General features: G+C 44.2%; 1 long non-coding RNA gene across 3 annotated transcripts; it reads right to left on the bottom strand.

Annotated features, from left to right (window-relative positions):
• Positions 1-1,751: 1,751 nt before the first annotated feature.
• LOC142826526 (uncharacterized) lies at positions 1,752-33,713 on the bottom strand. Of its 3 annotated transcripts, none has more exons than XR_012900719.1 (3): positions 31,721-33,713; positions 21,823-21,986; positions 1,752-4,586 (listed from the first exon to the last, which is right to left on the bottom strand). It is a non-coding gene; the product is annotated as an uncharacterized LOC142826526 (long non-coding RNA). The 3 variants fall into 3 exon arrangements; XR_012900717.1 differs by lacking the exons at positions 21,823-21,986; positions 31,721-33,713 and adding exons at positions 16,323-17,849; positions 19,072-21,816; XR_012900718.1 differs by lacking the exons at positions 21,823-21,986; positions 31,721-33,713 and adding exons at positions 16,323-16,364; positions 19,072-21,816.
• Between the last annotated feature and the right edge of the window lie 17,852 nt (positions 33,714-51,565).

Here is a 51,565-nt window from a genome sequence, read left to right as displayed (position 1 = left end):
TGGAAAGAAAATCCCAGCCTGCAGCTTTCTGTACGAGCCACTGTTCCTGAAGATGTGTTTGTCATGCTCCTTTATAGACCACCCTGAATATACGTCTGTGAAATGCCCATGGTGATCCACAAGCACCTGAAGCACCATGGAGAAGTACCCCTTCCAATTGATATAATCTGTGGCAAGGTGGGATGGCACTGAAGGGAATGTGTGTGCCATCGATTGCCCTGTGATGGTTTGGAAAGCCCATTTCTGCAAAGCCAGCCACAATGTCATCCACATTTCCCAGAGTCACAGTCCTAAGCAACAAAATACAATTTATTGTCATGCACACTTCCATAAGTGCATGGTAGCCTTCCCCACTCCGAACTCATTAGTAATTGAACCGTAGCAATCAGGAGTTACCAGATTCCACAAAAAAATCACAACATGCTTCTCTACTAAGAGCAGTTCTCATTCGGGTGTCCTTGTGCTGCAGTTCAGGAGCCAGCTCAACACACAGCTCCAGAAAGGTTGTTTTATGCACCTGAAAGTTTTGTAGCCACTGTTCTTCATCTCACACATGCATGACAATGTTATCCCACCACTAAGTGCTAGTTTCCCTAACCCAAAAGCGACACTACTCTGCAAAGCTGCTCTGTGAAAGCCCAATGCAATGTCACTTCGCTGCTGTCCCTGTCGTCCACATTCAAGTCATTTTCATCTGTTCTTCAGTGCATAAGTAGCTGTGCTGTGATGTGTATTGTTCTAAGCACATTGGACAACATGGGAGAGAAGTCCGGGATCCATGATTTTTCACAGTAGCTGCTGGAGTGCACAGTAAGGACTGCCATTCAAATGATACAAAAGTAAGCAGAAACCTACAGGAAGGCTGGGAAGCAAAGAGGTGGCTGATCGGAAGTTTTTCACATTTCCAAAATGTCTAGCACTACATTGCACGTTCCCACAGTGCTTAGCGACTGATGGTGACACGAGGCACTGTGGGATGCTTACCCACATTGCTTTGCTTATTCTATTGACATGGGAACCTAACAATGTGGCCATAATTTGTCGACAGATGGTGGCAGAAAAACAGGTTTGGTAAGTTTTTCATTTTGGCGACATTTGCATGTCGACTGCATTTTCGTCGCCAAACTTTCCAGTGTAGACATGGCCCTAACTATTATCTAGATAGCAGGGCTTGAGAAGGCCATTTCACCACTCACCCTGAGTGAGCAGATATTTTGAATGAGGTGGTAGCTGGGGAGTGGAAGTAGCAGCTAAAGGAGGAGGTGGCCTGAGAAAAAGCATCTGTAGTAATGGCAGGAGAAAACAGACTGGGGGTATGTCTACACTACCCTCCTAGTTCGAACTAGGAGGGTAATGTAGGCATACCACACTTGCAAATGAAGCCCGGGATTTGAATTTCCCAGGCTTCATTTGCATAAGCGGGGAGCCGCCATTTTTAAAACCCCGCTGGTTCGAACCCCGTGCAGCGCGGCTACACGGGGCATGAACTAGGTAGTTCGAACTAGGCTTCCTATTCCGAACTACCGGTACACCTCGTTCCACGTTCCACGAGGTGTACCGGTAGTTTGGAATAGGAAGCCTAGTTCGAACTACCTAGTTCGAGCCCCGTGTAGCCGCGCTGCACAGGGTTCGAACCAGCGGGGTTTTAAAAATGGCGGCTCCCCGCTTATGCAAATGAAGCCCAGGAAATTCAAATCCCGGGCTTCATTTGCAAGTGCGGTATGCCTACATTACCCCGCTAGTTCAAACTAGCGGGGTAGTTAGACATACCCAGGGAGAGGCATTTGGGGTAACTGGTACTGCTGCAGTGAATTCCTTGACAAGCTTTGATTTCTAAATCAAGATGATTTCCATTGACATTTGAGCTCTGGAGGGGATTACATAATTTCTACAGATTGTCAGTATGCTTTTAATCAGACTTAGCACTTATGTAGTGCTCACCTTTGAAGTGCTTTACAAGCAAATTATAGGAAATAGGGTATATTTTTGCTTCTTTCGTCATGCACAGATACAAGATATTCAGGAAAATGCAATAGATTCCATGGTGAAAATTGAGGCTATACCCACACTGTGCAGTTTGAATAGTGGGTAAAATGTGGAGATAAAAAGACAAATTTGTCTGGAAATGTGTTCCCTACATTCACTAAATACTGATAGCATTTTATCTGGATACAATGCAAAATGTCAGCAATTCAGTTTTTCTTGGTAGGTAGCACTAATGGAATTTTGTTTGTATTGACATAGGTTCCTTTGGTTTCTTTACTCTTTACACGCAGAAAAAAATAATATGCTTCTTTTAAGGCTTCCGTGCAGCCTTATTTTGGGCCAGGTAGAAACCATGCCTGGCTCCAACAGCAAAAAGAGATTCAAGAAATGTTATTTAGGTGCTGCACTATTCCTGAATCTGATGTCCATTTCAGATATTTGATTTGCTTTGGACACAGTGTGCCATGAAGCTGTGTCTTGGATCTGACTTAGAACATTACATCAGGCTTCAGGTGCAGCTTATCTTACAGAGCCTTCAAGCAGATGGTATAATTCTGGGCACAAGCTTAATGCCTACACTAGAACTACCAGCTTCAGTGGACAGGCCTGCTTCCAAGGAGCCCAAGATGCAAGTTCTCTCTGTAGCTACAGTACCACCCTCCACAAAGTGCATTAATCCCAGCTCAGGAAGGCTTTGTAAGCGCACTTTTAACAGTGAGCCTCAATAATGTGTTGTGGAGTACTGTGCTCTTCCTGGCCCTGTTATTCCAGGGCCATTTAGGAATTGTGTGGGTCTCAGTGTACACCTATGAATATAGCACTGTCACTGTGCCTATTAATTTTGCAGTGCTTGCGGCACATTTATAATTATAACACTGTATTTGTCACTGATCCTGTGAGTTGTGTCACACTGTACAGTAAAAAGGAAGTGGGTAATTTCAGAACTACTAGGCACTCTGCAGCGTAAGTTGTAAACTTACAAAAATGAATTATTTTCCAAAGAATAGAATTTTATTCAGTAATAAAACCAGTGCAAAAAAATCTGCTCCATTTAAAAGCAGGTAGATTAAAAACTTAATAAAAGTAATGGAACAGAATTTAACAAAGGAAAAAAACATTTGTGTCAACTTTACTGACATGTGCAGTACCCATGCTTTCCCAGGTCAGTGCATGTAAAGAGGAGTGGAGTGGCAAATATAGGAATGCAGCCACTGATACAGTGTTCAATCCTGGGGTGGTGGGTGAAAAGTGGTGCTGTAATGGAGTTCTTCATGGACTGCAAAGAGAGGTGACCCTGTAATTGTTGGACTTGTAGGTCTGTAGCATCTGTGGTTGCTGCCAGAAAAGGCACATTATGTCCTAAGACTTCTCCCTCTTTTTCCTGCTGGGTCTTCCTAGCCTTCCTCCTGTCCACAGGCCCACCGACAGGGTGGAGCAAAGGGGGCAACTACCCTGGGGCCTGGCAATTCAAAAGGACCCAGGGCTCCCAGCTGCTGCTACTGTGATAGTGACCAGAACCCTGGGCTCTTTAAATCACCTCCAGAGCCTGAGTGGTGTGCACTGGAAGGCATTAAAGGCTGGCTGGTGGGGGTGGTGTGGGCAGCGCTGAATAAGGATGTTAAGGACTAGTCAACTATCCGATAAGCATTTGCTTATCCCGGGCTCTGCTGAAATGCTACACGGGGCCCAGGATCACCTGGGGAGTGCCCAGCTGACCCCAGGCTTCACGGCGCTTCCCCTTTGAAATGCTAAGGTGGCATTTCAAGGGGGCAGCCACCGCACTGCTGATCCTCAGCTCAGCTGCGCGGCACTGCCCCTTTAAAATGCAGACTTGACATTTCAAAGGGGCAGTGCTGCACAGCTGAGCCCGCAATCAGCTGTGCGGCAGCTGCCCCTTTGAAGGCTGCCTCCATGTTTCAAAGGGGCAGCCGTGGAGCCCGCTGTCAGCTGGGGACTCCCCAGCTGATTCCGGGCTTCATGTGGCATTTCCCCAGAACCTGGGGTCATCTGAGGAGTCCCCCTCTGACCCCGAGCTCCATGGCTTTGAAGTGCACAAGAGTCCCCACTGGGGGACTCTTGTACATCAGCTCGGAGTCAGCAGGACTTCTCGCTGGCCCTGGGCTGTGTGCAGAGTTCCACATTCCTCCTTTAAAATATACAAGAGCCCCCATGGGGGACTCTTGTACATTTCAAAGGAGAAATGCAGAAGTGCCTATCGACTAGTCGAGGAGTCAATGGAAATGCTCGACTACTCAGTTAACCACCATTTAACATGCTTAGTGCTGAGGTCTGGCTGCTTTTCGCCTCACTCTTTCTGCCTGAGACCCCACCCCTTCTGAGTGTGCGGAGATGGGCTCTCCACCCCACCTTGCCCATGGCCTCAGCAGTTCTGTCGGCTCCTCTGCCTGTTCACATTTTCCTTCTTCAGGCTGTCTGCAATGTCCACTCTCCATGCCCTTTGCTCACATTGTGAAGCATCACTGGTTTGCAGGATCTCATTGTATGGGTCTCCCCAAAGCCTCTTATTTCGCCTCCTTATCTGGCTCAGGTGTTCCTCATGAGTAGAGGCAGAAACCCCTCAAGACCGCAGTAAGCAACAGCTGCAGATAAAACACATGGGGCAACATTATCAGTATAGTCACATTGAAAAGTGAAAGTTTACATTCAGAACCAGGGATGATAGTAACTTACACTTCTTAAAGGCTTCAGGGGGTAGCTGAGTTAGTCTGCACAGGATACACTTAAAAAACAACAAATAGTCTGGTAGCACTTTAAAGACTAACAAAACATGTAGATAATATCATGAGCTTTCGTGGGCACAGCCCACTTCTGATACCATCTACATGGTTTGTTATTTTTTAAAGTGCTACCAGACTATTTGTTGTTTTATAAGTTACTTCTTAAAGGTACTGTCATATTGCAAACTCCTCAGGGTGGACCTCCGAGCAGGAGGTTGTGGCGGAGGATAAGGGGGGGATTTAAGTGTGTTGTACGTGAGGCTCAAGGCAGGGGGTTGGAAGGGTGAAAGATCAAAAGGGACAAGGCAAATGTCAATCTAGTAGCTACAATGTGGGAATGTCAACAATGTATTTTAGAACTGATTAAAACCCTATTTCAAACCCCACTTGTAGTTAGAATATCATAATTATACTTCAAAAAGTCCTGAATAGGGCAGGAGGATGAAAATTCTGCTCACAAAGCATTCTGTGATTTCAAAAGTGGGCTTTATTTCAAATTGAAATGAAACTCCAAAATTCTCAAAGGAAAAATATGGGAGGAAAACTACTTTTAATTTGATATTACAAAATTGAAAAAGTTTAAAAACAGGAAGTCATTCAAATAAAAATATTTCATTTAAAAAATATCAAAATAAAACATTTTGACTTTTTCAGGATTTTTTGTTTTGTTTTTGCTTCACAAAGAAATTTTGGCAAAAGTGACATCATTTTACAAAACATTTCAATTGATGGAACTGTATTTCTTGATGGAAAATGATTCTATCAAAGTTTTTCTGACTAGTTCTGAACCATATTTATGGTACCACTTATTTTGCTACAGTCCCTGTGCAAATAGTACTTCTATAGAAAGGACTGTGCATGAACCAGAGAAAAGGATGAAAGGAGAAGGAAGTATAAGGTCTTCTAGAAAAAATCAGCAGTGAGACAAGTGATTTTCTGTACCATCCACATAAACAAGGTAAAGTATCAACAAAAATTTGACTGATTCAATGACACAGTAACAGAACAGAAAATGTGTCATTTATGTCCAATCCTGGAGTGTAGCAGCAAAAATGTAAATTAGTTTGCAATCTTTGATATTGCTATTCTGGCACCAAACTGTACGTGCCATTTTGAGTAGACAGTTCATAAACACAGTAAAAAAGGCATGTCTGGGAAGGAAACTACAGAAAGAGCTGGGAGCAACCCATATTAAAAGTTGTCTAACATTTCCCATCAGAAGAAATATTTGCAATTATTATTATTATTGGTGAAGCTCTAGCAACCCTATTGTTTGCAAAGGGTCATAGATATTCAGCAGGGAGAAAGCCCTGATGCCAGAGAAGTGCCTTTTATTTGTCTCATGAACTTCTGTTCAGGTTTTTCTAAGAAACGTATGAAAACTGTCATTTCCCTTCTATTGTTTGCATTGTCAAACTGACCATGAATGCTAATCTAAGGCTGGTCTATGGCGCAGCACACCCTGAACTGAGAAGCTCATGAACAGATAACCTCTTGGTGTGAGGGGGGAGAGGTATGCAAGAGAAGCCAGTTTGGGCTTCACCATGACTACGTCTCAGATCCAGAACATGTTCCAAAGCACTCCCTCTCTCCTCCAGCAAGATCACTTTCCTGAGAGATAACAGCCTTACTGCTAGCTAAATTAGTTAGCCTTGTAGTTTAAGTTGAGTTGAGTTAAGGGAAAAAACCCTGCCAACAATGCATAAGGAGAAGAGTGTAACAATTTCAGAATAGAATTTGTTTTTATCTTTTTCTTTTTAAAAAATCCGAAACGCCTGACAACGTTAAAAACAATGTTATGTAGGTTGTGAAGCCAAGCATTCAAAAGTTGGGAATTGCCACAATTAACTTTGGCTGTGCAGCACACTGTATCTAGGTAGTCTTTTTCCACAGGACCCTTGCCTCATTTAGTGCAGAAAATGGATGATACTCAGGAAATGAATCAACGCTATTTGGTGAATCCGGTTATTTGTAGGTTCTCTGACTCATTTGCTCTAGAAGTTGGAAGATGTGCAGAGAATGAGGCAGAGCACTGCAAGAAGAGAAAGGATAGCCTTGCAGTTCAGGTATTGAATTGCATACAGGAAAGCTCAGTACTGCTCCTGCTTTTGCTACAGAGTTCCTATAAGCAAGTCACTTAAACCAACATGTTGGCAGATGGCAATCAACTAAGTGTCCAGGTGAGATATTTGGGGTCCAACATGATGAAGTGCTAAGCACTCACGATTGCAATGGAACTTTAGGGAGCAATAAGGCAATGTGGTCTGAAGGACTAAACAGTGTTCCAAGTCAGAAGACCCCAAGGTCTAATGCTGGTGTAACCCACACACTGTGGCTATGTCTACACTCGCGGCTTCTTGCGTGAGTAATATGCAAATGAGGCTAAGCATGGAATATTGCCGAGCCTCATTTGCATACCTAATGAGGCACCATTTTTTTCAGAAGAGGCTCTTGCGGAAGAAGGAGTGTCTACACTGCCCGTTCTTGCACAAGAAAAACCCTCTTGTGTAAGGGTATTCTGTTGATATGCTTTTTAGTAGTTAAATTCTTGGACATTCATTGCTTATTAAAAGTGCTGTGTGGGAATTGGGTAAATATTGCATTTTATTAATATCTGTAGATCTGACTTAAATGAAGTCTATGTGTTGTGTAGTCTTGCCTTACTCTTTGTATTCATGCCTGTAAGTGTGAAAGAAGCTATTTGTATATATATTTGCATATATATGCAACCACACTTAAGTTGCGGCCCTCAGCACGTGCTGTGAGCATCATTGTGTCCCCCGGGGCTTCCAAAGTTGAGTAGCCCTGCTTTAATCTATTCATTGTCCTATCTCACAGTACAAATATCATTTTTAGAAATATATTAAATTTGAATACTATTGGAATGTATGCAGTTTCCTTCCAATGTATATTTTTAAAAAATTTTGTGAGGAAATTTTCCTCACTTTTTTGTTAGCTCCATTGAGATTTGACTTAGAACTTAAAGAATCATAAAGGGCCACAAATTCAGTAGTTCAGAGAACAGAGCTCATTGTAAACAAAAAGCAAGATATATTTTGTGGTTTAGTAAAACAAAAAAACATTTTCACTCTCAGCCAGGTAATGCTGCATGTATACATCTCCACAAAAGACAGAAAAGCAACAAGTACTCACTGAAAGCTAGCAAATCTCAGTATCTTTATTTTATTTTGTATACAACACAGTCTATCATCATACTGGAAAGTTTTAGTAATAATAGATCACTAAAAATAGTACACCAAAAAAAATTCCAAAATGTATAAATGTATATAAAAACAAATCTATAAACACCTTTATATATGGCATGAGCTGGACAGCTGTACTAATATGGTTACTGTGACTTCAAATGCAGCTACTAAATACACCATAGTCACCTGCTCTATCTTAGGTAAGAAGCAGTTAAGTGTCAACATGCTAATGCAATAAATCACAGTGATCAAAAGTCTCTGGCAATTTAGAGATAACAAATATTTTAACCACAAGTATCCAGAATAAATGACTGAGAATACCCTTGAGTATACAGTGTAGTGATTATACTAAAGTAGAAGGAGTGGCTGAGATTCATCAGGGCAATGCTGCAAAAGGGCCTCCGTGGGCTGGGGGCCAGCCTGCAGATGCCCTGCTGCACTCCCACCCATTGGCCAATCGGGGTCTGGACTCAGGGGAGTGCGTAAAGTCTCTTCCTCCGCCAGGGGCGCATGACACTTAGAATCAATCGACTGCACACCCCGTGCAGGGCAGGGGCAGGGAGCAAGAGACTTTGTGCGCTCTCTCCACTCTGCAAGGGGCATGTGGCAGTTTGACTCTAAATGCTGTGTGCCCCTTGCAGGATTGGGACAGGGTGAGAGGAGATTTCACATACTCCACCCACCCCCAGGCCCTGACTGACCTGGAGGCAGGGGGAGCATGCAAAGTCTCCTCCCGCCCTGCAAGGGGCACCCAGTGCTTAGAGTCAACCATCAGCTGCTGCTCAGTTGATGGACTGTAAGTGCAGTGTCCCCTTGCAGGGCAGGGGTAGGGAAGGAGAGACTTCCTGGGTTCCCCTATGCCCCCAGGCCCTGATTGACCTGGGAGCAGGGGGGGGAGCAAAGTCTCCTCCAGCCACCAGGGTTCAGAACAGCTGGCAGTTCTTTCTGGGAGAGAAGGGCAAAGACGTACTGCTTCTCCCATCCCCAGGCCAATCCGGGTCTGTGAGCGGGGAAACACGGAAGTGTCCTGGCCCTGTCCGTTCTGCCCGAGGCCCTGCCCCTTCTGGGGAGGCTCAGGGCCATTTCAAAAATTTCTGAAGTGTCCCCCAGTCTAAAATTATTGCCCACCCCCGGTTCAGGAAAACGGATTCAGAAATGAAACATGACATTTAGTTTTTAGTGGCATTCAGATCTGCCAAGTAGACTCTTCTCATTTGAAGTCCTACTAACGCAATAGGTTTTCACATAGTTTATATGCAAGGATCCACTTGCACAGACCCAATAGCAGGATTGGCACCTAAATATGTAAATGTAACATATGCAGTTGGATAGAAATAATGATCAAGTACAGATTGAGACTCCATTGATGCATAACACCTTGTACTGATTCTCTGCACACTGGTGAATTTCATCCTCTGTCCCTTAAAGAGAGTGAGGTTCTCATGTCAACTCACATGAACAGTACTAATTGGCTCCAAAGAGATTTGTATCTAGCCCTTCTCACAAGGGAAGCTGGTATGAAAAGAGCCTTATGCAATGCAAGGAAAAATAATGAGATTCTTCAGGGGCCTCAACCAGCATGGAGTGGACCTTGGTGAAGAATAACTAATAAAATGCACAAGGGAAATCTGACATATGCAGTGTTATTCACATGTACACGTACACACACAAACACACAAAGTACGGGGATTGGAAGAAACCCTAAAATTCCAGTAGCTCATTGTGACGGGGCAGAGACGCTCCACACTCTAGACCGCCCGGTGGCCGCATGCCTGGCAGCTCTCAGGACAGAGCCGGGAGCCTCGGAGCCGGCCAGCCCGCGATCAGCCACCCAAGCGGCCTCGACGCTAACCGCGGGGCGATGCACCAGGTGTTCCTGGGCGGCCGCGGTAGCGAGACGCCCAGGCAAGCTGGAGATTCCCGGCAACGTCACTGCGCGGGTGACGTCACCATGCCGCTGCGGCGCAGGGCCGGAAACGAGCCCACGCCAGGCCGGGCAGGGCACCTCTGGAGGGAAGTGGCACGGGAATTTAAACCCCGGCTGGCGTCGCTGGAAGGAGGGAGCACCGAGAGTGTCCTCCCGTGGAAGAGGACAACGGATGGGACCCAAGCCGAGGAGGTAAGCCCCGACTCGGCGGTCCAAACCCGGTGGAAAGAGGAAGCAGCCCCGGGCGGGCAAAGGGAGCCTGCGGGCTGGTGCATTACAGCAGACACCCTGCCAGCTAGACCGGACAACCCTGACGTCCAAGTCCTTAGGGCCCTGGGCTGGGATCCGTGAGAGGGGGTGGGCCCGGACCCCCCCTCTCCCCATTGCGGGAGGCAAGCCGACCTCTAACTAAAAAGAGGCCCGGTGGGCCGACAGTACAATTAACTAGGATGCCGGTAGGCGATTTATGGGGTGACGGGATCACGGGATTAGGGGAAGAGACAGAAAGGACGAACGCGACCACGGGCGAACACATTTACGCTCATCAATAGCTAAGAGGCCCTGTGCCACTAAAGAATAGCTTAAGGTGACTTTTGGTAATTACTTCAGCATTTTAAACATCCAAAGAATCGCAAAGGCAAGGATGGGGGAACTCAAACCACAATCTCTGAGGGTGCATCTACACAGCACAGTTATTTCCGAAATAAGAATGTGAGTGTCTACACAGCAATTCCGTTATTTCAAAAGAACGGATGGCTTATTTCGATAGCTGTAAACCTCATTTCACAAGGAATAACGCTTATTCCGAAATAGCTATTATGGAATAGCAGTAGTATGGATGCTCCGGAGCAGCTATTTCGACATAGCTCCTCCCCAGGGCCATTCAAAGAAATTACTCCCCAGTGCCTCTTAGGGCTCTAAATCGAGGTAGCACATCCACATAAGGGAAGCCTGCCTCAGACTGATTTTGAGGCTTCCCTGTAGTGTAGACGTGCTATTTCGAAATAAGATATTTCGGAAAAAAATTCTGAAATAAGCTATATTTCAAAATAAGCATGCTGTGCAGACGTACCCTGAGAGATTTGAGATTTCTGAAAAAGTGATTTATAGTTTAATAGTTCGTGTTACTAAAGCTTCAATTCACAACCCATTTAAATGAACTGGGCTGGAGGCTGGTGTCAGTTTGTTGCAGACTCAACAAGAAAGCACTATATGTATAAGCAGGGGTGCATCTCCAGAGTTCACCTCCTACCCTAGGCAAAAGAGGGGAAAGAGACACCTTACTCGCTCTGCTGTTTGGGCACTCGCTGCTCTACTGGCCACTTGTGCAACACACCTCTCCACCAGCCATCTTCTCAGGGCCGGCCTACAACATTTTGGCACCTCAGGCCGGGAGCTCAAATGACACCCCATACTCCCTCGCTTGAGCCAAAACTTTGAAAGGTCTCAATTCTCTGGGTCCTAGTGGCGCCCCCTTCTCCCCCCACAGTCTGGCACCTGAGGAGGCCGCCTCAGTTCGCCTCATGGTAAGACCAGCCCAGCATCTTCTGGTTACCCCCGCTTGCTCACTGCCCTCGCTGCCTCCCCACCAGCTGCCCTTCTGGCTGTTCATCACATGTTTTTCCCTCACCAGCCACTCATTCATCAGCTGTCTGTCACCTGCTGCTGCTACCTGCCTCTCTGCTGTGACCTCTGCATCATCAATCTCTTAATAGCTTTCAGCTCTTTCCAGGCTGGGCAGAAATACTATCCCATGTCAAGTGATTTCAGCTTTTAGTAATTTCCAGCACTGGGCAGAAATCATAGGCCTACCACAATTGGTTTCAGCTCAGGCTGAGCATTTAAAATAACATAGAGACTCCTAATGAAGTCTGTTGAGCTCTGTTGTCAGATCAGTGTGGAGAAACAGGTTGGATCAATCTACAGAGGACCGTTGGTGACAATGAACAATCTCCTTATTAAGATACCTGTCCCCTCCCTCACTTTCACATGGCTCTAACATACAAGACCCTGCATTAATGAGGTTCCTTCAATTGAGGATGGCCCCCTCGCTTGGGACAGATTTAAGCATAGTCCTGCTTCCCTGTACTCATTGGTAACCATATTTCACTATCCCTGCATTCAGTATTAAAGTGATTTATACCCAACACCACATTTTGACACAGCTGTATCTGCTGAATATGTAAGCAGAGCTGGAGCAAACTGTATTTACATAAACATACCCAAGTCTCTCCCCATCCCAGCTAGCTGTCAGGGAAGCATTCATTCAGACCCTGCTTATACATGTACTCACATTTTGAAGTTATCTTTTCATCAAAAAGCTAGATTTTTTTTTAAAAGAAATGAAAGGTTAAAACCTACGGGAGGGCCACCACAGGAGTGCCACTACAGCTTGCCACTGAGTTCTGGGTCACTTTAAAACCTTCTGTATCCAAAGGGGAATTCTCTTCTTTGTAATAAACTCAGTGAAGAGAACAGCATGGAGAGAAAGTTGCTATGTGGGTTTCCCAATTAAATAAAAGTCTATGAATTTATTGTAATTATATTTAATTAATTGGCCAAGCTTCCATGCCTTACATTCACCTTGATGGCCTTTCTCTGTGTGGATGCAACACAGTAACTTCTGAACACCACAAATGATCAACTCCAACATTTCAGCAAGTGTTCAAAGCATGAATGAAACAGCAATTCCTTATGTACATCAGAAGACAAAGTCTGCAAAAAGAACGGCTGGTCCACTGGATCACCAAGGATGAAAGGGATCAATGAAGGAAGGTCAAATCATTGCTGAGAAGCTCAAGGATTTCCTTGAGAATGCTGGGGAGATACCTACCCTCAAGCCTGATCTTTTCTGATAATAAAGATGAGGTACTCTCAGAGACTGAGGCAACAGAACTAGTAATAATGAAGAGCAAACTGCTAGTTCAGCATCATGTCTTCCAGCAGTGGCCAATGCCTAGTGCTCCAGAGGGAATGAACAGAACAGGTCATCATCAAGTGATCCATTCCCTGTTACCCATTCCCAGCGTCTGGAAAACAGAGGGTAGGGATACCTGCCCATCCTAAAAACCATTGATGGGCCTCTCCTCCAAGAGCTTATCTAGTTGTTGTTTTATAATTTTTTCTTCAGCCATGACACTATATTGCTCTTTAGGGTCTTTCTTCCAGATCCAGCCAAGATGAAAAAGGAAAGTTGGACAAGTGCCAGCTCATAATTCAACAAACCTTGGGTATCAACATCTCTGAACCAGGTGATAACTGTCAGCTTGCTCAGTATTTGACAATCATTATTGCTTGTATTGTATTCTACTTCTTTTGTTTGATTGCTATGTTGAGATTAGCAAATTATGTGAGACTGTGCCTTTTTATGGGATCAAAGAGGCCTACCTCACTCCTTTGGAGTCTGCTGGTTACAAGCTGCTTCATTTCCGGTGTGCAATTGTCTCTTATGCACAAACTTTCTGCAATTTCAGGTAGGGCACAGTAGATGTTGTTGCAATGTTTACAAGTGTCTGTCTGTTGTCTGGGCTTGATCCAGGTTCAATGCTAAAAGTATTTGTCATTCTTTTGGTCACAACTTTTATATTATCTTCAACAGCAGTTTGTTTAATCTGCAACCCTGTACTTCGTGGTAGCTTTTTTGTGGAGATCTGTGCTCAAGGACATAGTGTACACATTTGTGTTGTCAGTCATAGTTGTTACAGTTGCCTTAAAATGTGCAGGAAATGCTTAGTCAGATCCTTATCTTTTGTGCAAAGATGCTGATGCTCCCCATAGTCCTTGTTATATCTCGCTATATGTCACTGAAGGATCTGGCAGTATAGTATGCTGCTTCTTGATTATCATATATCTAATTCCTCCTCCAGAATTCTGGCTTCTGCTACAATTACACAACCCCATCTAGCATAATTCACATGACAACACTGGAACACGGTACAGACAAGCTAGATTGTCATGTGCATACAGAGTTTTGCTTTAAGTGAAGGCAAATAAAGTACAAGAAAATGCATAAAATATCACCTGGGGCTAAGTTTTCCCAACCAGTACTATTTTGAGTACACAGCTGCACTATAAATTGTGTTGAAGAGCTTTCTGCCAATTTTGGTGAAAATTAAACTATGTATTTTTGAGTTATGGCCCTTTTTGTGATTTCATGATCTGATTGCCCATAAAATTTAAACATTGTGTGATATAGAAAAGCTGCAAATTTCTAGCATCTACATCCCCAAGTGATGACATGTGGTAGTAATACATTTTCTTTAGATGATGGATTTCCCTAACTCATTAAGAAGATCCACTTTAAAATCTGCTACTAATACTGTAGCCATCCTAGGAGATCTGAAATTTATACAGTAACCTGGAACAGGAGTTCTCAGCATTTCCTATTTGTAAATTCACATTTTAAAACTGAAGAAATCACTGCTTTCTGGTAATTAAAAATATTGCAGTAAGTTCCCCAAAAGTATTAGGCCCTCTATAGACATGTAGTGGGACGTGAAAAGCTTATAGTGTAAGCAGGTATATCTGATATAATAACTTGTGTGAGAAATGTTTTAGAAATGTAAATTCTGGGACCAGTAACCTGTTTTGAGCCTGTTTCTTGCAGTTCTGCAGCATGGTTTTATGTACTGTATGTTATATGAAAGCAAAATTGTTTACATAAGTATCCTAAATAGGTGAACCTGTTTTACACATTTGGTTTTTCATAAAACCAAAAGAAATTAAATCAGTGAGCAGGAAAAAAAAACTTAATGAGAACTAAGATAACTAGAAAAGTGTAGTATCAAGTGTTTCCACATTAAAAGTATTGTTAGATCTGTGCTGCCAACTTGAAATAAAAACCAGTGTTCAATTTTATCTGTGCACATCAAATTGCCTTTAAAAGGAGGGAGCGAAAGGAAACTGCTGCTGCTGCTTTACAGAATTTACCAGCATTTCTGATAGTAGGTCTGATGACAGGTTTACACTAAAGTAGAACAGCTGCAGCATGCAATTACAACATTACATTCGCCTATAGAAGGGTTCACTGTCAAGGTAGGTAATCCTCCTCCTCAACAAAGAGTGACTAGGTCAAAGGGAGAAATTTCTTGTCAGCCTAGCTGCCTACATCAGAGGTTAAGTCAGGTTAAACTGCCGAGTTCAGGGGTGCAGATTTTTCACACCTCTTAGCAGCAGGGAAAGTAACTTAAAATTTCTCATAGATACTGTCCTAATGCAACCCAGGTCGCTGCCAGTTCTTTAAATAGCTTCCTGATGGCATTTGCTGTAGCGCAACCAGCTCTTGCCAGAGCTGTGCACCAGGACATACCTGCTTAATTTCACCTCTGCCTCTGAGCAACAAAATTGTACCAAACTAATTTCCAAGTGGAGATTAGCAGTGCCCTAGCACTGTCTATACTGGGGGTTACAGCAGCATCGTATTTCCTCTGCTATTTCCATCAATGTGTGGAATAAATTTTATGTGCCCCAAAACATGTAAAGAGGAGTACCACCAATAGAAACACATGCTGCTGGCTGTGGGCACTCTGCCATCAGCTGGGCAGCACCTGAATCTCTCCTGTGCGTCCACCTAAGAAGCACTCAGCTTATAAGGAACTCTGATCAGCATAGTTATAGCTATCGGGGTCATGGATTTTTTTACTCCCCTAAGAGACATAGCTATGCCAATGTAAATTTTCAATGTAGACCAGGCCTCAGTTCTAAATCACGCACTGAAAAGAGCTGTAGAACTTAACCCAAACAATAAGGGGTATAGCACAATAAAGGGTGGAGAAAAGGAGGCCAATCCATTATTGTGAGAGTCTACAGATTTCAGAAAAATCTTATAAAAATACAGCACATTTAAGTAACCTACAGCATTTCCAATTTGCAAATACTTCATCAAGTGAAAGCACAAGTATGGACAACTGCTACACTTTTATATAATGGCATCAGGTTTCGCTATAGGCTGCAATCTTAGGCTGGCATATTCATTTAGTTTATGAGTCATTCATTGTGTAAATATCAGAACAGAGACACCTACAAACTAATGAATTGTGAAAGAACTATAACATTTCCCCCCTTAAGCTTCCAGCAGCATGCCACAAAATAATGTTAATATCACAAAGCTATTTAGCAAACAAGGAATTATGCACTAGACTATAGTCAGGCCTTTGTCTTTTACAAGTCAGCCAGTAGCATTCTATAATTTTTATTTGAAACTACACCATTCACCATAATCATGTTGCAGAACACTACCAAAAAAAGATAATATCTGAGATGAAAATTATCACTTATTTCAGAGCTTTTATGACTATCATCGCGACAGACAATATACATCTGTGCCATGGAAATTACAAAGTTGAGGTCTTAAACAGCTTTTTGCTATGCTTCAGAATCTGAGCTTTCTTTGGAGGAGGAGGGGAACAGTGGATATAACCCTTTGTTTTGCAGAGAGCTTTAAAGAAACCAAAACAAATACATTACCATCATGTCTTGTCTGCAGCCAAATAGAATGAAAGCCTAGCCCTGAGAAAAGAAGGGTATTGTTCAGCTACAGAATTACAGCAATTTAAAAGACTAAGGTCCTGTCTACAGCTACAAGCATTGGTTAACTCCTATCCTTAGTGCTGTCAGGAATCAAGGCTTGCAGCACAGCCAGGCAGTCTCCCCGCAACGTAAGGAATGCAGCTGGCATGCAGTAGGCTGTGGAATGGCCACACTGCTTGATTGGTGGAGAGAGTGGCCAGACCAAATCTTAAGACCCCCAGCAGCAGTATTTTGGCAGATGTTCAAAGCATTAGCCCAGGGGCTGTGATGGCTCCTGCTTTGTGTCCAGTCCTGCCACTGCCTTGCCTTGCTCCAGATAACTCAGTTCTGATTCTTGGCTCCAATTCCTAACTTCTGATTCCAACTTTGGCCTCTGACTTCAGGACCCTGGATTCCTATTCTTGCTCTAACCACTAGACTTGACATTTCTGCCCATCTGAGTGCACAAATGTAGTCTGTTGTAGTTACACATGCACCAGTAGTGATTCTCAAAGGTCAGTGTACGTTAAGCTGTGGGTTTCTTTGTTGTGCCACACTGTGGAATGCTAAGTGAAGGGATATAGCTTAGGATGCAGCTGTCTGAAAGTGGCTTAACCTACCACAGGAGTATGACACAATTGCTGCTTAGCCACTGAATTAATGAACTCACAGAAAACCTTACTAATATTGTAGAGATATAACATTTTGTTTGTTTTGTTTCATGGCTGGATAGGAATGCTTGCTTACCTTGTTAGGTTTGATTACTATTTAATCTATCAGAGGGGTAGCCATGTTAGTCTGTATCTGCAAAAACAGCAATTAGTCCTGCAGCACCTTAAAGACTAACAGATTTATTTGAGCATAAGCTTTTCTGGCAAAAATCCGCTTCATCAGCTGAATTGCTCGAAAGTTTGTGCCCAAATAAATCTGTTGGTCTTTAAGGTGCCACAGAACTCCTTGTTGTTTTTTATTTAATATTATAATATATATATGTTCCTCTAATAATTTACAATCTGAAGTGGCTTAAAGGTGTCAAACCACAGAAAGACAAGACATGCTGAAGTACAGAGGACATTTGAGTCTTTGTTCACTGCCATGTATCTTGCTCTAAGTCAGAAGGTCCATGAAAAATCTGGCTACAATAAAAGCAGTGTGGTATACTGCCAAACCTTAAGTTACATGACATGTTCAGCCATGATGTATTAACTCTGGTAAAACCTCTACAAAATGGTGAGATACATTGCCAAAGCAAAAACCTCAATTTCTGCATTAAAATAAAACCTGTATCCGGTCACAGCAGTCTTTGAGAAATAAATCTGCCTCTGAGGACACCGATTCCTTCAATAAAGAAGCTTCCACATCATTCTGAGAATTGCAGCAAACCAGCCTTGTCTTTCTGAGACTTTGAGGCATTATACAGAAACGATAAAGGTCAAGTACATTTTCTGTGCTTTTCAGTTCACTGAAGTCACTTTGATCTTCTTCCTGAGACAATGTAATGGCAGAATCTCACTTTCTCATCCTTTTAGAGGTGCAGTTTTGTTAACAAGGGCCCCAATTTTGCCTTACATGCTAGAGATTGTATTAGGAGCAATGAAGGTTCTGCTGGAGGATTCTGAACAAGGACAATGATCTCAAAATACCTGATCCAAGCAGGCTTTCACAATGATTTCTGAAACAGTATTGTACATAGTTTGTCCTTGGCTACATATTGAATTAAAATCATGTTCAATGCCAGTTCAGCAGCAGCCATAGCTTTAAAATAATCAGAAGTCAATCATGTTATTATTCTTAGGTCTACTGCATTTACAAACAGGCATTTTATACTGATTTTGGTAAGAAGTGATCATTAAAATCACATCAGAAAGTATCAGAAATTAAAGTATTTTCCCACAGATATGATAAATCTGACTGGGGAGAGAAACTCATCTTCAAAGCAGCTTGGCTGTATTCATGGCAATTTACTTTCAATCCGAAAGCTTCTCTCAGGCTACGTCTACACTGCAGCACTATTATGAGTATCTTGAAATAGCTATCCTGCGTCTTCACAGCAAGCCTGTTATTTCGGGTTCACTATTCCAACGTCCCTGTAAACCTCATTCCATGAGGAGTAAAGGATGTTTCAGAACAGCAGGTAATTTTGAAATTCGGCACGGTGTAGACAGCGCCAAATGATGAAATAAGTTATTTTGAAATAAGATACACAATTTGTGTAGCTCAAATTGCATATCTTATTTTGAACTATGGTGCAGTGTAGATGTAGCCTCAGACTCCATCTTTAAATTATAAGCTTTTTACATGAAAGAAAGGGGATATTTGTGAAATCAAGTTGAGACTTTCTTCTTAAAATAAATAATCTAAAGTTAAGGGTTTATACTAATAAGCAGTAGTGAGTACTGGTTTCTCTAATGTTCTGAATGTGCAAACGCTAACATACCTGCTTAACAGTACTCACATGAGTAATATTATTGACGTCAATGGGACTATATACACAAGTAAAGCTAAGCGTATGCATAAACATTGAAAGAATGAGAGCCCACATTTACAAAGAGACTCTGAAAGAAATGCAAAGTATGTTAACATATTAAAATTACAAATGTTTCACACTCAACAGTAGAATTCTCAGAGAATTCTAACTTATAAGATTTTTCTGGTTTAAGATAAATATGAACAAATGTCCACAAATAATTTTTATTATATGACTTACCAGCGTTGCCCAGGTCTGGGCCAGCCCAGGGAGGCATGGAAACGCGGCCCACCTGACGGCTTCTCCCAGAGCTGGCCTAGGATGGGTTGGGACAGCATATGCCTTCCACCAGCTTCTCCTTGGGGCCAGCCTGGAGTGGTAGGGGGTGCAGCTGACCCGTCTGCTGGCTTCTCCCTGGCTGCCCAAGTGGGGAGAGGGGGACGTGCAGTCCTCCTGCTGTCTTCTCCCAGGGCTGGCCAACAGCTTCTCCCTGCGACCAGCCCAAGATGGCAGAGATGACCACATTGGGCAGCTGCTTCCCATGGGCAGCCCGGAGTGGCAAGGATGTGCTGCCAGCCAGCAGTTGCTCACCAGGGTTGGGGTGCTTGCTGCACTCCTGTGGTCATTTCTGAGTATAACTCTCCCTTGTGATTGCTAAGGATGTTAAGGACTAGTTGACTAATTGATTTCCCCCCCTTGCTGCCTCCATTAGATAGAGGCAGCGAGGGGGGGAGGGGAAGAAAGGGTACTTCAAAGTGGCAGCACCACTCAGAGCTCATACCGGGGCTCCGTGCAGTGCTGCCGCTTTGGCATTGCATAGGGGAAGCAACGCACAGAGTCCGGGGTCAGATGGGGACTCCCTAGCTGACCCCAGGCTCCCTGTGGCATTTCCACGGAACCCGGAGTCAGCTGGGGAGTCCTCCACTGACCCCGGGCTCCACGTGTCATTTCAAAGCGGCAGCGCAGCATGAAGTCCGAGCTCAGCTAGGGTTGCCAGATAGTTTGACCAAGAATACCAAACACCTCCCTCCTCTCCCCTCCCCCCCAAAAAAACCCTACTGGGGAAAAAATTCTGTTGAGGGAAAAAAGGGGGAGACCAAAATTGTTAAGCAAAAAAAAGGACCCCGAGAGTTATTAAGCAAAATATATATATATATATATATATTATTAAAAAATGCATGGCCCCTTTAAGAAATGCTTTTGAGACTTTTTGGCCCTAAAAGGCTGCTGGCGGCTGTCCACCATCTTGTCTTCCTGCTCCGGCCAGACAGTTCCTGTGGTACCAAGTAAGCAGCAGTATTTTTTACTCCTGGCTGGGAAAAAAATCAGAAAATGCCGGAGATTTTAGGTGTCCAGTATTTTCTGATTTTTTTTTTATCGGACAGGAGGTCAAAATACCGGACTGTCTGGGTCAATACCGGACACCTGGCAACCCTAGGGTCAGTGGGGGACTCAGAGTCTCCCGCTGACTCCAGGCTCCACGAGGGCACTTCCGCTTTGAAATGCACAAGAGCCCCCAGGGACTCTTGTACATTTCGAAGCTTGGCACGCTATGTGCAGACCGGGGCAAGCAGGAAGTCCCAGCGGGGGCTCCTCTACATTTCAAAGGAGGAATGCAAAAGTGCCTATCAACTACTCGAGTAGTCGATGGAAATTCCATCGACTACTCAACTAGTAAATTACTTGTTAATGTCCTTAGTACTTGCTGCCCCTGTGGTCATTTAGGAGTATACCAGTCCCTGCTAACATACCCTCCCTTTCCATTTGATGTGAAACAGTCACATTCCAAGTACATCTCATTGTCCTGGCACAACAAAAACCTGACCTTGCTTTAAGTTATTAGCAGAAGAAGCTGCTAACAAATTTGGTGGCCCTAGTGCTTACCTTTTAGGAAGGGTTCTTGAACAAATGTAATTGCAGATGGACAGACAGACAGATGCATAAACTCTCTGATATATAGTAGATACATGTAACTGACCCAGTGCTCTAGAGGGCACTTCATTGAACAGGTTAACAGCAGTAGCCACGCTACCTCAACCCTTCTAAGAGAAGTTAATTTTCTTTACTCTTAAGTGACCCCTCTCTTGGACTGATGCTCAGAGCGCTCAACCTGAGTTGGCCAGGCAGAAAATTCCCACAATATGAAGGATCTAGGGGAAGGGATTTAAAATGTGAATGGAAGCAAAGGAACATAAAAAAATTAAAGTATCTGTTTAAATCTGCACAAATAAATATTAGTTTACTATTCAGTTACTAAGGTTTTTCATTTAAGGTACAATATTTAACCTAGATACAGAACTCACATATGTTAATGGCAATTAGTGAAATTAGCCTCCATAGTGAAAACTTCAATCAAGATTACTATTATGGAAATATAGCTTCAGTTAATGTATAGAAAACTCCACATATGACCCTCGTTCAACTATGAAAGAATAGACCCAATACTACTAACTAAAAAGTTAAGGATACTGCTAAGCACAAAACTAGTCTGGCTTCCATGTCACAGAAAACAGCAGAAGCAGATTTTTTTCGCAGAGCTTCTGCAGCTTTCCAAATTATGGAAACTTTGTGTTTGTTTGGTTTTTTTTTAAACATAATTGAATCCTAATGACTCACAGAGACAGATGCATAGGAGCTGCTGCAGTAGAGGAAAAAACATTAGCACTTAAAGAGAAATGAAATAAACAGCTTGGAAAACACTGTCTAGACTTAGCAAACATAGATCTGTCTCATTACAAAAATTTAATAAACTCCATCTCTTTCAAAAAGTGTGAGGGCTTGAAGTGTTGCTGAACTAATTTTGTAATACTAGTTTCCTCCTCAAATGTTCAGCAACTATGCAGTCTACTGAAAAAATGTGTGTAGCACTTCATCTGAAGAATAATTGGTGCTCAACTAATGACCAGCACAAAGCCCAAAAAGTCACTCTAACTTATGCTAAAATGTAAGATGCTAAAAACATTATAAATCTAATCAGGATACAGTATTTACCTGAGTCGACCAAAGACCTCCGGTTGTGTTCCGACTATTTCACAAGTGAAGGTTTCTTTGCAAATAATTTAGATTCCTTCAACTTATCATTCTGTGGCACAGGCTCCTCCAAATGGCAAAGTCCATGTATTGCAATTAAGGAAACAGCTCATTTAACAGTTTATCTTAAAAAAAAAAAAAAAAAAAAAAAAAAACAGAACTGAAAGTAAAAACGGTTGATCTATTTTTAGCTATGCAATTGTACTTTAGAAACCTCTAAGTATTTCACATAGGTCTTAATTATTTTATATACAAGGAAGTTTATTAATATTGCTTGATAAGATGGTGTCTCCAAATTTTTTGGCAATTAAAACAGGTGGTTGTTTAATACAGTTTTGTCCAGAAAACATAAGTTAGTGAACATTCACCTTTTCTGCTTCTGAGCGCTACTAAGAGAAAACAGCATTGGAGGGGGAAAGGGGAGGGGGTTAGTCACTGCACATGGAGAGGTTTTCAATGGGCTATCCAAAATGACACTCATATCTTTTTCTATGAGTGATTACAGTTAATTTCAAACTGATAAATATATATCAATAGTTCAAAGTAATTTCTTACAACTTATTTTTCCTTCCATTTGTCAATACTGAATTATATCTTCCATCATGCTGCACATTCACCTAGATTTGTAGGTGCCATGGGAGTTCCTCACAATCATCACTAATTTTGAAAAAATGTAAATAGTCTTTGTCACCTATAAATTTAGCCTCCTTACTGCATTTACAGTTCATTTATTAACATATTAAAACCAACCCCAGAGCAGATATTTTAGATCCTAATATTAGTCACTCATAATACTGAAAATTGACTATTAATTGATACTCTGTTTTCTTTTTTTTTAGTCATTTACAAATCTATGGCAAAACTTTACCTTCCAATCTGTAACTTAGAGTTGTCCTACTTTCCCCATTTTACAATCCCAAATACTATATCAGGTTTACTACATTAAACATTTTAACTTTTTTTTATTTTGCAATATTTTGTAGACCTAAGAAACTTGACAACACAAAATCAAAGTCACAATTATCACAATTATATTGATAACTACCAAAGCTTTGAATTACAATTTTACCATGAATGTAATCCCATATTGTATGCTTATTCCCAGCAGGAGTACTAGTTAATCCCTAAGGGTAAGTCTACACTACAGAGAAGATCGAAATTGCTGCTGTTGATCTCCCAGGGGCCTCCCTACCCTTGTGCTGGAAGCAGATTTCCTCCCCCCCCCCCCCCCCCCCAGAGTTAACAGCACCATCACTCTCCACACTTGCCAGTTTGTGCTTATTTGTTAATGTTTTCCTTCATTTTGGAAGTATCATGTCTCTGCTGCAGTGCACTAGAAACATATATATCTTGTAACTTTTTTCACGGGTTATTTTACCCATTGTTCTGTGACCAACTTTCCTTGATTAAGTTTGGCATGGGAACAACAAATCAATGTTCTGGGAGTTGTTTTTGTGCCTCTCATGGCAAGTAACGGGAGAGACAATGGTAATTGTATTTTACATCTCTTTAAAGCCGTAAGAATAAGTAATTCGTCCAGTCTTTGCCTGTTTCACTCACATTACTTTTTTCACCATTGTTTTGATTGTCCTTAATTCCCCCCAAGTCAGAAACCTCAGGGTATATAGTCAGTCTGAAATCTCAAGGATCTCTCAAGTGCTGTGCCTGAATAAATCCACATTTTGTTTTTCCCAATGGATTGTTTTTAGCACAAATCGGGCAAATGTTAGTAATTTTTACCTTTTTAAAAAAACACGAGTCTGTTAATGTTTGCACATCTATCAATGTGATATATACCATCATGTATCATCAATGTGCCTCTGCCATGAACATTGGCCAAACTGGACTGTCTCTACACAAAAGAATAAATGAACACAGATTGCACATCAAGAATGGCAACATACATAAACCAGTAGAACACTTCAATCTCCCTACAAATTCAGTAGAAGATTTAAAAGTGGCCATCCTTCAACAACAAAAAACTTTCAAAAACAGTCTTCAAAGAAAAGACAAGACTATGTAGCACTTTAAAGACGGTTTATTAGTGATGAGCTTTTGTGGGCTAGACCCACTTCCTCAGATCAAATTGTGAAAGAAAATTGGCATGACCATATATACCAAAGGGATACAATAAAAAAAAGTGAACACATATAAAAAGGACAAATCAAATTTCAGAACAGAGGGGAGATGGGGGGGGGGGGAGATTAATGTCTGTGTGCTAATGATATTAGAGGTGATAATTGGGGAAGCTATCTTTGTAATGGGTAAGATAATTAGCATCTTTGTTAAGGCCCAGTCATAAAGTGTCAAATTTCAGCATGAATGACAGTTCAGAGGTTTCTCTTTGAAGTCTTGTGTTAAAATGTCTTTGAAGCAGGATGCAGGTAGTCAAGTCGTTGAGACAATGCCCTTTCTGGTTGAAATGGCAAGAAACTTTTTTCTTTGTGAAACTGTCTAATATCTGTTTTGTGTGCACTGATTCTTTGGCGAAGTGTCTGAGACATTTGTCCAATGTACATAAAAGATGGACACTGTCAGCACATGATGGCATAAATTATATTTCTGGATGAGCAGGAATATGTGTTCTTGATCTTATAACTGAATTGGTTAGGTCCAATGATGGTATCACATATTCCTGCATTAAAAGACATTTTAACACAAGACTTTAAAGAGAAACATCTGAACTGTCATTCATGCTTAAATTTGACACTTTACGCCTGGGCCTTAACAAAGATGCTAATTATCCTACCCATTACAAAGATAGCTTCCCCAATTATCACCTCTAATATCATTAGCTCACAGACATTAACCTTCCCCCCTCTGTTCTGAAATTTGATTTGTCCTTTTAATATGTGTTCACTTTTTTTGATTGTATCCCTTTGGTATATATGGTCATGCCGATTTTCTTCCACAACTTGATCTGAGGAAGTGGGTCTGGCCCACGAAAGCTCATCACCTAATAAACCATCTTGTTAGTTTTTAAAGTGCTTCATCGTCCTGACTTTTGTTTCAGCTAGACCAGACTAACATGGCTACATCTCTATTACTAGTCTTCAAAGAGAAACTGAAGAGTTGCAATACAGATACTGTTAATCTGGGTTTGAGTAGGGTCTGGGAATCCCTGGGTCATTACAAAAGCAATTTTTCCTCTCTTGGTATTCACACCCTCTCATGGACTGTTGAGAGTGGGCGTCACCCAACCTAACTGAATTGGCCTACTTGTCCTCCACTTGATAAGGTAACTCCCTTATTTATGTCCTGCTCTGTAATTTCCTCTCCATGCATCTGAGGAAGTGGGGGTGGGTTTTGCCCATAAAGACATATGCCCAAATAAATCTGTTAAATTCCAACACAAGTGATTTTTAGCTCTGATTGAGCATTTACCATAACAAAGAGACTGCTAACAAAACCTATTTAGCTCTTTCTTTGAACAGCAGGGAGGAAAAAGTTAAACTAGCCCAGGGGAATAGCCTCCTGGCTAGACTACAGCCCCCTTCCTACTATAATAACAGGACTCTTGCTTTCAAGTTCCTGTCTTAACAAGGTTCTATCAACTAATAGTGACCCCCCCCTCATTTGGAACAGGTTAAATACAGCATTCCTACAATAATTACAACATTTGCAACAATATCTCACTATCCTGGCAGTCAGTCTAAAGTGGTTTGTAACCCAACACCAGCTAAAGCTGATTTTTTTGACACCACCCTAGCTAAGCAGAGCAGGAGCAAACTGTATATAAACACACCCAAAGTCTCTCTACCTCCTGGCTAGCTGTCAGGAAAGCATTCATTCATATCCTGCTTACAAATGTTTTCTGCTGGTGCTCAAGTGATAACAGCAATGATTGGATAAGCAGGGGCGGGACTCACATTGGAGGCCTTGCCAGCCTCACTTCTTTTGCAGTTTCATCCACTGTTTTCCTTGCTTACTTCCTCATGCCTGCAATGAGCTTTTAACTACATGGATCACTGAATGAGACACCCCCTTTACGTCCTATGTCCCATACACAGGGCAGAAGGGGTTGATAGCACAAAGGCTTATGATCTGCACTGCAAAATAAATTCACACTAGAACCAAGGAAGATACAGTGGCAAGCATCCCACAGACCCTGAGGCTATGTCTACACTGCAGAGTTTTTGCGCAATGAATCGACAGAACAGGGGGCTGTGTCTAGCCTGGCCAGTTTTTCCGGAAAATCAGCCAGCTGTCTACACTGGCCGCTTGAATTTCCGCAAAAGCACTGACTTTCTACTGTAAGAAAGCAGTGCTTTTTGCGGAAATACTATGCTGCTCCTGTTCGGGCAAAAGTCTCTTTTGCGCAAAAGTTTTGTGCAAAAGGGCCAGTGTAGACAGCTGAGATTTGTTTTGCGCAAAAAAGCCCTGATCACGAAAATGGCCATCGGGGCTTTTTTGCGCAAAAGAGCGTCTAGATTGGCCACGGATGCTTTTCTGCAAAAAGTGCTTTTGCGGAAAAGTGTCCGTGCCAATCTAGACGCTCTTTTCCGAAAATGCTTTTAACGGAAAACTTTTCCGTTAAAAGCATTTCCGGAAAATCATGCCAGTCTAGACGTAGCCAGGGGTTTTTGCGGTATAGATGTTCCTCTTTCTATGAGGAATAACTCCTTTTTGCGCAAGAGCTCTTGTGCAAAAAGGAGCATGTGGACGGGAAACGGGGTTTTTGCGCAAAAACAGCCTATCGAAAGAAGCACAGGTGCCCTGGTGCCTTTCTGTTCATGGCAATCAGAGCTTTCTTGCAAGAGAGCATCCATGCAGTCTGGACGCTTTCTTGTGCAAAAGCGCATCGCTTTGTAGTGTGGGCAAAAAGTTTTTACAGAAGATCTCTTGCACAAGAAGCCTGCAGTCTAGACGCAGCCTGAGAGTTTCAACATTTTACAGCAGTTAGTGCTTGTTCTTTATTACAGAATGATACCTTTGCTACAGGAGTCAATTCAGCATCCAGGGGCTGAGTGTGTACTACACGCATACTGCACAGGGCCAGCCCGAACTAAGGGAACCCAAAGGGCAAATCCTATGATTGGGGTTCTGTTTTAGTGACGAGATGCTCCATTATCATATATCATCTGACCCTGATGCTGCATCCCATCACAATTTAAATTGTGTACTTCATGTGGGATAAAAGTGCTCTCTTGAGAACATTCAGCACACCATCAATTAATAATCTTACTTGCAACAGTGAGGGTTGTGTAAGAGGACAGATTGCGAGTTGGTGTTTTTTCAGCAGCCAGGCCTCCAGGTCAACCTAAAACTAGTCACTGTGGCATCTTTAATTTTACTAGACAAAAGATTCTTTACAGGAGTCTGAGCAGTGTACAGTTTTATGCATCCCAGCTCCACTAGGTATCTGCAGTGTGTCAGGACCCACCATACAGTCAATGCAAGTTTTTCTCTGTGGCTGTACTTCTCCTTTCAGGATAAGCACTAGATTTCTCTGTCATGGTAGCCCTGAGTTAACACATCTGAAGTGGCTATCAACAGTTCAAAAGATCTGGAACTTTTCTTGCCAAAACCTCTTTTGAATTATAAACTGCCGAAGGGAGGCAGGTCTATTCCCCTGCTACCTTTTTCTGCAGGAGCTGATAGAGGGGTGGAGCAGTAGCAGGGATAAAATTCAGGCAAAGTTCATCCTTGTCCAGCAGTGATTGCAGCACTGTTTCTGAAGTAGGATGGGCAATGCCAAAAATAGGTTCAGCCCTAAGCCATCAGTTGGATTTGTTCCCAAGCTGGGGGATTTATATCTTTTACACCAGCCATTCTTGAAGTTCAGCAAGCCAAGGATCCCCCATCTTGATTTAAAAGTTTTTCATGGACGCACAAGCCTACAGGTGCCAGCTTCCAATTTTTCCTGTGGGTGTTCAACTCAGGTCTCACCCCCACTTGTAGGGTAACCAGATCACAAAAATAAAATATCAGGACACATTGGGTGCACGGGTAGTGGGTGGACCTGCTCCCTTTAGGGAGACTAGCTCCACAGCATTGCCCTGGCAGCACAAAGCCATGCCTCTCAGTGCTAGAACCCTGAATCCCTGTGTGGCTGGAACACTACGCCAGCCCTACCAGCCCTAGCTGTGGGTGCACTGCCTTTGAGCCATCCGTCACTGCAAGGAGGGGGCACAGTATGGGTGCAGGCTGCATGTGATGCTCCCCTTAGGTGACTCCCCAGAAGTGGCAGCATCTCCCTTTAGATCGGTGGGCAACCCGTGGCCCACTCGGGCTGCACCTGTGGGCTGCTGTGGCCCACTGAGATAAAGGAAGGCTACTCATGTGGCCCTCTCACTATTTGTGGTTGCCCATCGCTGCTTTAGATTCTAGGGTAGGTGTAGCCATGCAGCTCTGCCTCCTGCTGCTGCTGCTGCCTCCACCTATTGGTACAGCCCTGCAGCTCACAGTTTCCAGGCAGAGGCAGCACACAGAAGCCTGAAGGCTGTCCCTGTGCCTAGAAGTCCAAGGAATGTTGATCATCCTTCTTCCTCCACTCCTTTCCCCAAGGTTTCACCTCCTCCCAGGGGCATGCTCCATCCCCACTCCTTCTCCCCCTTCCCTCCCAGTGCCTCTTGCACATGTTGAACAGCAGTTCTGCAGCATATAGGAGGGACGGGGCGGAATTCATCAGCAGGGCAGGTATCTCCAGACATGTTTGGCTCTAAGGGGTCCATGAATCATGACTCACAAAGCTCCTGGAGCCCGACATGGCTTCTGAACCCCCAGGATCTGCAGATCCCAGTCTGAGAAATGCTGTTTTGTACAATCACTTAGTTTCAATTGTTCTTTTATTTACAAAACACCATATAGATTTTCATTAACACCATTTACTTTACACCATCATTAAAACAACTTTTGCATGAGATTTTTCATAGATGAACAAATAAATTTTTAAAAAAGCACATAAACTTCTTGTACCGGGTGATTTCTGCTTTCAAAGCACATAGCGATCTGAAAAAGAAAACAACCTATTGAGGCTCTATTTTGGAGTCCTTATAGGATTTTAATTGAGTAGCATATTTTGTTTACATTTCATTTACCCTTTTTACAGTATATGCTGCATAATCCATGGGGGAATGCACACTGCTTCCAGAGCTAAATTCCATTTTTGTTTTCTATATTAAATTAGCCATGTCAATTTTCATATTAATTGTTTATTTTGCACTGAAAGTCCCCTTGTATCCTTATCAAAAGGACTGTCTGATTACTCAAAGCCACCAACAGTAGTATTCCCAACATTGCTTCTCTTGTGCACCTTACTCGTTTAGCTGTTATTTTATTACTGAAAAACGACCAGAGTCTCTTCCCACTATATTGGTTTTGACTGCCTTTACCATAGCCACAATAACATCCACTGGTCCTCATTTTAAAAGAATATTGAACTTCATATGATAAAAAATAACACAAGCCAAACAACACTTGCTACTTGTGTTTGGGAAAAAAAGGTCTTTCAGTTTTACAACTTTGAATGAATGAAAGATTAAACTAGATTTTTAGTAGAAGTTTTAAAAGTCTGTTCATTTGAAACAAAAAGAAGAGGGGTTTACAAAGTGTTGCTTTAAGACTTACATAATTACAAGTTTCAGAGGGGTAGTCCTGTTAGTCACACCAAAATCAAACATTTTCTTCTTTAAGATTTCCATAACTCACTACTATTTAATTCCCTCTAAACTGCAGTGTTAACTTGTGCATAAATGCCTTAACTCCTCATTGTCTTTCCTGAAATCACTTATCTCCCAAAGTGACACATTCATCAGCTGATTCCGTCTGAAACTTCTTCTCACTGAGATTATCTTTAAAAAAACAACAGTCTAGTAGCACCTTAGGGTATATCTACACTACCCTCCTAATTTGAAATAGGAGGGTAATGTAGTCATACCGCAATTGCAAATGAAGCCCGGGATTTGAATTTCCCGGGCTTCATTTGCATAAAGCCGGCCGGCGCCATTTTTAAATGCCGGCAGTTCGAACCCCGTGCCGCGCGGCTACACGCGGCACGGAGTAGCTAGTTCGGATTAGGTTTCCTAATCCGAACTAGCTGTACTCCTCATTCCACGAGGAGTACAGCTAGTTCGGATTAGGAAGCCTAATCCGAACTAGCTACTCCGTGCCGCGTGTAGCCGCGCGGCACGGGGTTCGAACTGCCGGCATTTAAAAATGGCGCCGGCCGGCTTTATGCAAATGAAGCCCGGGAAATTCAAATCCCGGGCTTCATTTGCAATTGCGGTATGACTACATTACCCTCCTATTTCGAATTAGGAGGGTAGTGTAGACATACCCTTAAAGACTAACAAAACATGTAGATGGTATCATGAGCTTTCATGAGCAAAACTCACTTCTTCAGATGACTGGAGTATAAGAAGTTCAGATCCAAGAATAAATAAGGGGAGGGGGGGTGGAGAAGGAAAAAGGGGAGAGGAGGAAGAAAAAGAGACAGTGATAAGATAGTTCAAACAGTTCCAAGAGGCTAAGAGCCATTAGCACCTCCATTGGTTGGTTGGTTAAGTCATTAAAAGGTGGAAGATAGTGTGCAAGCCATCCCATATCCCGGTTCAGACCATTTGCATAAGAATTAAACTTGTAAATGAAGTTAAGTTCCAATCCTTCTCTGTGTATTTGGCTTGTGGAATTGGTCTGAAAGAAAACGGCGACTTGGAGATCCATTAATGAGTACCCTGGAAGATTAAAGTGTTCTCCAACAGGTTTTTGTGTATTGCCTTTTCGATATCTGATTTGTGTCCATTAATTCTTTCCCGTGGAGATTGTCCAGTTTGGCCAATATACATTGCAGTGGGGCATTGCTGGCATTTGATGGCATAGTTCACATTAGTGGATTACCTTGTGCTTTTTTGCACTCGTTCCTATTATCTTTCTTTCCAGGGTGATCTATGGATCTTATTCTTTAAAACGTAAGTGGCATTCAACCACCCATTGGCAAGCACTATTTTAGGAAGATATCTAAGGTATTTATCTCTGTTTCCCCTTATGCTACACAATATCTCTTCAATAGCCCCAGAGGATAAGTCACTACCCCTTTATTCTGGTGGCTTAAACCAGTGGTATTCAAACTACAGGCCACAACCCAGTACTGGATTGGGGAGTGTCAGTTACTGGGTCTCATTGCTGCGGGAGGATCAGGTGACCAGTGAGGGCGCTAAGGCAGGCTGTCTGCCTGTCCTGGCACCGCAGCCTGTGCTGTGACCCAGAAGTAACTGGCAGCAGGCCCGGCTCCTAGGTGGGGGGAAGTGTGGAACGCACAGGGATCTGTGAATTGCCTCTTCCCCGAGCACTAGCTCCACGCTCCTATTGGCTGGGATCCTGCTGTTGGCTGCTTCTGGGGCACAGTATGATCTGCAGTGCCAAGAGAGGCAGGAAGCCAGCCTTAGCAACCCCCATGCACTGCTGACCAGCAGCTGCTCAAGGTAAGCCCATCCTGCCCCAGCACTGCTCTGCCCATCTGAAGCCAGAGCTTTTTCCCCTACACCCAAAGTTCTCATCCTCAGTCCCACGCGGAGCCTACATCCTAGTCAAATTATGTTGGGTCACGGACATCAATTTTTTTTGACTGGGTCATGAGAAAAAAACGTTTAAAAACCACTGGTTCAGAACAAAATAAATTAATGTTGAGATCGCTTTGTGGGTTGCCAAAATGTTGGAATTATTAATATTTGAAATTAATATACAAAAACAAATACTAATTTAAGAATAAATTGTTTTATGAAGTCCAAATGATGCTTATACAATGTATCTAAATAAGCCTAGAAAGCCTCAGGAATAAGCAATTTACTACATCCAAAACATTATAAGCATTTGATCAAGAAACTTACAAACAGGCTAAACCCAGGGTGCTTAGACCCACCTTAGCTCCAGTGGGGTCAGGCAAGAGAAATCTGCTGGGTATAAAAAAAATAATAACTCTTTCAACAAAGTAGTAATGTCAGCGCCAAATATTGACTTTGGTTAAAAACTAACAGGAGACAGTTCACCCTTTTTTCCAGTCCCCATCCAGGTAAGATTTACAATCTCCTTTCTTCCCAAAGTCTTTCCTCTATCCTTCTCACTGACCAGCAGGTTTTCCTCTGCACCTGGATTCGCATAAGCTTTAATACTGGTGTGTGAAATGGGAAGGACCACATTAGCTCATTTTCAACACATTCTCTTTGCCTTAAGTAAAACCTTATTAAATGATCCTTACCAGTCACAGAGGCCTCTTTTTAGAAAGCTTCCTTTGTCTCATTAGAGATTCTTTGAGCCAGACATTCTTCCTATTTCACTCCTTCTGTCCATATAACTATTTCTATAGCCTTCCTTCTATTGGTTAATCAAGGCCTTTCTTTATAATACACATTTATATCCTTAACCAAACATAAGCTAACTAATGATTTCATATTAAAAGACTTAGCCAGCATTGCTGAGGTCCTTCAGGGATGGAGGAATGAGGGGGCTCTGTGTAAGAGCCTGGGAACTAGGGGGGTACGGGAGTCATGGTTGGAGAGTGAGGAGGGGCTCAAGACAGGGGGCAAGGGTGCAGAAGTCTGATCAGGAGGTGGGAGCTCATAACAGGGGGTTGGAAGGTATGGGAGGCTTAGCCAGCAGCTTCTCCCCAGGGGTAGCTGAGGCCCCAAAGGCCATGATGTCCAACCAGTGGCTGCTCTCTGAGGCAGGTCAGGGTAGCAGGGGGTTGTGCTACCAGCCAGTGACTGCTCCCCAGAGATCATTCTGGGTTATAACTGTCCCCCATGCTTGCTGCCCCATTGTGGTCATAAATTAGTATAACTGTCCCTGCTATCATACCCCTCCCTTTCCATTTGATGAGAAACAATCTCATTCCACACACATACCATTGTCCTGACACAACCAAACCCTGACCTCGCTTTAAGTTATGATAAGAGGAAGCTGCCTGCCAAACTTGGTGGTCCTAGCTCTTACCGTTTAGGAAGAATTCTTGAACAAATAGACTGACAGACGCATAAACTCTTTCAAATAGATAGTAGCTTTATCCTACACCAAGTCTTCCCCTGCAAGCCTGCTCCCCGCCGCTCCACTCCACTCACTGGTCCCTGTCACTCCCGGCCATTTCTAATCCCAGAGACTACAGATTCTGTCCCTATCCCCTACATCTTTAAACTGTCTTCCTTTATAGCACAGGTGGAGAACCTCAGGCCCAGGGGCTGTATCCAGCCCCTGAGGCTCAGGGCCCTCCTCCCAGTATTAGGACCCCACACTGGCACTCCTGCCCCCACCTGCCCATCTGCCCCCGTCCAACCCAGGGCTAGAGCACACAAAATCTACTAGGCTGGGCCTTCCTAGGGTCTGATGTGCAAGGGGAATTTGGGGAGTGTCTTTCTCGTTCTCAGTAAAGGGCCACTCAGTGAGGAAGTTTCATTTTGTTTTTTTTACTTCCCACTTGTGTGCAGCCCCCTAACCCAAAAAAGGTTCCTCACCCCTGCTTTATAGTCACTCCCCAGCTGTACTCTTCATCTCTAAACATGGTCCATCTTCAGGTGCAGCCAGATAAAATAATTGGCCTGTCAGGCCCTCCTTATTAACCTTTTCATAGGGGGGAGATATATAATCATCACACTCCTTAATTGCCCCTTACCCTGCCTGGGAGCTCAACAGACCTACTTGTTTCTGGTATAGCTTTTAAAAAATATCCAAATGAACAAATAAACCATAACCAGAACTTTTTGTTTACAATTTAAAAGTTAAATAGTTTGAATAATCATTTTTCACAGTACAAAACATCCGTTATTTTGAAGCATTTCCCTAGACCCCTCAAAAGATTGATTAAAATATAAATTCACACAACTGAATACTTGGAAGTTGTCAGAAATGCATTCACAGGGAGCCTTCCTTATTTCAGAGGCTCCCACAGGTGGCTTTAGGAATAGGTTTTGCTATAGTAACAGATGGATTTCTACTTAAAAATTCTTCATGCAACCATGTGGCTAACTCAAAACTATAAAAAATTATAGCAAATTAATATAGCCATTACATTAATCAGTTTAATTACATTGATTTTAAAATGTCAGCGACAGCTCAGTTTTAAAAGTATGTAGTTAGGAAATGCTGATGAATTATAGTAATTATAAATAAGGCCCCACCAAAGACATGGCCATTTTGGTCCACTCCATGTTCATAGGATTTATAAAATTGTAAATTTCATTATTGCAGCTATTTAAATGAGAAATGTCACAGTGTTGTAACTGTAGAGGTCTGACTCCTGGCCAAAAAGGAAGTGGGTGGGTGGGCAGTCACAAGGTTATTGTATGGGGGATCAGAACTGCTATCCTTATCTCTGCACTGCTAGCGAGGGTACTGGCTTTATACCTAAACAGTGGGAGAGCACCTGCTCTGAAAGCAGAACTTTTGCCAGAAGCAGCACTGCATTTTCACTGTTTTGTTTGAGAGACCTTATTTAATATAAATTCTCTCTTGCACCCCTTGCAGTATTGTTATGAAAAGTCTTTCTGGCTTCATGGATAAGTAACATTCTCCATTTTTCAAGCTATTCAAAAGTCTAAACTTGGACTTTCTGATAAACTCAGGTAATTATGGTGCTTAGTCTATTGCTGACGTCTTGCAGAATTATCTCGTTTAATAACTGAGATGTTCATCCAGGTAGTAAAAAATTCTGGTAGGGAAGAATACCAAGAACCTTCTAAATAACAGGACCATATGGTTGGTATTTCAGAGTATTCAACTGAATTAAAAACAGCTGCTCTGTACAGGAAAAGTAAACATTTAAATTAGATTAAATTGGAGGAGTCTTTCACATCTTCTTTATTTACTTTACTATACTGAGGACCATTAGAGTTCCTATGGCTTAGAGTCAAGAATATTTTATGGATCTCTTAACTTTGCTCTGTAAATTTGCTCCTCTGAGAAATATGATAGCAGGTCAACACCTATGATTTGGGAGAGATTTTCCAAATTGATAATTGGTTCAGATATAGAGCGGGTCTCTTGACTTTGCTCTATATATTTGCTCCATTGAAAAATATGTCAGATCAACACCTATGGTGGGGAGTGAAGATTTTCCAAATTGATTGAGATATATTTAAATTTAGTGAAAAAGAAGTTTAATCACCTTACGGCTGCATTGTTTTCTCTCATAATTAAAGAGAGACATTCATGGTTTTTAAACAAAATTTTCTCACAAAGGAAAAAATCCCTCTGTAACTGGACAGTGGGTTAACAGAACACAAAGGCCACTGAAATTCTCAGTTTTAGTGTCTAAACGTATCCCCCCTTACAGGCCCTGAATAGGGTGACCAGATTTCCCTATGCTGAATACAGGACACCTGGTGCAATTATTCGTATTCAAGTGAGTTCAATGGCAATCAATCATACAAATGTTCAAATTAACATCAAGTTGACTGAGTACCTGTTAAAAAGAAATACTGTGTAGCTGGAGTCTGTTTACCTTCTTATTTTCAAAGCTTGCATGGGGACAGGTGACACACATACATTCTTGCACATCTCTCTCACACTGGGATGGTGGTGACTGACCAACCCAGTCCTCCTTACCCACTGCTCTCTACCCTACCTGTCTGGCTGGGCTCCCAAGACCAACCTGCCTCTCCTAATAACTGGTGCCGCATCTTCTCAAGGCAACATGTGGGGGCACACAGGGTCACATACCCTCCCTCCCAGATTTCTGTTATAGTTCATACCAGAATGTGGTTAACAGCAGCCTTTTGGCACTGGGGGGAGGGAAGGGATGGGAACTGCTTCCAGCTGAAGGGGGTGGGGGTGGGAGAGGCTGACATGGCCCGTGTTTTTCCTGAGGTCATTTCTTCCCTTCCGCTTGCCTGGGATTAGAAGCAGCTTATCCCTTACTGCCTGCACAGCATTGAAAGGCAGTCTACACCTCCGAGCTGCTATTGGCAACTGATATAACCCAACCTGTCCTCTGGCTACAGTGCGGGCAGGAAGGAGTTGCCCTAAGGATGCATTGAGCACCAGGGCCCAGGGAACCTGATTGCAGGGGCTTTAGTGACCCCAACCAGAGAGGTGGCTCAGCAGGAAAGGGTGCCTATAGGACAGCGAGCCCCATACTTCCTGGGAGCAGGATCTAGGGCAATGGCAGCATGTGAAGAGGGTGCTAAGAACTCCTGCCTGAAGACCCGCAGGATCTGAAATAGCTGGAAATATCTTCACCCATTCCACTCCAGAGCTTAGCTGAGGGGTGGAGATGCTTCCTTAGGCCAGCGCTGTATAGGGCTTTGGCGCGTACAGGGCTTGGCTCCTCTTGACCGGCATCCTGGGCCAGAGGGTCTTGGGCTTTCCCTGTATGTCAGCCCAGCCAGAGGCAGTGGGGGGAGGAAGGAGCCTGCCAGCCAGGCTGTTGGTGAGCTGAATGATCCAAGCAGGGGCTGGTTCTCTGCACAAAGCGCCCACTGGGGAAGATATGGAGGAGCAGCAGGGCTGGTGAACAGGCACAGCAGGGAGAGGACAGTGAGAGGCGAAGCATGTGAAGAGCCGATCAGTGAGCAACATAGGTGACATGTAACCAGCCACCGCCTGCCCACACTCACTAGCTAGGGCAGCAAGCCGCCAGTGCTGACTGGATGCAGGGTGGGAGGGAAAGGAGAAAGAGCCTGCTGGTCAAGAGTTGGCATGCAGCAGGGACTGCACTGACTGACCAATAGGCAGTTGCTGCCGGACCCACACACTAAGGATGTTAGAGATCGACTAATTGAATAGTCGATGCATTTTGCATTGACTATTTGATTAGTCGATACGGAGCCTCCGCCTTTGACATATAGCAACAGCCCTAGGGGCTCCAGCTGATCCGGGGCTCCACGCAGTGCTTCCACTTTCAAAGCTGCCAGGAGCCTGATGCCAGGCTTCTCGCAGCGTTTCAAAGCGGCAGCACCGCACGGAGCCTGCGGTCAGCGGGGGAGTCCCCAGCTGATCCCAGGCTCAATGTGGCACCATCACTTTGAAACTCTGCATACAGCCTCGGGACACCCCAGCTGGTCCCAGGCTGTATGCGGCATTTCAAATTAGCAGCACCACGTGGAGACCGGGTCTGGCCCCAGGCTTCAAGCGGCGCTGCCGCTTTGTAATACCCCCTCCATCCCTTCTCCTTGTTGCTTCTTTCTGATAGCTTCAGTCAAGGGGACTACTCACATGTGTAAAGAAAAGCATATGCCCAACAATTTACAGGAGTAAAGCTTTACTTTGCTTTTTCAACTTAGTTTCCATGAGAGGGATTTGTATTTTGGATCTTCAGAGAACTTTTTTCCTATTCCTTTAAACATAAGAAAAGTTAATTTTGAAGGAATATAGAAGAAGAAAATAATTGTATTATAAAAATAAAAATATAGGAAAAGAAGAAAAATATGTGAAAGTGTGTTCTGAGACTCTGATTAAACCCAAATACAATTTTAAATTAATCTCTGTCCTTAATTCATTCAATAATGGCTATATATTATGTGGCGCAAAGTGGAGCCAGGATCAATTAAGGAAATCAGTTAGAAAAATCACATTTCCATACAAACATTGTATATGTTTTATTATTACAAGTAACTTCAAATATTAATGTAATTGAAAGATTAAAGAAAAACATTTAGTGTGCTTAGTGCATTAGACAGCTCTTTGTTTATAGACCATAACTGTTTTGCTGGGGGTGCACGCCCTTGTTCAACCTCTGCAAAAGATTTAGAGTAACAGCAGCAGCAAAACCAAAATAGAAACAAGCAGCATGCATAGAAAGGAAGTACGAAGCATGTTTGCTCTTGAGCCTGTCTGAAAGACCCTTTTAAACAACAGAAGATTTTTAACATTAGAAGACACCCTATTTTACAGGGTATCGTCTCAGAAAATTGATTTTTAAAAAGGTGAATTGAACTTAATTTACAGTACCTCTTCAATAGTAAAATTTCAATCTTAAACCTAGATTTCTTTCTGTTATAATGTTGTCAATTTTATTTCTTTATTTTCTAATTACCAGAACTGGATGGACTCTCCGACTAAACATTTCAGTTACTTTCTAATATCCAATGGGATTGTCTGATCATTTGAGAAATTGATCATCTGCTAAGTAGCACTGGGGGTGCTCCTGTTTATGGCACAAATAGCAAGTTATAAATCTTATCCTGCATTATTCAAAGGCTTCAAAATTTATCACACACAGAACTTCATGCTAGTTGGAAATGAAGACCAATAAACACAACCAGAGCAAAAATCACAGAAATCATAATTATGGCCCTTGCACACAAAAATAATACAGGTTGAACCTGTCTAGTCCAGCATCCTCAGGACCTGACCAGTTCCAAATGAGAGAATTTTCTGGACCACAAGAGGTCAATATCATCTAGCAGCATTACCAACACTTCCACTGCTTACTGGGCTGTTAAAGGACATTTAGGGTTAAATTAGAGCTAAATAACAGCACAGAACACTGAGCGCCAGGACTGGTAGCTATAAACAAACTCTATGGGATGATGGGAAACTTGGCCACACACATGAAAAAGGGCATCCAGCTAAATAAAGTCATTCTGGGCAATGGATGTTTCCGGACCAGAGAATTCTGGACTAGAGAGGTTCAACCTGTACTTTTGAGTAACAAAATATACAGCACTGTTGACAGAGGAGTGCACTTCAGTACATTTTCCTTAAAATACTGCAGGCTCTACTGAAATATGAAAAAATACCATCAGACTGAAGAGGACAATTATAGCTATTCCTTTCTGTTACAAAGACGATGGTAGAAATTTATACTAAATGTAGCACAATTACTAGGAATTATCACAGCTCCATGACATATTGTTTCCCGTTTAAAATTACAGAGAAAGATGGAGATTGACAACGAAGAGGACAGACAACGAAAGGCAGAAAGTTGGCCAATGTGTTGCAGTAGCCTGGGAGGGAATAAAGGCTAATCTACAGAAGCACAGTTGCACTGATGCAGCTGCTCCACTGTAGGGCTTTCAGGGAAGACACTCTATACTGACAGGAGAGGGCTCTCCCATCTGCATAATAAAACCATCTCCGAGAAGGCAGTTGCTATGTAGGCAGGAGCATTTCAGTGCTTAGGCTGCTGTAACTTACATCACTTGGTAGTGGCTTATTCATACCCCCAAGTTATACTGACGTAACTGGTAGTGTTAAGGTGACCATATTTCTCAAGGGAAAATAGGACACCAAGTGAAACTAGCACAAACCTCTGTCACCATGGGGCTGACCCAGCTGCTCATCCAAGCTCCCCCATCCCCTATGGGTCTAGCTCGAGCTGCTCATCTGAGACCTCCTCTGTGTGCAGGGATGTTGTCCTTGCTTGTCTGCTCCCCCCATCCCAATGAGACTGGGGCTGGCATAACTGCTAGCTCAAGCCCTGCCCACCTCTGCACAGGGTTGTCATCACCGCTCCCCCCATCCACACATTCTTCTGCACTCCGCTTTTTGGACAAAAGTAGGCATTTGTCCCATTGGCTCTTTGCACACGGGTGAATGCCTTCTTTTGCCAAAAATATCAGGACAATTGTGACAGGGTTAAAAACGGGACTGTCCGAGCTAAAACAGGTAGTGGCTACAAGTCCTTAACTGTCTGATCAGTTGATGTGGGCAACTGGGAAGTGGATAAAGAAGGGAGTTTAAATATTGCTGTAATTAAAAGCTGAACAATTGATAACTATGGGCTCTAATAAGATCTTGTATCTTGAAAAGGTAAAATATTTCTATCTCCAAATAGAGAAGAATTTCCCCTCTGATCTTTCTCTGAAAAATGTCTTGGTTCTGTTCAATTTGTACTGAGATCCAGTGCAGACATACTATGGCACACTGTGCCTGAAAGCAGCACCCTGGACTCCCCTGTTCACCACTGTCATGTAATTATGTTATGTTTTGTACAAAGTATGCCTTGTGAGATATCATTTAAAAGTCTTGATCTGTTAAACATTAATATCCTGTTGGATTGTATATGCTGTCATTGTATTGTTATGAACGTTTGCTATATATGTCCTACTGAAATCTGTTGTAAGACTGACCATAACCTCAACCAGTCTTTCAGGTACTACAATGGAAAAGCCAGACAGATGAATGACCTATTACAGTGAATCCATACTACTGAAGGGTATGCTTGTGTTTATTCTATGCAAAATGGGGTTTAGAGGGTGTGTATGCACAAGGTAGCATGCTGTGTCTCACCACCCTAGGAACATTCTAGAAAGAGGCCAAGTGGAAGGGTGAGCTCAGCAGGTGGAGTGGAAAAGTACAGGCAGTCCCCGGGTTACGTACAAGATAGGGACTGTAGGTTTGTTCTTAAGTTGAATTTGTATGTAAGTCGGAACTGGTACATATTGTAGGGGAAACTCTAGCCAAACATTTTTTTTAGTTTTGGATAGCATAGGGAAAGGTTAACTCCCCTCTAATGTTTGTTTTGCTGTCTGTTCCCCTGTTCAGAAGATTTCACATCTATTTCTGTCCCTGTGACAAACTCAGGACTAAAGGAGTAACTCATCAAATACCAAACAGCTCTGCACCATGCTTTGAGCTAATAGCTTTATTTCCACACACCACCCAGGGTTCTAGGAGGAGGGTCCTTTTTTTGCTAACACAATGAGGCCAGCACTTTGTTTGTTTTGGTGGAGTCTTTGTTTGCCCAGGGAGCCCAGCATGTATAGGGGGAGGAGGGGCGGAGAGGCTGCTTTTGTCTGCTGTTCGGCAGCCTGTTGCTCAGGGGAGGGGGCAGCCTGTTGCTGGCAGGGGGGGAGGGGGGAGGCGTGCAGGATGCGAGGCCGCGGGGGGGGGGGGGGCAGCGGGCGTGGGGAGGCACTTTGCCTCTGCCCGGCAGCTCTGCGGGATCCCTGTCCCTGTGGCCAGCTGCTGCAGGCAGAGGCCAGTTGGAGCCGGCCGAAGAGGAGGAGGGGGTGGATTCTAGGACCCAGGTGAGCGAGCCCCAGGGACGCTGCTGCGCTCCCGGCATGTATAGAGGGGAGGAGGGGCAGAGAGGCTGCTTTTGTCTGTTCGGCAGCTTGTTGCTCAGGGGAGGGGGCAGCCTGTTGCTGGCAGGGAGGTGGGGGGGGGCAGCAGGCGTGGGGAGGCACTTTTCCTGTGCCCGGCAGCTCTGCGGGACCCCAGTCGGAGCCGGCCCGAGGAGGAGGAGGATCCTAGGACCCAGGTGAGCGAGCCCCGGGAATGCTGCTGCGCATGTGCGGGAGTTGCCTCACCCCGTTCGTATCTAGGGATCCGAGGTAAGTCGGATCCACGTAAGTCGGGGACTGCCTGTACAAGCATGTGGTAAACAAGTCTATATATGGAAATGTTAAACATGATTGGTCATGCTGAGTATAAGGTGATATGATTGGCCAAAAGTTCATGTTATGTAACTGCCATGTGCCATAAAACATCAAGGGGAGGGGCTCCTCTCTTGAGGGCGGCTGTCTGATTTTGTACCAGGGGCTCTCCCTTTGTGCACATTGAATAAAGATTTGCTGAACTGAATGACAGTCAAAGACTCTTAATTCCACCAAACACCTGACTCATTTGGTTGCCACTGGGTACCACAAAATCCCAACACTACCATGGAGTATCACAGGATCTGTATACAATCAAGACTTTTCAGAGGGAGCATGTGTGGAGACAATGGACACTACTTGACTCAAGTCATAGCAAAAGATCTTTCCTGAAAAACAAACGGGAAGAACCTATAAATGAAAGTAATATCATGATGGGACATCACGTACATCCCCAACTTAATGCCTGGAAGCAAATCTGAAAGACAAACACTCTGAATGGGAGATGTGGTCTCAGACTAGGCTGACCAGGTTTTTGCCCAAAACAACTGGTTAAAAAAGGGTCCTAGTGCCTCTGCTCTGCACTGCTAACCAAGCCGATAACTATCCAGTTGATAGCACCAACTGAGGCAGACTCTGTTCACTTCCATGTTGCACGGTTCCTGGGAAGCAGCTGACATGTCCCTCCTCTAGCTCCCTTGAATAGGGGCAGCCAGGGGGCTCTGCACGGTGTCCACACCCCAACCAGTGTCCCTACCACTATCATTGTCCAGGAACCACACCTTTGGATGGGGCAGCATGCAGGCCTGGCTGCACCTCCACATAGGAGCCCGTGGAGAGTTGACTGCTTCTCTGGGAACTGCTTGAGTTAAGCACCACCTGGAGCCTCCATCTTTGGCCCCTTCCCAGGTCCCAATCCCAGCTCTAGTCCTGATCCCCCAACACCTTCCAAACACCTCAATCCCAGGCCAGAGCTCCCGCTTGGACCCCAAAACCATCATCTCCATCCCCGAGCCTGCACTCCAGGCAAAGACCTCACTCTGCCTCTACACTCCAACCTCCTGCCCAAGCCCTGATCCCCCTCCTGCCTTCTGAACCTCTCAATCCCAGCCAGGAGCACCCTCCTACACCTGAAACACCTCATCCCCAACCCCACCCTAGAGCCCACTCCCTGTGGAACCCTCATCCTCAGGGCTGGCCTTACCATGAGGCAAACTGAGACGGCTGCCTCAGGTGCCAGACTGGGGGAGGGGGGGCGCCAGAGTGTAGAAAATTGTGTCTGCTGCTGGTGCACATGTATTCTCTCTACAGTACCATGAGACGAGTAGAACAGGAAGAAGGCAGAATTGAGACCTTTCAAAGTTTTGGCCCACGTGTCATTTGAGCTCCCTGCCTCAGGTGCCAAAATGTTGTGGGCCGGCCCTGGTCATCCTCACACTGCACTCCAACTACTGAGCCAGCCCAATGAAAATGAATGAGGTTACAGAGAGCAAGCAATGGGGGATGGAGCAAACAAGGGTAGAGCCTCAGAGAAAGGGTAGGGCATGGGTGGGACCTCAGAGGAAGGGTAGGGCCCAATATTTAGTTCTGAGCAAGCAGAAAGTTGGCAATCCTATCCCAAACTGGAAAGGGGAATCCAAGCATGTGTGTTAAAAAAAACTCTCATGTATCAGGGTGAGATATTGCCTGATTCAAATCCTGTTTAGTTTATAGACATAAGATTGCAAATTTGTTTTATTTTATAGGTGACCAGCTATGATTTGTACACTTATTATTTACAATCACTTAAAATCATCTTTGTATAACTAATATATGTTTTATATTTTCTCTAAATAGTGGCTTTTGTAGACATGCTTGGGAAATCTGCTCAAGGTGCAAGGAGTGGTGCATACCCATTTCCTTTGTTGAAGTGGCAGATTTGGGTTATAAACTTAACATCAGGCAGATGTCTCACCAACACAGGATGATGCGGCCCTGGGGAACTGACTGCAATCTTGGTTGTTTGTTCATGAGTGGCTAGCAGAAGCATTCATGTAATTCAGTTGGTTGTGTCCCAGCCTGTGAATGTGTAAGTGCAGTGCCTGGAGAGATTTGCAGCTGTAATGAGAGGGAGCCTGGGGTGATAAAAGAATCAGTGGTTCCCCACTTCCAGGCTATATCATGGGGAACACCCATTTACAGTGGCACAGCAAGCGGGATGACATGCACAGCTTGTTCTGAGATTTGTGCTTCAAACAGTGGCATAGAGCTTTAAGTGTGGTGGCTGAGAACACTCATTGAGGTTACCAGTATGTTATGTTCTGTTTGCTTATTTTGAGAAAGGGAAGTAGAAAGAGAAAAGCAGCAAGAGGAGTGAAAACTTGAAGGCAGCAAAAAAGAAAGAGCACTGAGTAGTGATAGTGATAGAAATGTAGCCGTGTTAGTCTGGGGTAGTTGAAGCAAAATGCAGGACAATGTAGCACTTTAAAGACTAACAAGATGGTTTATTAGATGATGAGCTTTCGTGGGCCAGACCCACTTCCTCAGATCAGAGTAGTGATGTTACTCTACTAGATTTATTAATTATTTTATTGTTTACTTGCCAGATCAGGCCTAACTCTGATACATATTAGTAGGACTAGAATGTTACCTTCCTCTTCTGTAAAGGCTTTTGGACATGCTTAATTACACCACAAGTTGCCTCACTGAATTCAGTGAAATTACTTACAGGTGCAGGCTTCTTTCTTTTCAGGGGTAGGGGAAGAAAGGGTGGAGGGTGTTCAATTTCCACTTAGCCCCTACCCCCACTCCACCCTCTTCCCCCAATACCCCCACATCTGACCTGCCTCTTTCCACCTCATCTTTTCCCACCCAGTTCCACCTTATCCCCCCAAGCACCATCCCATTATGGATGTTAGCTATCAGGTAACTGATTAGTCAAGTAACCACATTCATTCTTAGTGGTTACTCGACTATTCTATAGTCCCCAGGAACAGCAGCCAGTGTACTCTGGTCCCACTCCCGGAGAGCCCCCTGCCACCCTGTGCCAGGAGGGAGCTGGTCTGCAAGGGGAGCCAGTTTAAAAACCAGGTCCCCCGCCAACTGGTTACCCACTGACCTGCACTGCTGCCTCTGATACAGAAGCAGCAGTGCAGGGCATCAGCAGCCCCTATCTGCAGGAGTCTGAGCCCCCATGGACAGAGGCTGCTGTGGGGAGGGGGAGGCAGGAGGCTGCCACAAAGTAACCTCTGTCCACTGTTCCCTGGGCAGGAACCCAGGTCTCAACCTCTGGTGTTGAATAGGGATGTAAGCGACTAGTGGAGTACCCGATAAGCCTAAGCTCATTGGGTAGTCAAGTCACTACTTGCTTCCCCCTCCTCCCTTGTTGCCTCTGGGAGTCGGCTTAAAAGCCAGTTCCCCCTAGCACTGTTTTGGGGAGAGGAAGAGGCACAGCAGGGGACCTGGCATGACCTGGGACTCAGCAGTCCTGCACCAGGTCCCAGACTGCTGCAGCTGTCTTTTAAATGTAGTAAGAGCCAGACAGCTCTTACTACATTTAAGAAGCAGAGTTGGTATGACCTGAGACTACTCAGTCCTGACTTGCACTGCCCCTAGGAGCTAACACCCTTATCAACTAAGTAGTCAATGGAGATTGCCTATCTTCTAGAACTAGAAGGGACTTTGAAAGGTTCTCAAATCCAGTCCCCTGCCTTCACAGCAGAACCAAGTACCATCCCTGACAAATTTTTGCCCCAAATCTGTAAATGGCCTCCACAATGATTGAACTCACAACCCTGGGTTTAAAAGGCCAATGCTCAAACCACTGAGCTATCCCTCCCCCCTTAGCAGATTAACTGCTACTTAACATCCCTAGTGTTGATGCTGTTCCACTTTCTATATCTATATCAATAGGCTTCAGGGGGTAGTTGAGTTAGTCTGTACATGGTACCATCTACGTTTTGTTAGTCTAAAGTGCTACCAGACTATTTATTGTTTTTTTAGTATATCAACATAGACCAGCATTTCTGAAATGTGACCACTAGGGGGTTTTCTTGCAGCCACTGCAACCTAGGCTGTGATGGAGGGGGGGCGCAGAACAGTAGTGCTCCCTTGATTGGCCCCCATTAAACTCACTTTTTGTGAAGGTAGGAAGCAATGACCTATTAAATGCCTCTATTGAATCATTGTTTAAACAGAACCACAATAACAACTGTTACATCCTAGAAAGATGGCACATTTCTGTTTTATGCTAATGAGTCTGACTTAATTAGAAAGTCCCTAAAAGAGTTAACATTTGGTAGAAATTTAAAGCAAACACATGGACTCCACTGATCACTCTGGAAAAAATTAAGAGTTCAAACCATGATCAAAACAAAATCAAATTTTATTACAGAGATAAAGAAATTGAACATATCTTAAATTGTATATAGCTGCACTTCAAAATAAAGGCAGCATCAAATACCTCATAAAACATTAAAATAATGTAGTTACACTAAATGTCATAAAACACTAGGGAAATTATATAATTTCTACATGTAGGGCCAACTTAACATCCAGCTACACCAACTGAGACGAAACACAGATACAAACCCTGTATCTAAAGCTCTACAAAACAATCCTCAATGCACACTAAAATTCCAGCATCAGTAGCTTCAGAAAAGAACCGAGTCAATTCCCTCTCCTAATCTATTTACAGTATCTATGTGCATTGAACTTTTGGTGTCAACATAACTCGACTCCCTTCACCACAAGGCACTGTAAGATCAAAAACCAAATCCAAATAAATAGCTATTGCTATATAACTTTATGACCAGGTCTCAACACTGCCCTTCGGACAAATGAAGCGTACCATCTCTTTTGATACAGAACAAAGCTTAAGACACTGGACTAAATTTTAAAACAGTAGTGAGTTACTTAGAACAAATACAAATGTCAAAAACTCAACCACAACAACCCTATAGATCCATGCAGGGAATCATCACAGTAGAAGATTATCTTGCCACAGTAAAATGCACAAAGCAGACTTATCAAATGCAGAAATAGTATCCATAAACTACAGATGAAAACAGAGATAAAAACCTGTGCATAGTGACAGTAGGCCAGTTTTCCAAACCACTCTAATTCCAGAGGCCAGACTCAGGAGCAGCATTTTCTCTTGCAGTTTCCAACATGAGTGTCAGTTTTTCTTAATTCTTTCCCATAGAGACTGTCCAGTTTGGCAAAGAAAACAACAGAACACCACTTGTCATCACCAAAGGCCCACAACTTAAACCCCTCCAATACCTTGTCAACAATCTACAGTAAACTTCCAATAATCTGGCATCTTTAGGACGCAGGGGTGCCGGATTATCAAATATGCCAGAGTACCAGAAGGGGGGCTATGAGGGGTCTGGGGTGGGCGGGGGGTTGGTGGGGAACTGTGCAGCGTGGGAGAGGGCAGCGCTGCAGGACCAAACTGGCAGCACCCCAGCTGCACTGCCCCCGGCTTCCTCAAGTCCGCTGCTGGTCTGTTTCAGCAGCCGCTGATTTAGGGAAGCCGGGGGCAGAGCAGCTGGGGTGCTGCCGGGTTGGTCCTGCAGCGCCGACCCTCACCTGAGCAGCGCTGCGGGACCAACCCAGCAGCACCCCAGCTGCTCTGCCCACGGCTTCCCCAAGTCAGCCACTGGTCAGTTTCAGCAGCAACAGACTTGGGGAAGCCGGGGGCAGAGCAGCTCCAATTGTCTGTCTGGCTGGAGCACTTCTGGGTTCCAGTTGGTGCCGGACTATCAGGAGTGCCGGACCACTAGATGCTGGACAATTGGAGTTTTACTGTACAATGTAGCCTGGAAAATGACTTCTCACTATAACAGGCCTTAGGAGACAGGCCAATCCTTACCTACAGGTGGATTAGGACTAGTTCTGTTCAATATCTTCATCAATGATTTTTAGATGATGGCAAAGAGTATAATTAAGTTTGCAGATGATACCAAAATGAGAGAGGTTGCAAGTGCTTTTGAGGATCCGATCATAATTCAATATGATCTGAACAAAGTAGATGAAGATTAAAAAGGGCAAGTGCAAAGTACTCCACTTAGGAAGTAACAATCAGTTTCACACATACAGAATGGGAAGTGATTTTCTGAGCAAGAGTCGGCAATAATTTTTGCCCAAAGGCCACTTCAATTTTGCAGTAGCCCCAGGCCACTCTTGAAGGGGTGGGGTCTAAACAGGAAGGGGCGGGGCTGCTCCACCTCCAGACCATGATTGGTCTGGGGGTGGGGGAGCCCCTTTGCCCCCCCTTTCCATTAGGCACCCATGCCCTGAAAGAGGCATGGCACACTCCCTCACCCCCAGGCAAATCAGGGCCTGGGGAACATGGGAAGCCTCCTCCCATCCTGTGAGGAGCACGTGGCATTTTGAAGTGCTGCGGGCTCCTCGCAGGGCCAGGGCAGGGTGAAGGAAGCTTCACACAGCTCCCCCACCCCCAGGCCCTGATTGGCCTGGGGAGCATGCTAAACCTCCTCTGTTCTCTCCCCCCCACACCCTGTGAGCAGCTTGGGGGGGCAGAGTGGAGAAGGCTTCAGGCACTCCCCTACCTCCAGGCTCTAATTGGCTTGGGAGCAGGGGAACAGCATGGCATCCACCAGCCAGATCCACCTGCTTGGTGGGCCAGATCCAGCCCGCAGAGGCTCTTTTGCCCACCCTGATCTAGGGTCATAGTGGACCACAAGCTAAATATGAGTCAATAGTGTGATGCTGTTGCAAAAAAAGCAAACATGATTCTGCGAGTAAGACATGGGAAGTCATTCTTCTGCTCTACTCTGCACTGATTAGGCCTCAATTGAAGTATTGTGTCCAGGTCTGGGCATCACATTTCAAGAAAGATGTTGAGAAATTAGAGAAGATCCAGAGAAGAGCAACAAGAATGATTAAAGATCTAGAGAACATGAGCTATGAGAGAAGACTGAAAGAACTGGGCTTGTTTAGTTTAGAAAGAGAGAAGACTGACAGGAGACACAATAGGGCTATGTCTACATTCGCAGCTTCTTCCATGAGTAATATGCAAATGAGGCTAAACGTGGAATATCGCCAAGCCTCATTTGCATACCTAATGAGCCACAATTTTTTTCAGAAGAGGTTCTTGCGCAAGAAGGAGCGTCTACACTGCCCCTTCTTGCACAAGAAAAACCCTCTTGTGCAAAGCCGTTACACCTATTACTTTTCAGGAAGAACGGCATTGCGCAAGAGGGTTTTTCTTGTGCAAGAAGGGGCAGTGTAGACGCTCCTTCTTGTGCAAGAGCCTCTTCTGAAAAAAAATGGTGGCTCATTAGGTATGCAAATGAGGCTCAGCGATATTCCACATTTAGCCTCATTTGAATATTACTCATGCAAGAAGCCATGAGTGTAGACATAGGCTAGAGGTTTTCAAGTACCTAAAAGAGTGTTACTGAGGAAGGAAGAAAATTGTTCTCCTTGGCCTCTGAGAATAGGACAAGAAGCAACAGGCTTAAACTGCAGCAAGGACGGTTTAGGTTATACATTGGCAAAAACTTTGTAATGAGGGAAGAGGGTCTGAGGGTTGTGCCCCCAAAAGCTCAGGATACCAGCTACACATGTTAGTCTTTAAGATGCTGCAGCTTAATTTGTTGTTTTTTAAGTTTTTCCAGTTTTTCTCAAGGTCTCAGCCATGATACAAAGCTTTCTATAAAACAGAGATGAAGAAGCCCCGCAGAACTCTGGGAGAAGGGGCCTGGCAGAAGCAGCCTGGCGCTAAGTAACTTCTTGACACTGGGACGGAGACCAGGAGGCACCGAAGCAAGAGGGAAGCCCTGTGCCGGGGCTGTCCCAGGCAATGGTCAAGGGATGCGAAACACACGGTCCCCTCGCAGAGCAGCGCTCCCTGGCCGCTCTCAATCGGCAGGGGGCCAAGCCGCCACCGCACCTCGGGCCTGCCCTGGGCGCCGGAGGGGCGGCGCGTATCCCCGCGGCGCTCAGGCAGGAGCAGGATCTCGGAGCCCCGCGAGCCCACGCACGCGCCTCAGGCTCGCCAATCCCTAGAGAGCGGCTCTCTCTGAGCGGCGGGAACGGTGACTCTACCCGGCAAAGACCAGAGGTCGTTAATGATGTCACGATCTCAGAGCTGCACGTGACCATGCACGATGCCTCTCTCTCCCTGCGTAACTGCGCATGACCGTGCCTGCTTATTCCCCATTGGCCGTTGCTTCCCACGTGCCGAGGGAGCTAACGTGTTGGAGGCTGCGCACTCCGGCTGGGGACGCGACTGGACGTTGTAGGGGGTTGGTGGGGCCTAGCTCCGCAGGGGCGACCGGTAAGTGACGGGCGCGAGCAGCCCCTCTCTCCGCAGGTAACGGGTCGTTTAGCGCCCGCGGGCCTGCCGTGCCCGGCCCACGTGCTCCAGGGGCCGCTGCGCGGGGCCGAACCGCCTGCCGGGCCCGGCGTGGCCTGTGGCGAGCCCGGCCCCGCGTGCTGCGGCCGCCCGGCCCACACTCCTCAGCCGCTCAGCGCCGCGTTTGTCTTTGGTTGCAGATCCCATGGGCGCCTGCGGCTACGCGGAGTGCGGGGCGGGCCGCGCCCGCTGAAGGGAAATGCCGGGACCTGCTGGGCTGTCGTGAGCAGGTGAGATCGAGGGAGGCACTGCGTGTGGTGCGCTCCCTCGGGGGGTCGGCCCGGCCGCGTACCGCCCGTGTCTAGTGTCTTGCCTGTAAGCTTCCGCGGCTCAACGCGTGGGAGCTCTGCCTCGGGGTACAGCCTGGTAAAAGTACAAACTCGCTTCGGCTCCTTACCAGGGCTGCTACCAGACCTTGCTCCATGAGCCTCCTGCCCTGTAGGGGAGCATTGAAATTCGACTCTTCACATCTTTGTATTTTCAAATGCCGACTACATATTTCTTGTCAATAACCGGATCACAGTCAGGGTTTTACATTTTGAATAGAAAAAGCATCAGCTGAATCCGTGTTAAATGGTGGTACTAGGATAGTTTCCATTGTTAATGTGTTCCATTGTTAATGAGAACATTGTTTATGTTCTCATTCCTCCCTTGTCCCTGGACAAGCCAGAAATTGTTCAGTGTAATCCCATGTAAATCAGCTTCTAAGGACGGGTGTGCACCTAAAAGACTACTCCAGAACAAGACAGCTAGGTTAAAGAATTCACATCCACTGAGAGAAAGAATTAAGCTGACCTAAAACACAGTATAGATGCCTCTATATTGACAGAAGAATTCTTCTGTCAAATTGTTATTTCTCAAAATTGACAACAGCAACAGAATAATCCCTTCTGTTGATGTAGTAAGTGTAATGCTTGCAGTGTAAAACACAGATTAACTGTCTCACTGGCTATTGCATATGGGGTAGACTCTAGAATACTTTGACAGTTGTGCCATAAAGCATATTAGCTACTCTACTAGCTAGAATTATGTTTGGGTGCTTTTCCTTAACTTGATGGATTGGGGTCATAAAATGTGGGTGCACCTGCACCAAACCTTTTTCCAAAATCTCCCCTTTGTTCTCTCCTGCTGCAATTAAGTATGCTAGTATAGACTGGGCTGACTTTACCACTGTGAACTAATCCTGCTTGGACCAGGTCTTGATGACATGGCAATAAAATGCTTAATCCCTGTCTGTTCTAATAATCCTGTTATTTGCCATCATCATCACGAGCAATTTTAGCAGTGTAGATAGGACTTCTGGACACAGAGGCCAAGTCTATACTGGCACTTTACAGCGTAGTAACTTTCTGGCTCAGAGGTGTGAAAAAACATCCTCCTGAGTTCAGCAAGCACCAATCCAAGGCTACAATGCTGTTAGCTACTCCCGTTACAGGTGGTTTACATAGAACGCTGGGAGAATTTTCTCCCAGCACTTGTGCTGTGGACACAATTTCAGTTTAAAATGCAGCAGACTATTAAATGTAGACAAAGCCTCTGAGTATTGCATGGTGTTGTAGAAACTGGTTCACCGTTGTTCTCTGCAGTATTCACCTGCTGGCCTTCCCTCTCCAATCTATGTGAATATACAAAATAACTTAAAGGATCATGGCCTGTGTTTTTTCTTTTCCCAGAAGGAATTTTGATTCTTGGAGGGTATTTTGAGCTGTAGCATAGATAAGTAGGGCAGGTCCTGTGTTATTGCTAATGTGATATACACAATAGCAGTCTCATTCATTTTGCACTTAAAGTAAATTGTGGTTGTGTTCTTGAAGTCGTCGTATTTTAAAATATTATGATTTGGATAAACTATTAGCTGATGAATGACTTCTTGTGTGTTCCAAGCCAAGAAAAAACTGAACTTTCTAATTCCCTTTTGCATAAAAAATGAATGTATAACTAACAATATGGTCAGTGTAAGTTTTGCAATTTTTCCAATGGGAGTTTAATTGTGGCTTTTCTTTCTGTATGCTCTTCTTTTACCAACACCTTCTGATTGATATTACTTTAAAAAGAAAGTGGAAGAGGGAGCAGGAAGAATAACAAGATGATT

The sequence above is a fragment of the Pelodiscus sinensis genome, chromosome 1 (assembly GCF_049634645.1).
Source record: "Pelodiscus sinensis isolate JC-2024 chromosome 1, ASM4963464v1, whole genome shotgun sequence".
Taxonomy (NCBI): Eukaryota; Metazoa; Chordata; order Testudines; family Trionychidae; genus Pelodiscus; species Pelodiscus sinensis.
Note: the sequence above shows the minus strand (reverse complement) of the source record. Positions and strands in the feature narration are given on the sequence as shown.